The sequence below is a fragment of the Syzygium oleosum genome, unplaced genomic scaffold (genome assembly GCF_021117445.2).
Source record: "Syzygium oleosum isolate NSW1041296 unplaced genomic scaffold, Sole_v2.1 Sole_v2.07, whole genome shotgun sequence".
NCBI classification, from domain to species: Eukaryota; Viridiplantae; Streptophyta; class Magnoliopsida; order Myrtales; family Myrtaceae; genus Syzygium; species Syzygium oleosum.
Window position 1 is genome coordinate 4,517,936 of NW_026607491.1, and position 72,089 is coordinate 4,590,024.

The 72,089-nt window shown below is 40.5% G+C and overlaps 2 protein-coding genes and 3 pseudogenes across 4 annotated transcripts; 3 read left to right on the forward strand and 2 right to left on the reverse strand.

Moving 5' to 3' along the window:
* Positions 1 to 323: 323 nt before the first annotated feature.
* LOC115677452 (cucumisin-like) lies at positions 324 to 5,313 on the forward strand. 2 transcript variants are annotated; one of them, XM_056313001.1, is made up of 9 exons: positions 324 to 522; positions 861 to 955; positions 1,081 to 1,324; positions 1,863 to 2,376; positions 3,491 to 3,594; positions 3,693 to 3,908; positions 4,037 to 4,148; positions 4,269 to 4,482; positions 4,837 to 4,994. In XM_056313001.1, exons 1-9 carry the CDS (start codon positions 446 to 448, stop codon positions 4,872 to 4,874), a joined length of 1,614 nt encoding a protein of 537 aa, XP_056168976.1. In that variant the 5' UTR covers positions 324 to 445; the 3' UTR covers positions 4,875 to 4,994. The 2 variants fall into 2 exon arrangements, with proteins under 2 accessions (XP_056168976.1, XP_056168975.1); XM_056313000.1 differs by having other exon boundaries at positions 348 to 522; positions 4,697 to 5,313.
* A 739-nt stretch (positions 5,314 to 6,052) lies between these two features.
* On the reverse strand, positions 6,053 to 16,611 carry LOC115677457 (UDP-glycosyltransferase 76B1-like; annotated as a pseudogene).
* A 7,628-nt stretch (positions 16,612 to 24,239) lies between these two features.
* On the forward strand, positions 24,240 to 42,708 carry LOC115673288 (cucumisin-like; annotated as a pseudogene).
* Positions 42,709 to 63,286: 20,578 nt separating this feature from the next.
* On the forward strand, positions 63,287 to 67,855 carry LOC115673279 (cucumisin-like). Of its 2 annotated transcripts, XM_056312998.1 has the most exons (11): positions 63,287 to 63,553; positions 63,963 to 64,051; positions 64,133 to 64,151; positions 64,218 to 64,335; positions 64,424 to 64,667; positions 65,180 to 65,693; positions 65,817 to 65,920; positions 66,016 to 66,231; positions 66,356 to 66,467; positions 66,584 to 66,797; positions 67,221 to 67,855. In XM_056312998.1, exons 1-11 carry the CDS (start codon positions 63,455 to 63,457, stop codon positions 67,742 to 67,744), a joined length of 2,253 nt encoding a protein of 750 aa, XP_056168973.1. In that variant the 5' UTR covers positions 63,287 to 63,454; the 3' UTR covers positions 67,745 to 67,855. The 2 variants fall into 2 exon arrangements, with proteins under 2 accessions (XP_056168973.1, XP_030451259.2); XM_030595399.2 differs by lacking the exon at positions 64,133 to 64,151 and having other exon boundaries at positions 64,241 to 64,335.
* A 1,486-nt stretch (positions 67,856 to 69,341) lies between these two features.
* On the reverse strand, positions 69,342 to 71,709 carry LOC115676844 (UDP-glycosyltransferase 76B1-like; annotated as a pseudogene).
* Positions 71,710 to 72,089: the final 380 nt, after the last annotated feature.

The window sequence follows — 72,089 nt, forward strand, 5'->3', positions numbered from 1 at the left end:
TTTTTTTCTTATTTCCCTCTGCTGGCCCATGGCCTCGGCAGTGACCGGCAGAGGTCATCGGTCATAGCCCACAGTGCAAAAGAAAAGAAAGAAGAAAGAAAAAAATCAGAAATTTTTTTAAAAAATGCAAATATTGTCCACGTTAACATCAGCCATGCCACAAAGGATGGCCAACATCCACATCAGCAATTTTCTGCCAAAATTGGCTAGAAGGTCTATATTGGCATATCGTCAAAAGTTTTAAGACTAAATTAGTCATATTGAAAAGTTTAAGACTAAATTGGCCGTGTATTTGTGACTTTTTTGGTAATTTTTCCAATATGAATCTATCTTACACCTGAGCAACTATTTTCATCTCGCTAAGAGCACCTTCTCAGTCATCTACACATTTCTCTTACATGTTTCAAATGTCTACCTAATATGCAACCAGGCCTTCATTGTGTACATGGGCGCCCAGCTCAAAAATGATATTTTCGCATCATCGCCTCACCATGTTAACATGCTCCAGAAAATCATTGGCAGGTCAGACAATCAATAACCAATTCGTATTTTAGATCTTTGGGTATTTTAGGTATACTAATATAGCTTATCAATAACCAAAATTTTGGTGGAAAACCCGTTTTTGCTACCTTTCATTATATAGCTCAATACCATCCAAAAAGAAATCATATCCACATTTGTCTCATCCTCCACGCGGAATTTTTTCATCCAGATTGCATCCATGTTTTATCCGGCCTTATCCTATCTTGGACAGCAATCAAACATCAGATAAAATAAAATTTACCTTGTCAAGGCTTTCATCCTGGTCACCAACCATGGCCTTAGTATTCATGTCATAAGAAGTTTCAAAATATGTACAGCGAAGATCCCTCGAAGCATCTGCTCTGTAGATACGAAAGGAGCTTCGATGGATTTGCTGCAATGTTAACCGAAGAGGAAGCGAAGAAGATGGCTGGTAATTAACATCATAGTTTAGTCTATCATAAATTTACATATATATATATATATATATATATATATATATATATATATATATTGCTTGTAACAAAAACAAAATCATTTCTGGGGCACAATACTTAGGATTGGAGGGCGTGGTGTCCGTGTTCCCCAGTCAGAAGCAGCAGCTCCACACCACAAAATCATGGGACTTCATGGGCTTCTCTCGACAAGTGAATAGATCGGAAACAGAAGGCGATGTCATCGTCGGAGTGCTCGACACTGGCGTATGGCCGGAATCGGAGAGTTTCAGTGATGAAGGGCTGGGCCCGCCGCCGAGCAAATGGAACGGCACTTGTCAAACTTCAAACAATTTCACTTGCAACAAGTACGTCATCATTTAACATTCTCCTTAAGAAAATTACATGAATACATCTTATGCGTATATATATTATATGATTTAATGTGCTAAGGCAACGATATTTATGTTCGCGAGCAGGTTGAGAGATTGTTATCACATCAAACACTTTCTTAAAAAAAGTAGATAAAGAAATCAAATTGAACAAACTTTTATTTGACTACAAATTTTGATGAACTTGACTCGTTTTATCCATTGATTGATAGTTTTATCTTGCAATGAGATGGTCGTTTCTCATCCATAGTTTGATGTCCAATTAGAACCATTTTCTCAATGGGCTTAATCTTTTTACTTCGTTTCTGTACAATCTCTAAAAATAGAAAAGCAAAAGAATTGCATTGGAAAAATCACGAAACATGTGATTGGAATTATCTAAATTTTGTATTGTCTATATTAAAACTGTATGTTATGAAGCTAGAGAGATGATACCATAGAATCAAGAAGAAATATGAAGGCTCACGACGACAATATGACAATGAATATGCTCATATGTCCAATTCTTTTATAGCAAGGTTATCGGGGCAAAATACTTCCGAGCAGGCGAAAATTTCAGTCAGACCGATCACCAATCCCCGAGAGACTCCAATGGACACGGGTCACACACAGCATCGACGGTAGCCGGTGATGAAGTAAGCATGACCAATCTATATGGCCTGGCTCAAGGCACGGCTCGTGGCGGAGTTCCATCAGCCCGCATCGCGGTTTACAAAGTGTGTTGGTCCGATGGTTGCAGTGATGCCGACATCCTCGCTGCATTTGACAATGCAATCGCTGACGGAGTCGACATAATCTCCATCTCGATCGGGTTATCCTCCCCTAGAGGCTATTTCAGGGATCCGATTGCGATAGGAGCTTTTCATGCCATGCGAAAGGGTATACTCACATCAACTGCTGCAGGCAATGATGGACCCGGTATTGCCTCCATCATTAACTACTCGCCATGGTCTCTCTCGGTCGCTGCTAGTACCATCGACAGGAAGTTCTTCGCTAGAGTGCTATTGGGTAATGGTAAGACTTATGAGGTAATAAAAGTTCTCTCTAAAAAGAGTAGGCACCTGTTCGCTCGTTTTGCGACGAGGAATATCCTTCACCGAAACTGTGATTTTCGGTTTTTATTAAAGTAGGTTCTGTGGCTTGATTACTAGGAATATCGTGGCGAAAAAACAGAGTGTAGTGCTGGGTTATGTGGAAGCGGGTAGAAATTGAGTGGATTGAAAATGGATCTGGGATCAACAGAGTTCCAAGCTACGTTACAATACTCCTACGAAAGCGGTAAAGGGCTTGAAGGTTAACTAAAGCTACAGGAAGCTGTAAACGCAGGAAGTAAAAGTGCAAATGAAACTAAAGTGCATATAAACTTGAGTGTTTTTGCATTCTTGTGTGTGTTTTTTCTTCTTCTTTCCTCTGAGTACGTATATCTCCTCCTACCCTGTAACTGCTTGTCGGTTACTTCTTTGTTTTCGAACTTTGAATTTTGGCGCTTTCAATAACTGCCTTATCTACCCACGTTTTCCAATTTCATTGTCCACCAAAACTTGATCTCAACTGCTGGGATAACTTCCAATTTGGATAAATGATCTCCCACGATCTGCTCGTGTTTACTATCTCCACTTCTTGCTCATAACTTCCTGTTGTCACGATTCACGTGGCTGGGTTGTGATCTTGCCGATTTTCGGTAGCTTCAACATTTCCCGAAATGTAAACTTTTCATGTTTCGGTAAAATTACCGATTCTCTCCAGTCACAGAGTTCGGGACATGGTGCCACTCACGCTTACTACATTCCCGAATTTTATCCAAACGTACTACGACTGAGCTCCATTGTCCATCGGATTTTGACATTAAACCGACGTGACATCCATGCCGATTTTGTTGTAAACAGCACCTTTCGGGTTCGATCTTGCACGGAGAGAACAAGTATTCTGTAGACTAAATCATCTAATTCAAGCCAATAATTTGTGGGACTCACAGTGGTCCCCTTTGAAAAGCTCAAGTTCCCATGCAGTTATTCCATCGTGATTAGCTCTGTTTACCATATCGTACATAAATTAGGATGTATAAAATTTCTCCTAAGTAGCACACGGAAAACATTCATTTTTTATGTACCTAACATGTGGTATGGTAAATCGAATTGGTAGGGAATCTCCATAAACACCTTTGATCTCAAAAGGGAGATGTATCCATTGATTTATGGAGGCAATGCTCCCAATGTCTCTGCTGGATACAATGGGTCCATATCCAGGTAATTTACTGACCATCAAAGACTATAGTAAATTTCACTAGCGGTCACTAAGTTTGGTGCATTTTGCAATCAAGTCACTAAAGAATCTCTAATTGAAGGTATTGCATTCCAAGTTCTTTGGACTCCAACTTGGTGAAGGGCAAAATTGTGTTCTGCGATGCTTTTGCAAATGAAGGACCATTCTTTGCTGGTGCTATTGGTGCTTTGATGCAAGACAATAGACCCAAAGACAGTGCCGACTCTTTCCCCATACCCACATCTTACCTAGACCCAGAGGCTGGCAACGATATCTACTCGTACATGGACACCACCAGGTCTTCTTTCTTTTTCTTCTTTTATTCCTTTTTTTTGTCTCTTTTTTGCCTTTCGTAGCTTCAGTTAATCCAAGATGGCAATGGCATGAGCACTAAATAAATTTGAAATCCTAATAAAATTCTCTCAGCGACCCAACGGCGACCATATTCAAGAGCGATGAGGGTCCTGATGAGAGGGCACCGTACGTGGTGTCCTTTTCATCGAGGGGTCCAAACCCAGCTACACTTGATATTCTTAAGGTAACTTTACACATTATATTAGTCTGTAAAATTGTGCACGGATAGTTGTATGAACCAACGTTGGTTTTTTGTTTCTGGTATAGCCAGAACAATAAAATGCGATATCTCGTTGATTTACAGCCAGATTTGGTGGCCCCAGGCAATCATATTTTGGCTGCATGGTCTTTGGACAGTCCGGTTTCAATGGTTCAGGGAGACGACAGATTTGTACCCTACAACATACAATCGGGGACATCAATGGCATGTCCACACGCAAGTGCAATAGCGGCTTACATTAAGTCATTTCACCCCACATGGTCTCCTGCTGCTATCAAGTCTGCTCTTATGACCACTGGTAATTCACATTATCTTGTTGAATGAATTCGATTATCTTATGGCCAGATTGACAATTTTGAAGGAGAACAGAGGACAATGTGATAGGAAAAAGATGCATGAAAAACTATTAATGTCTCTGGTCAAATGCCGCCCCATTTGAAAAGTAGCATCATATAATGTATTGAGTACTCAATAAATGATGATCTGATGTGAGAACATTGACTAATTTCTAGCTCTTCCCATGAGTGCGGAGATCAACACTGAAGCCGAATTCGCATACGGGGCAGGCCAACTTAATCCCGTCCAATCGCTAAATCCTGGCTTGTTGTACGATGCCGATGAAACTGACTATGTCAACTTCTTATGCGGACAGAATTACACCACGAAAACATTGCAACTGGTCACGGGTGATAATAGCACTTGCTCGGGATCAAACAATGGAACAGCAGCGTGGGACCTGAATTATCCATCATTTGCACTTTCTACTTCGTCGAAGGCCTTTAATCGCACCTTTACAAGGATTGTGACAAATGTCGGATCGCCCACATCAACATACACCTCTGTCGTTAAAGCTCCAACTGGGATCGAGGTCACAGTTATACCCAGTGTCTTGACTTTCTCGAGTGTTGGACAGAAACTGCCTTTCAGCGTAACGGTTGAAGGGAAGTTAAACAGCTTCATGCTTTCTGCCTCTGTAACATGGACTGATGGCGTACATCAAGTAAGAAGCCCCATTGTCGCATTTCTAGCAAAAAAAATTGTCTTGTCATTTTGAACCTTGTAATCTCATTGTGATCGAACATTCGATGTTCCAAAAAAATAAGAGGCAATAATACGATCCGTGTTAGTACGGCTACGCATTCTATGGATTTTGATGACTTTTTGACAGGGTAACCTTGTATTCCAGTAAAAGTTTGATGGGCAAACTTTTCAAAATCTCACTCTGCATATTGTGTTAGAAGTGGGGATCGACCCCGACCTGTGGTCAATTAGCATTAGTTGTTTGATATACTTGTCTTACTATTAGGTCCACGTAGACCTAAAAAACAAAATATAACGAAATACGCGCTACAAACTCGGATGTAAGCAATGGATACTTCCTCTCCTTCGGAGACCAATTGCTTTTCTTGCCGCTGTCCCGTCCTTGCAATGCTGTTTCTCACTAGTACTCCATATAAATTTGTGCTACAGGATACTAAATTGAGATTGAGTTCCTCCAATTGTTATAGGTGCTTTCACCTAAAGATCATTTTACAGTGGCCTTGATTGCTTGCGTTGAGCTTGCTTGAAGGACACGCTCAAGGAAACAATATTTTCTCTTAAACAAAGATAGCACGATATATGCAATTAGAAGTGTAAAGCACAAACTATAACAAGTGTTTTCAAGAAATGAAAAGTTTGATTCTTAAAGCTACCAGAGAATTATGATAAAACGTATAGATTCGCTTAATTAAATGTTAGTCATAATCACCAGGTAATGGATTGATTTTAGCTGCTGAATGTTTTGGCCATGCACTTGCATAGACAGAAAATTCAGCAACGACAAAGTAGGAAAGGAAGCGATGAACTCTTGTAAATGTTAGAGATCCATCAAAGGAAAAGCTAACAATTTCAACTCAGTACATAAACTAATGGCAAACTAAAGGTTACAATAATCTTCAAGATTCAAACTTTTACTATTATGAGAGTACTAATAATCATGAAACAAAAGGAATGGGAACAAGAATTGGAAGACAATTCCTAGTAGGAGTTTAACCTCTAAAAGCAGAGTCTGACAATGACGATAGGTAACCAGTTAAGCTTTCATGAGACCTATATGAGGAATCCCCTTCCTTAAAACACTGATCCACCTTGTCCTTCAAACTCACTGCTCTGTCCCTAATAGCTTCGCCTGCTGAATCCGCCATTAATCTTCTAATGGCATGCTCTATCTCGCCTCTCTCAAGCTTACCCTCCAAATGCAACCCGACCCTCCAAAAGTCACTCACATATCTTGCATTCACCTTTTGATCCCCAAAAGAGGGTATACAAATCATCGGCACACCTTCACAAATGCTTTCCATCGTCGAGTTCCAACCACAATGAGTCCAAAATCCGCCGATGGCCTGATGAGCTAGCACTTCTTGCGTGGTGCCCATTTCACAATATGACCCCTTCCATTTAACATCTATAGGTGTTGAGTAAATTTCCTAAACAGATTTTGAAGTTGACAAAACTATCGATGTTAATCTTGTAAATCTAATATGTACTCTGAAGTATTTTGATCCAGGTAAAAATACTCTGGAAGTAGCAACTTTAATACTTCAAAAGAACTTAACTTTTTGAATGCTCAGACTTTACGAGGTTCAGAAGGAAATCTTCAGACTCTACAAGGTTCAAAATGAGAAGTTCAGACTCTACTGAAACAGACACTCAGTCTTTTTCTTAAGATGTCAAAGATCTTCAGACTCTATTTTTGAAGAGCTTAGACTTTACTGAAGACCTACACTGACTCAGGTTCTAAATGTAAAGCAAGAACCAGAAATTCTTCAGACTCAAAATTTATTCAGAACGAAACATAACAGCTAGTGATCTGGCGTAGATTTCACAAAAGGAAAGTTTTGATTGATTCAATCTAAGCCTAAATGTTTGACAATCAAACATTATGACAAGTATATATCACAACAGATAAAACTCTAATTATGGAAACCAAGATTCTTGCTGTATGGGAAAATGATTCAGTGGGATTCGAATTTTATCAACCAACGGCTACTCAATCCATTTTATACAAATCTGTCCAAGGTGAAGATTGGAAGATGATCCTTTGAAGACTATCCAACGGCTAGTTTGGAAGTGGAGGAGTATAAAAGGAGACCAATGAGAAGCAAAAGGTACATAACGAAATCAAGAATCAACAAATCCAAAGTCTGAGCTTATTCCGATTCTATTACTTGTCTTTCCTGAGCTAAATACTGAGATTTTGAGGGATACTTTGTAAAAGTGATTGTGTGAGATAGAGAATTCTATGATTCATCGAGTCATATCACTCAGATCTTGTAATTCTTTTGATCACATAATGGAATTCAGCTGGTAGGCTGTCAGCGTGGGAGAGTGGACGTAGGCTTGATCTAAGTCGAACCACTATAACTTTTTATGTGCAGTTTTCTCTATCCTTAATCTCTCATTATATTGTTTACACTGCACACTAGCACATTCAGAATCTGAACATTGTTCAAACTTTACTGTTTATAAATCGTTTTCGCTTTAAATTCATAAAAATCACTCGAATCACCTATTTCCCCCCCCCCCCCCCCCCCCTTTAAGTGATACCTGCTAGCTATAACAATTGATATCAAAGCAAAATTGCTCATTTATTGAAGTGCTTTTTACTTCTAAGCTAACGATCTTATGGCTAGCATGAGTGTTCCAGGTCTCATTGAAGGACAAAGCAATTCCAGACCACCATACTTCGATGGCAAGGAATACAAAATCTGGAAAAACAAGATGAAGGCATTCATCAAATCAGTTGATCACATGCAGTGGGATGTTGTCATCAGAGGAGTTAATCCTAAGTCCTCTACACCTGCATCTACTTCAAAGGAAAAGCTAGATGGAAGCAAACCAGAAGAAGCTCCATTATCTCAAACTGAGATATCAAAAGGAGAAGCTTTATATTCAAAAGCAATTTATTTATTTTATTGTGTCTTGGCATGTGACATTCCGAATTTACAAGTTTAGTAAGTGCAAGTTCCGGCTCAATCGAGTGGCGTTCCTTGGACATGTGATTTCTGGGAATGAAATCTCAGTAGATCCGGCAAAGATTGAAGCCTTGGTAAAGTGGCCGAGACCAACAACGGTAACAGAGGTCCATAGTTTCTTGGGGTTGGTAGGGTATTATCGATGTTTTGTGAAAGGATTAGGATGTGTGCTTATGCAACATGGTCGAGTAGTAGCGTAAGCATCAAGGCAATTGAGGCCGCATGAGTTAAATTACCCGACGCATGATTTGGAATTGGCCGCAATCATTTTCGCCCTTAAGATTTGGCGACATTACTTATGCGGAGAGAAGTTCTAGATATATACGGACCATCAGAGTTTGAAATATCTGTTTTCTCAAAAGGAGCTTAACATGAGACAGCGTCGTTGGATGGAGTTACTTAAGGACTATGATTGTGATATTTTGTATCACCCCGAAAAGGCCAACTAGGTAGCTGATGCGTTAAGTCGGAAGTCGAGCATCGCATACTTGTTAGTTAAGGAATGGACCTTGTTGGAAGAGGTGCGAGACTCAAAATTTAGACTTGAAGTAAGTCAAGTCTCGAGTTTGCTGGCCACACTAAGGATCGAACCAGAAATCCAGACTAAGATTAAGGCTTTACAATCTACGGACCAAGAAATTCAGAAAATTTTGGAAATGGATATTACTAAGAGGAAAGCGGACTTCCAAGTATCCGAAGATGGGATCTTGAAGTTCCGAGGAAGGTTGTGTGTGCCCGATGACGCAAAACTTAAGGAAGAAATCTTGTCGGAAGCGCATCGTAGTAGTTATAGTATCTATCTGGGGAGTACGAAAATGTATTAGAATTTGAGACAGTACTATTGGTGGAATGGTATGAAGGTGGACATAGCTAAGCACGTGGCTAAGTGTCTGACGTGCTAGTAAGTGAAAGCGCAACATTGTAAGCCCGGAGGATTGTTGCGACCTTTAGAAATCCCAGAATGGAAATGGGAATATATTACTATGAATTTTGTAATGGGATTACCAAGGAGCCAAAAAGGGCCATGATTCCATTTGGATGATAGTGGATAGAGTAACCAAGTCGGCATATTTTTAGCGGTACGAAAGGATTTTGACTTGGAAGGGTATGCCGAATTGTATGTAAGACAAATAGTTCGTCTACATGGAATGCCGGTGACGATTACTTCGGATCGTGATCCCAGGTTTACCGCCAACTTTTGGAAAAGTCTGCAGACGGCATTAGGATCAAAGCTGCAATTTAGTACAGCTTACCATCCATAAACGGATGGCTAGTCTGAAAGGACAATTCAGACTCTAGAGGATATACTTCGGGCAGGTATATTGGATTTTCAGGGCAAGTGGAAAGAGCAATTGCCCTTAGCAGAATTTGCGTATAATAATAATTTTCAGCAGAGTATCGGAATGGCGCCATTTGAAGCGCTATATGGCAGAGCATGTAGAACGCCCGTGTGTTGGGATGAAGTTGGAGAAAGGAGTATAACCTGGCCAGAATTAGTTCAACAATTAGTTGAGGCTGTTAAAATAATTCGTGAAAGGCTGAAAATAGAGCAAAGCCGTCAAAAGAGTTATGCAGACAGAAGGCGAAGACCTTTGGAATTTCAAGTAGGGGATGACGTATTCCTCAAGGTATCGCCAATGAAAGGATTGTCTCGATTTGGTAAGAAAGGGAAATTAAGTCCACGGTTTGTGGGATCTTTTTAGGTGTTGGAAAGGATTGGAGAATTAGCGTATCGACTCGCCTTATCGCCAAACTTATCTTAGGTGCACAATGTATACCACGTGTCGATGTTGAGGAAGTATGAACCGGATCCGACCCACATGCTGAACTATGAAGAAATAGATGTGGACGGCAGGGTGTCGTACGTGGAAAGACCGGTGTGGATCGAGGATAGGAACGAACAAGTCTTAAGGATCAAGACGATCCCGCTGGTCAAGGTGATTTGGAAACATCACGGGACCGAAGGCGCTACTTGGGAAAGCGAGGAACTGATGAGACGTCATTACCCCCAGTTGTTTGATTAGTTTGGATTTTGATTGTAAATTTCGAGGACGAAATTTTTATAAGAGGGGAAGAGTTGTGACATTCCAAATTTCGACCCACTTGGTATTTATGAAATGCATGATTTCAATAACGCACTTATAGCAAATCTCGCCCAGAATTGATCACTCTTGGGATACTAACCAGTAGGGAAAGGCTAATTAGGGAATTTAATTCGCGCGGCCATAGAACTTGATCATGGACTGACTTTCGACCATAAGGATTGTCGAGGTGATATTTTAGGCTAATACAGACCGATCTAAGGTTGTTCATGGATCGATTTGCGAATGCCATATAACTGGATCGCGGGTGATTCCGCCTCGCCAGGATATGAAATTGCGAACGATCCCAAACCTATACCAAACGATCATGATCTTTAGAACTAGTGATTGATTCTTGCTATTATATGACAATCGAGGTCGCCATGACTCAAGTGAGCTTAAACGTGGTTCGATTTAGTATGACCACGGGTCAAATACACGAATTTTTCTCAGAAGCCGCCCGTTAGTTTGAGATAAGCGTAAGTTGTGTTTATTTGAGTTTGGCTATTAAATAGAGATCGAGTTTGGGCATCGAAAATTTCGATAGTCATGATATAGTATTTGGACGACGTCAGAAGTACCGTGGTCAGTTTTGAATTTGCTCGAATTCAAAACTAAATTGGAATTTTGGAAGAAAATGGAAATGACCGTTTTGGCCTTGAGATTTTATGAAGGCCAAGTATAAATGAGAGGGGCATTTTGGTCATTTCACACCAACTTTAGAAATATAAATTTTTGGACGTTTTTGCCCTGCACTTTTTGTGAAATTCCCGTTTTACCCTTGGATATTTTTGGGTAAGAATTGATCTTGGTTGTTGATCCTTGGATAAGAACAAATCTTGGCTGTCAGATGGAAAGTAGAGAGAGGGGTAAGATGGTAATTTTCCTTGGGGGAAGGACATCAATTATTGGTGCCTTAGTATATATATTTTCTTCTCTCTCTCTCCCCCTCATTCCCACGTTTTCCCTCTCCCTCACCCCTCTCTCGGCCGGCTTCCCTTTTTCCCCTCCTCCCGTGACCATGGCCAACCAGCCAAGCCCACCGTCGTCGCCGTTCAGCCGCCGTGCGTTGCTGCCGCCGCTCGCCGGAGTTGCTGCCTTGCCGAGGCCGTTGCTGCTGCTTGTTGGGCTTTTCTTGCTTAGGTTTAAGGCAAGTTTCTCTCTAAACCTTGGGTAGAATGATGTGTTGTTAATGGATTGATTTAGGGGTTGATGGAAGTGATTATAGATGGATTAGAGGAGAGCTTGATCCCTTGTTGTGTTCATAGATGTTCATGTGGCTGTTGGATGATAGTTTGGATATGATGGAATGAGTTTGGCAGTTGAAATTCGGTAGAAATCAATTAGGGTTTGAATCCGTGAGGTTTGGTGTGATTCTCGGATTCGCGGTTACTGTATCCATCCGGTTTGCTATTTTTGTGCAGAATTGTGTAGGCCAAATTTGAAGAAGTTTTCTTCATGAAAGTTGCTTCCAACATCTTGAAGTACAACATATTTTAAATTTGGAATTTTTGGAGGCCATTTGGCACGAAAACCCATTTTCAGACCGTCTTAAAACTGCCCGGAACACTATTGATCCCGACCTTCTTGTCTTACCGAATTTTTATAAAATTTTCCAGACCTATTTTCAATAAAATTCCTTCATAAAAGTTGTTGGTGACTTTCCTTTCTATGACATATAAAAATTTCAAAGCTTTTCACGGTGATTTGTGTGTAGAAAGAAATGTATTTTGAGGATAAAACAGTCTGTTAGAGCAAACTGATTTTGGTCTAATTTCGAGGGACAAAAAGGCATGGTTGCAGATTGAATCGGATTTTGTGTTCTTCATAAGAAATGTTTATCAAGATGTTTTTTTATGATATATCCAAAATTTAGAATTTTTGGAGTTCGTTTACTATTTATTTTGATGGGATTTCGGTCATTGTGTAAACTGCCCAGATTTACCCTGATTCTATGGATGTTCATATTTATGAGTGAAATGGTGGGGGTGTCAAAGTTGAATAGTTGCTGCCCTTGTGACTGGAATTGATCCTTGAATGTGTGTTGTATGAGTTGATTTGAGGGTGGTTGGTGATTACCTAATTGTGACCGTGTGCGTGGAAGGGCTTGTGGATTTAATTGAGGGGAAGTGGCTTATTCGGCATGTGCGTGTGGATTGATCAGTTTCGTGGCTGAATGGTACTTGATTGACGGCCTAAATGCTGCTTATGCACGTGTGACTTGATATTGAATACTCGGTGTCCATGTTGATTGATTGGTTGAGTTGTAATGATTGATGTTGTCGAAACCGAGGATGATTTGGTGGTGATCATGGGTTGCGATTGAGTTGACATGCATTATGTGAGCATGTGGTGTGATTAACACGCGAAGTGAATGCATTGCATGACATGAGTGATCACTAAAAGCCCTGAGGGGCAAAGATAAAAAGTGGTGTGATGGTGTGCTCGTGTGATCACCTATTCCCTGATGCGTTTTACGCGAGGAATTGAGCCATCCTGAGGTGCGTACTTTAACGTGGGACGATACCCGGTATTACCGGAAGACCGCCAACCTGAGGCGTGTACTGTAACGCGGGTTGTGCCGTAAGTGGAGGATGTTGAGCCTGAGGCGTGTACTGTAACACGGGCAAGAGACATAGCCTTAGGCGTATACTGTAACGCGGGCTAAGGAGTGCTGTGAAAATGAGACGGTTGTTTATGCCGTAGGTGGAGGATGTTGAGCCTGAGGCGTGTACTGTAACGCGGGCAAGAGACATAGCCTGAGGCGTGTACTGTAACGCGGGCTAAGGAGTGTTGTGAATATGAGATGGTTGTATGTGGACCGTGGATTGAAAATGGGCCTAAGGCGTGTACTGTTACACGGGTCATGAATAATCTGGGTACGTGTGATGCATAGTGCTTGATTATGGGGTAAAAACTGCTATGCATAGTATGGGACGTGCCCAAGTGGGTTTTGCTTTATAATCGAGGCACGCACAATTGTGATACAATGATGCGTGTGAATTCTTATTACATGCTTTGGTTATGTGATATGGTTGATGCATCATTGTGGCATATATGTGTGTTTAAGCCAGGTAAGAATGCCTATGATTATATTATGGCACGTTTATTTCAGTAGCCTTGTATGTTTAAGACGATCCAGAGGCAACGTATTCTCCTAAACGAGGTTTAAGGAGCTTACTTGCTAAGTTATCTCATCCCCCCCCCCCCCCCCCGCGGTTAAACATTTTCAGGTTTGGGTGACAAATAGACGTCAAGTAAGGATCGGAGACCAGGGTCGATGGGGGGGATGGGATGAACTTTCCGCTTTTGGATGCCTTGCTATAGAGGAGTTTAGGTTAACCCAATCCTTCTGTATGTGCGGTTGGTGGCAAGTCGCCCTCAGGTTGGGCTTGGAAATTGTACCGAACTTGGGTTAACAGTGTGTTTATGAAAGTTGTTTTGTTGATGTGTATTCATGCTGTCTCCTTGGCTGCCCCGAGTTTTATATGATGTTGATAGGGTGTTATAGTTCGCTTCCGCATGCGTATGATCGTTAGTGAATCGATCGGGTCGACGATGCGTCCTGGGACATCGCACTTGTAACGACCGTAGTGGGATGTTCGCGTGCTCGCCGGGTTCGGGGCGTGACAAATAGCCTCCAGCGTCGAGTTCCACCCGTTGTGCTTCCAAAACCCGCCAACGGCAGGGTGGGCTAGGACCTCATGTTGTGGGGCCCACCTCATGATCTGGCCCTTCCCGTCCAGGCCCTCTAGGAATCCGCTTGGCAGGGCCTCGAGCCACTTTGACCCGCGGACCGACCCGGGCCAGACCACCCAAAGGAAGTGCCGGCTGCTATTCACGAGCCCCTAGGCTATTTCTAGGAATTGGGCCTCGTTGAGTATTGAGAGGCTCCTGAAGCTCATGTAGAGGACCGATTTGGGCTTTTCTTGCTTGTCAAGCCACGAAATGCAGCTCTTATCTTGAGGCAACAAGTTGCTTAATGAGGCTGCACAGAGCTTGTGGAATGGGCCAATCGTGAAGATCGGGACGGGGAAGTGCCGGCGACATTCAGCCAATTTGGTCGATTCGAGCTCTTTGAAGGAGTTGAAGATGAGCCCGGAAGAGGCCTGGATGGCCTCGGCCATGGCGATGATAAGCCTGAGGACATCCTCGGGGTCTTTTGTGTTGAAGACGTGAAGGTCTTTCACTTTGAGCGGAGGAAGTTCGGGCACTGCCTCCTCTAACCGGGAATCTGTGAGGAATGAAACGCAGAAAACGGTCAAACTCGAAGACACATTAAAGCTGTTTTAAGTATACATTTGTCTGCTTCCTAAAACACAAAAGCTATTGCTCTACACTTTTTCACAAATCAGCTACGGGTGAAAAAGCATTTTTGACGTTGCACTCTCCATCTCCCACGATCACAAGGTCTAAGAAGCCAAAAAGCATCTTTTTTCTTCGCAAAATTGCAAGGAGTAACGCCGGAGATAACAACATAAATAAGAAAGACCATAATAGTTTATGATGACAATTAAACAGATCATCATATTCCACCCAAATATGTGAGATCTTGATTCACGTGGAAATGAATTTTAACGATACGACAATACTGTCAAAGTGTCTCATCATGATTCCTGTATCTCATAAAATATTCACGCCCAATCGAGCAAAAGGGTATGTGAAAATTGCTTTGTCCATCTTTTCAACAATTTCTTGATTAGCAGTAGAAATGTCAGGTGTGATGCGATACCTGGCAACTCAAAGAGTTAAACAACACGGATAAAATTATCAAAAAAGACCTTAATATATTACACATCTGCAAATTCAGTTATAAATATTTTAACAGTAATAATTAAGTCATAAATAATTTCACGTTTCACCAATTAAGTCCATCAGGCTAATTTTGACAGGAAATCGCTGACATGGATAATATTTTTCTTAGATTTGGGCATCGCTTGCAGGGGCTGCAATACCCAGATCAGGGCACGGCCAACCTCGCTGACCACAAGCAAGGCCACCTTCGCCCGCGGTCAACGAGACTAACCTCGCCCAGACCATCGTGGCCGTGGGTGAGGCCGCCTTCATAGTCACAATGGTCTCGCCTAGGGACGAGCCGGGTAAAGAAGAAAAAGAGAAGAAAAAAAGGAAAAATTAAAAAAAAATCTTAAAATATTATTGAAAATCGTTCACGTCAGCTATTTCCAGTCAAAATTGGCCAAATAGACTCAATTGTCAAAATGTGAAAATGTATAGAACCCAATTAGCACGATTGAAAGATTTATGGCTAATTGGCACAAGTGCAACAAGTTTATGACTTTTTGGGTAATTTTACCAACAACAGAAGGGCTTGCACCAAAATCGACAAGCAGGGGGGACAATCTGATTGCACGGATTCAAGTTGATTCGAAAGCTGTGGAGCGTCAAGATAATGTTCATAATGTTTCTACTAGGTCCCATGGAAAATGACCATCCAATTTTTTTATGAAACAAATAATTTGTGTTTTTTTCTATCTTCAACAGGGGAAATAGTTATTCCTCGCACATTAAAGTGTATGCGAAGATAACCATCCTATGCTTGCTCAAACGCTTACATAATGATGATTGGAGGCTTAATAAGCGGATATTCTGCAAACTGAAAGATCCTGAGAGACCACTCGTACATCAGAAAGAATCATGCTCTGGCTTGAAATTTCATATTCTGCAGAAGAATAATAGATCTATGGCCTTCCAATTTGCTATATAGTCATTTAAACTCAAGTCACATATGACACAGTAAAATCAAGTACACATCATAAGCGAACGAAGTTCATTTGTCTAGGGATTTATGTGTGGAGATGTGGAAGGAGCTTACCTTGGAGCGGGAGGTAACCCTTCTCTTGCATGAGCGGCAACGCGTAGAAAGCGAGAAAAGAGGCGATGCTGCTAGTTGCAGCACCATCCTCGGGACGTTAAGCTCGTCGGCAACCGCCTGAGTGAAGTGCCACACCGGGTCGGTTATCAAGCAGCACAGAATCCGATCCTTCGAAGCATCAGACAACAGCTTGGCCAAGCAGTCTCGGAACGGCCCCACGCAAGTAACGTTCATCAGCGTCACGAGAGCTATGAAGTCTACGGTAGAGGCCTGGCCCTCTAGCAAGCCGTCCGGGATCGATTGGAAGTTGAAGTGAGGGTAGTTGGAGGATTTAGGAGAGTTGAAGTGGGAGTGGACTATGGTGATGGAGAAGCCTCGAGAGTAGAGGAGATTTGCAAGCTGAACCATCGGAGTTATGTGACCTTGCAAGGGAAGTGGGAAGAGGACGATTTCGCGGCCGATCTCGGCTTCACCGGACTGTTTCTCAGATTCTCCATGAACAAATTGGTTTGCGGCTTTTTGCTGGTGTATGTTGCGTGTCTTGTGTGTGTGCATATGTCGATATGACACTTTTTTTTTATATTGGTACAAGGAGGTGTTGCGGGACACGAGACAGTGCCATTTTTTCAGAGATGAGAGCGTGGTAAGATGATTTGATAACTCTTTCCTTTGGACACTTCACAGTCTCATTTCATTATGTCTCTTCGGCTTTCTTGATCGGTTAAACTGAACGGGTCGAAGGAGTTTCCACGACCATGAGGACATAATGGTCGCGGAGAATTAACATGTTTACGTGCTAAATCAGGAAAATTAACACGTTCTCCCATTTTTGAATGCCAAGGACATAGTGAGATTGCCGATAAATCTTTAACCATATAAGATTCTTTACAAGAGAGTGGAAAAGTATCGCCAATATGCCAGTCATCACCGTTTCGATTGTCACGAGTTAGCATCTTCTGTCGTTTTAGCTGAGATCTAGCCGTTTTCAGCCCGTTCGACTTCAGACGACGTGCCCGGTCTCAAACCTTCTTTTTATCCAATTTTGACGGGTCGCTCTACCATGTCCATAATCGCTACCAATTTTGAGGACGACATCAGCTGGTCCTAACCACACAATTCGGAGTTAATGCAAAGACGCAACTCCACACCTCATACATCAAGAAGAAGCTGACAGCTATTTAAGGAGTGAGTAGTGCAGTTGCCAGTTGCGGCCATTGTTTGGTCCAAGGCCCTCCACAGAGAACGATTGCTTGCACTGCCAGAGTTCCATTATTTCACAATATCTTCTTGCTCATTAATGGGACCCAACGAATTGGCTTCCCTGCTGCATGTCGAGGTTGTGGATCTTGTTGGATCATTGAAGGCTTTGCAAAATTGGCGTGAAAACCGAAGGGATATTGTTATTAAATCAATCCGAAATCACCGGAAAAATAAACGATGAATGATAAAAACACTAAAGATTTGCGCGGTTCGATCTGAGTGTCGATACCTGCTCTATGGGGAGAGCCAACAACAAATAATTCATTAATAATCGGAGAATCGGGATTATATTCACCCACGTACTGGAGTGTTTTATAATTAAACAACTCAATTGAATGTAAAAAACCAGAGCACAAATCGCCGGTTGTTCAAACCCAAGGCAAGAGCACTACCTACGGGTGAACAAGAACCGTCCTGTTCGTCCAAGAGAGAACTTCTATGTGCATCTCTTTTATACTTTAAGTCGCGGCCAGAAGATCTCAACAAAACCCACGAAGTCCACGTTCTTTTGGGTGCGGCTTAAAAGGAAATTTTAATAAACAAATGAGTGTTCTGGTCCTTTTCTTGAATAAACAAATCCCCACAAATATTATATTTGTGTGCCCCTTCATTTTTGCAATTGAGGAAACTTCTTGAACAAAGAAATTCTAATCCGTCTTGGTATTTCTTTCTCAACAAATTCGATCTAATAGACTTATATCCTCCAACGGAGTGCTCAAACCAACAATATAGTTTAGGGCCTGCTTCCAGGGATTCTCTCCATTGGCGGCCAAAAAGTATGCGCCAGCTTGCAAAGTCCATATTGGACTTGGATTGCTTCTTGAAGAAAAGAAACCAACAAAAGCCCAGCTTGAAGATATGTTCACATGTTGAAGTTGGCAGAGAAAGAGAAGCCCAAGTTGGTCTTCACATGTGAACGCAAGAGAAGCAATTATGAGCCACCGTTTTAATGGTACATCTTCGCCTATGAAGAAGGAAATTGACAAAGCAAAAGAGTCAGGCCAAAGAGGGCCTCAAGCCACCATAGCGAGGGTGACCTTCAGCGAAAGCCACACGCTGCTGGAAAGGCTGAGAGCAAAAGGTATGAGCTTCGGGAAAACCTCTAGCAAGGAGAGCTTCAGAATAGAGGAAGTCACCAGATGCAAAGATGAGCTTCAAAGAGAGAGGCAAAGCAGCCTAAGTAGACATAGAGAGAGACTTACTCCTCTAAGAGTGAGAGACAAACAGATTAGTTGAGAGTGTCTGTGTATAAGTAAATATTACTTTGAGATTACTTTGTAATAGCTGTGTAAAATAATGTTTAGTGTAATGCCGCAATTTGGCATTACAAGTGTCCCTTGACTTGTCTATTACAATTCTCTCGTGTTACCACCACAATGCTTCCTCATATCCTACAAGTGGTATCATAATTGTGTCTCTGAATACCCTACAATTGGTATTAGAGCAAGGTTGCACACTCTACATTCTCAAAGTCGGCTTGAGAGGCATGTTCGAGGAAACAATGTTTTCAAGGATGTATGCTCTATGGGGTTAAAGCATCAAGTTTGGTATAACTGGTTGGTTGGAGTTCCTGTAGAAGTTTGATTTAAAAGCCACCAGAAAGTTCATCTGCCGTATAAAAAGAAAGACGACTCCAATGACAAATCATTTGCAATCTTATAGTTACCAGCGATAGAATATATATTTTGGACCTAAAAAATTACTAAGTGAATGTTAAAAATGACATCACAAGTGACATAATTTTCATATGGTGCTCCCTCGATTGCCATAATTTTTTCATCAAATCACTCGAGTTTCGTAAATTCCGTAGGCCGTTCGCTTGAATATCATAACTTTTCAATCGATTACCTGAATACCTTAACTTTCAAAAAACATTCACCACAAGTGCCAAAAATCTCAATAGCATGATGTCACAGATTGTGATTCTCCTGTACTCTTGTACCCATGTGAGTGGAGCTTGGTGCCGTCAAGTGAAAAGTGAGTGATGCAGAAGGGATGATACAATTGGTTCGTGGAAGTGGCGTCAAGGTGGTTTGTGTTAGGAATTCTAGGCCAGAATGAATATACCCTTAGGAGCTTTGAAGGCGGGGTTAGCCTTCCATGCACAAACTGGTCAAGAGCTGAAGTCACTTTCCTAATAAGGCTATGGCAGACCAAAATCAATTGTTGCGCCTAAAGTATTTTGTGTGTCTCGCTCGAGAGACTAGATGCCCATGCTAAGCTGGGCATAATACTATCTGATACGAGGATGTTATTTGCCGTATTGTTCTTTGGAACAACTATAGAAGAAAGGCTGGCCTGGGTCTACTTGACTCACTCGGCGCCGCGCAGGCTATTCCGCGGCCAAGAAACTGTCGGCCGTGACAAATGGTATCAAAGTAGGGATCTCTCCAGTAGGTGGGTGATTTAGGATAGACCTGTGGTCTATCCGGTCCTATGAGGGTAGAGAGTGAATCGCCAAGGCTAAGAGGGCTTGGACAACGTGCAGCTCTCGTCCAGCTTCTACGATGGCAATGGGGGCATAAGGTGGAATCGAATTGCTCACTGAATAGGGATTCCTAGATCAATTGGTGAAACTCAAGAGGAGGTTTGTTATCATATTTCCAACAAGGAGAGAACCCTCCATTGGCCTGCTGAGATCAGGAGAAGCCTTGTAGGCGAAAGAAAGGGAGTACAGTTGGCTTGGGATGCCACACTTGTTAGGATGCACAAATGACCGGAGATTCACGAACAGCTTTGATCGGGGGAAACTACCAATGGAGTGGAGTGGAGTGGCATGTTCTGTTGGGCAAGTGTTGCCATTCATGTAAATCTTGGGGTAGTGGCATTGATGGTTGAGGAACGCAAGGAAGCGACTAAACAGCACACAATGAAGGCGTTGCGGAATTGATTGGGGGAGAACGTCACGGACTGTGATTCTCCTGTACTCTCGTACTCTTGTGAGTGGAGTTTGGTGCCATCGAGGTGAAGAGTAAGTGATGTAGAGGGGATGATATAACTAGTTCATAGGAATGGCGTCGGGGTGGTTTGTGCTATGAGTTCTAGGTTAAAATGAATATACCATATGATATAAGGATGTTAGTCATATTGTTCTTTGACACAACTATAGAAGGAAGATTGGCCTAGAATTTTCTCGACTCGCCAGGCACCGCACGGACTATTCCGCGGCCAAGGAACTGTTAGCCCATGACAATGACATTTGTGATGAATTTTTTCAAAAGTTATTGTACTCAAGTTATCAATTAGAAAGTCATGGCACTCGAGTTATCAATTGAAAAATCATGACACTTGAGTAAACGTTTATAAGTCAACAAAAAAAGTAAACATTTATAAAAGTCACAGCACACAAATGGTTTATTGAAAAAATTATGGCGCCTACTGGCACCAATGATGTCCCCGTATATGGTACGCCTTTGAATTTGGCGGGTCTTCTATATAAAATAGGTGAACCCCGCTAGTTGGAAACTGTTATATTTGTTTCCTATATTTGAGATGGACACAAAATATTAGTTTCTAAGATATTAGACATATGCCGCAAAAGATCCTTAATACATACGGTTGCTTTTGTCAAATAAAATAACGTGCAGATGGTTACAAGTGACTTAAATCAATCAAATAGAGACAAAAGATTTGTATCTAAAAGTTATTATCAGGGACGCTGCATAAAATGGGGTTTTAGTCAAAGTGAATAATTTTTCACCAAAAGTTGATTTTTTATTTTTTAATAAAAGTGATTTTTGTGGTGATTTGAATAGGAATCTACTCGACGTGATAACGAAGATGAATAGCGAACTTAAAGATAAAAGACTGGAAATGATGATGAAAAATGAAAAGAAAATTAATTAACTGAGAAGAGTATATTGGGAATGTGTGTTTGTGATCCCCTTTCATAATTATACGCCGCCATTTATATAAGGGTTAATACCACGAAAAATCACAAACTAGTACATTTGTGACAAATTTACCCCAAACTAATTTTTTGACCATCAAAAATCCCAAACTGGTACACCTATGACAATTTTATCATCCGTTAGTTTCCGTTAAATTTTACTATCAAGTTTTTGAGTTGAATGACACATGGCAGTTGATGGGTGTACCGATTTGGGGTTTTACCCTCCATTTGTCACAGATGTACCAATTTATGATTTTTCGCGATATTAATTCAATTTAATGGATGATAAATTTGTCACAAATGTACCAGTTTGTGTTTTTTAATGGTCAAAAAATTAGTTTGGGGTAAATTTGTCATATGTGTATTAGTTTGGGGTTTTTGGTGGTCAAAAAATTAGTTTTGGGTAAATCTATTACAGGTATACTAATTTGAGGTTTTTCGTAGTATTAACCCTTTATATAACCCAATAATTATAACCATTCACTAGCAGTTATTACTCTAAGTATGGTTACAATTGTTCTCCCGAGATTCCAAGTTTCCTATGCACACGCTGATCTCATCCACGAGTAATTACAACTTCCAAAACCACTAGGTTAATCAATTATCGTTCAGTCTCCTTGCCTTCAATCAATATTTCTACCCTTGTGTTCTCGTTTTGGTCCCAACACTTAAGCCAAATTTTAAGATGGCTAACCCTTTGCTTGCTCCGTTAATGAGTTTCACTTGACACCTCTCAACTACTGGTTAATGTTGAATGTATGTAGCTGTAGATAAGTCTTCCGTTAATGAGTTTCACTTGACACCTCTCAGCTACTAGTCAATGTTGAATGTATGTAGCTATAGATAAGTCTTCTCCATAGATGTCGATATCCATGCCATCAAGTTGTCAATTGTTCAATAGCTCATGTCACTTTCACCGATAGTCTTCCTTGATCAATTGTACTCCATCGTTTAGCAATAATTATACAGTATAATTGTCGATACCCAGGCATGATAGTCACCCATAAAATACCTTTGTAATTTCCTATAACTACATTCCATATAAGTCGTTATATATAAAAGTCTTCTCCATAGAGGTTGATATCAAAACCATGTAGTTGTCATTTGTTCAATGGCTTATATCACTTTCATCGACCAGTCTTCCTTGATGAATTGCACTCCATCATTCAGTGATACTACCTTTGCAATTTTCTATAACTACATTCCATAGTTGTCATTATATAGATGAGTCTTCTCCATAGATGTCGATATCCATGCCATCAAGTTGTCAATTGTTCAATTGCTCATATCACTTTCACCGACAGTCTTCCTTGATCAATTATACTCCATCGTTCAGCAATAATTGTACGGTATAATTGTCGATACTCAGGCATCATGGTAATCCATATACTACCTTTGCAATTGTCTATAACTTCATTCAGTAGTTGTTGTTAACCATGATGATCACATCAACCAAACTCAATTAACCAACTGAACCTAGTGCTTGTTGATTAAAAAGAGTTGGTTATTTTTTTGTGTAAACAATAATAGATAAAAAAATAAAGTGGGACATATATGTATGTCTTTAAAAGCTTAAGTTGTTGTAATGGCAACATAGCCATCCCTAAAATCTAATGACAAGCTCCATAAAACCATCATTCTTTTCCTTTAGCAATAAGCGCCATGTAACAACCTACGACAGCGGAGAGCTATCTCTACTGGTCATTAGGGACAGGCTTTTTGACTTTTAGGGACGGCTTCTCCTGTAATCCATTATTATTCAGCTAGGTGTCGGTATTATTCAAAATGTGGAGTTTTGAAAATTGTTCAATGTGCCATGGTGATAATGAAAGGAATCAAGCATAATGGCCTGTATGAACTTCAAAGTGATACAGTGACGGAATTTTCTGCAAAAACCTCGGATGCATCAATTCGAGAGTCTGAATTGTGGCATATGCATTTGGGGCACATAAGTGAAAGAAGCCTGAGAGTTCTAAGTAAAAGAAATTTGCTATGTGTTCATATGGCTAATAAACTGAATGTATGCAGGTGTTGTGATTTAGATTAACAACGGAAAGTGCAGTCCAGTGAGATTGTCAGAGAAACCATGGAAATTACGAAATTAATTCACTTAGATGTTCGTAGGTTGTCGCGATTTCCTTCGAGGAAGAGTGCTAGATTTATGCTAACAGTTGTTGATAACTACTCGAGAAAGACGTGGGTGTTTGTGCTTAGGAACAAGTTTGATGCTATTGTCAGGATCAGGTAGTTGAGAGCTTTGATCGAAAAGGAGACAGGTAAAACAATTAGGTAGGTGCGGACTAACAATAGTATGGAGTTTTGCTCGAAGCTGTTAAACGAATTCTGCATGAAGGAAGGCACAGTGAAATACCGCACTAGTGCCAGTGAACCACAACATGTTGTGGAGTTGATGAGCAAAACATTACTAGAGACAGCCCATAAAATGATCTCTAGTGCTGATATGGCTAGAAGGTTTCTAGCTGATGCGTTTAGTATGATGAGCTACCTGAAGAATAGATCCTCATCGACTGCGATTGGATGTCGGACTCCCGAAAAAGTGTGGTCAGGTAACATTGCTGATTATTCTATTATTAGAACATTTGGTTGTCCATGTTATGTTCGAGTTAGTGATGGTAAGCTCGATGGAATGGCAAAAAAGTGCATGTTCCTAGGTTATGCACAAGGTGAGCGAGGTTATCAGTTATGGTGCCCAGAATTAAATTCACATGTTATCAGGAGAGAAGTTACATTTAACGAGTCTCCAATACTTCTGAGTAGGAGTGCTAGTAGCAGTGTTTATACGGATATAAACAGTGTTCAACTTGAGGTGAAGTTGCAACCAGAAACTCCTAAGGTAGCGGGTACTAGCGGAGTAATCGACACAGATAGTACTTCTAACAAGGTGGAGCTTATTGAGCTAACAGTTGTTATAACTGCGAATATTGATATGAACTTATGATAGTTTATAGGAAACTACTAGCAATCGCTGGTGCACGTAGAGAAGCAGACATTTTGGAGGCGATATAACCCTTTTTTTCCTCATCATCTACACTACCACAGAAACTGCAATCCTTCTTCACTCACTCTTCAATGGCGACTGCCAATTTTGTCCTCCTCCAATTGCTTCTACTTGCCCTTATTGGTAGCTCTCTACTAATTAAAGGGATAGTCTCCCAAGATGATCGAAAGGCAAGACCCCCCCGTTCGCGCTATCTTTCTCTCCAGAAAATTTTCTCCCGTTCAATTATTTGTCGTAATTCTAACATGAAGTATACTTTTCCTTTCAACAAAATTCTCACCTAAAGATCATTTCGATAGACCGAACAAAACCAACTTGAATTTTCAAACAGAAAGGCAAAATGACACAAGAAGTACCATAAGTTGTGTACGGAGGACACTTTGATGCCATAACTTTTTTTCGGAATACTTTGGTGCCAAGTCGGAGGAAAAAAGATCACTTAAGTGTCAATTTGGCCGGAAATCCGACGTGGCATTTCTTATTAATTTCTGACGCCGACGTGGCTCGCCGGAGGATGAGTCGGCGTGTACAATCAGCATTTTTTATTTTAAATAATTTTTTTCCTTTTTTTTCTTTTTTTTTCGGCCATGGGCAAGGCCGCCCTCGCCCAGCCCTTCCCGAGCTTCGCCGATGGCCAGGCCGGCCACGGGCAACCGGTCGGCGAGGGGAGAAAAGAAAAAAAAGAAAAGAAAGGAAAAAGGAAAGAAGAGGAAAAAAAAAAAGAAAAAAAAGAAAAAAAAATTATTTAAAATAAAAAATGCTGACCGTACACGCTGACTCATCCTCCAGCGAGCCACGTCGGCGTCAGAAATTAATAAAAAAAATGCCACGTCGGATTTTCGGCCAAATTGACACTTAAGTGATCTCTTTTCCTCCGACTTGGAACCAAAGTGTTCCGAAAAAAAGTTATGGCATCAAAGTGTCCTCCATACACAATTTATAGCACTTCTGGTGTCCTTTTGCCCAAAAAGAAGTATTCATTGTGAGTGATTAATGCCTGCCGCCTTTAACATATAAAATGCTAGCATTATGTTTTATGAGATATGAACCTATCAATGTTACACCTGAGTAACTGTACTCAGATAGCTAAGAGCAGCATCTCAGTCAATTGCAGATTTCTCTTACATGCTTCAACTTCCTTGCATTACTTCCAAATTGACTGGCTTTTTTTTTCTATATTGATTGGATTTTTCTTGTCTGCCTAATATGCAACTAGGCCTTCATTGTGTACATGGGCAACCGGCTCAAAAATGACGTTTCCGCATCGTCACCTCAACACATTAACATGCTCCAGGAAATCACTGGCAGGTCATATAACCCATAGAATTTTAGACCTAGCTCATTTAGAAGTGCTAATAATTTATTCTTGTTGTACAAACCTATCAATAGCAACTCCACAGGCATGCAGAAGAGAAATGCTATTCCGCCATTATTTGATATTTGAACAAACTATCTCATAAGAATTTTCAAAATATGTGCAGCGATGTTCCCTCAAAGCATCTGCTCCACAGCTACAAAAGGAGCTTCAATGGATTTGCAGCGATGTTAACCGAAGAGGAAGCGAAGAAGATGGCTGGTAATTGGCATCACGATTTACTCTATACGTTTCTCTCTTCGTGCTTGCATAATCTGAAAAAAAAAATCATTTCTGGGACACAATACTTAGGACTGGAGGGTGTGGTGTCCGTGTTCCCCAATCGGAAGAATAAGCTCCACACCACAAAATCATGGGACTTCATGGGCTTCTCACGACAAGTGAATAGATCGATAACTGAAGGTGACCTCATCGTTGGAGTGATCGACACTGGCATATGGCCGGAATCGGAGAGTTTCAGTGATCGAGGGCTGGGCCCACCGCGGAGCAATTGGAACGGCACTTGTCAAAGTTCATCCGATTTCACCTGCAACAAGTACATAAATAATATAATATTCCTCATAAGAAAACTACATAAATATATCTTATGCGCATATCGTACACTTTAATGTGCTATGGCAACGATGTTTATGTTTCCGAGTAGGTAGAGAAAGTGATGTTACATCGACATTTTCTTAAAACTAAGTACCTAAAGAAATGAAAGTGAACAAATTTGCGTGGACATGACTCGTTCTATCCATTGATTGATAGCTTTGTCTTGTAATGAGTTGTCGTATTTTTCTTGGCATGCATAGTTTCAAGGTCAATTAGAACCCTATTTTCGATAGGCTCTATTGAGCAAAATCCCTAATGAGTTTTGACGAATGACAAAACTATCTAATACTGACCAGAATTACACTTAAGTTATTTGATGCAGGTAAATGCTGAGTCATCAGACTTAGTCGATGAAAGGACATTGTCATCAGACTCAAAATTACTCGAGTGTTATTTTTGGCATGTTTATGCAGGATAAACAAATTGATATTTTAAGATTGGTAATCACAAGATTGTTCCTCAAATACGAAGAACTACACTTACGGAAACCTTGATTTGATTGTACGGGCGATCAAATCACTCGGAGATAATGGTTTTTCTTCTAACGGCTATGCATCCTATTTTGGGAAGAATCTCCAACGGGTTGATTTGGAGATCAATACTCTAAAGACTGTCCAATGGATAGATTGGAAGTAGAGGAGTATAAAAGGAGTGCAAACGTCGTACAAGAAATAAGAACTAGAATCGAGAATTCCAAAGTTTGAATAGAGCTTCGATCTTACACACTTGTGATTACTGTTTTTCACGTTGTGTTTTTAGAAAGAAAATTACTTGAGTGAAGAGTGTACTTGATAGTGTTATCTATCATCTGATAAGCACAACTCTTGTAATCTTCTGGTGATTTAATAGTGAAATACAGCCAACGGGCTGCTAGCGTGGAGAGTGGATGTAGGCTCAATAAAGCCGAATCACTATAAAGATCTGTGTGCAGTATTCTCTATCCCTAAACTCTTATTTATTATTGCTGATAGTATACCGCATACATATCTGTTAAACAAGTTCATCAGAACATCGTCTTAGTCATCAGACGCAATCATCTGACAACAATTTATATACAAGTTTGTTATACAAATCCATCTGATATTAATTTTACAAGTTGTTGACCTCGACTATATTCATTCCGCATGTTTAAATCATTCAATTTGTAAAATCACCTATTCACCCCCTCTAGGTGATAGCACTAGCCATAACAATTGGTATCAAAGCCTAGTGCTCATTCTTTCTTGAAGTGTTATTTTACTTCTGAGCTAACGATTCTTGATGGCTAGTAATGCTGAGTCAGGTCACAACAACAGGCCGCCTTACTTCAATGGAACTGAATACAGTGTCTGGGAAAACAAGATGAAAACATTCATCTTGGGAATAGACTAAGACATATGGGATATCGTTGAACATAGAATCATTCCAAATGAAACAAAATCCCCAGAAACTTCAAAAGGGCAAATTGAGACACCTTCTTCTGAAGGAGTTAGAGAGCAAATTAGACCTTAAGCTTTACCTCTCTCAGCCAAGGAAATTTCCAGAAGAATCCATCTGGATGCAAAGATCAAAACGGCCATATACAATGGTCTAGCAAGTGTTGAATACAAACGAATTGCAAATCTCAAAACTGCCAAAGAAATTTGGGATCGTCTCAAGCTTGTTCATGAAGGAACAGAAAGAGTCAAGGAGACAAATCTCAATATTTTCCTTGGGCAGTACGAGTCCTTTACTCATAAATCAAATGAAACAATCTCTGAGATGCATAGCAGATTCACTGAGATAGTAAATAGGCTTGAATTCCAAAACAATCCTGTCCCAGAACCTATGAAGGTGAACAAGCTACTGAGAGCTCTTTCAAAAGAATGGAACAACATTAAAGTCTCTATTCGAGAAACTCAGGGGATCATACCACTCACGGTGGACGAACTTATCGGAACTCTTCAATCCTATGAAACCGAAAAGTTCTTAGAAATTGAAGAACCCAAAGGTAAAAAGCCCATTGCTTTAAAAACTAACATTGATTATGATGACACAGATATAGATACGGATGAAGATAAAGATGAAAAGTTGGCTTTAATGGTCAAGAAACTGAGAAAGATGGCAAAAAGGGTGAAGTTGAATAAGTCAAAGAAGCAATTCAAGAATTCTGAACCATCAAAAGTTAAGAAGCTAAATTTTCAGAAGAGATCCAATGCCGAAAATGAAGAAAACAAAGATGTGATATGTTTCCACTGCAAAAAGAACGGACACATAAAGCCCAAATGTCCCCTTCTCAAGAAGAACAAAGGAAACTATGAAAAATATAAGAAGGCTTTCAAAGCTGAAACATAGAGTGATTCAGAGGATGAAGAAAGCGAACAAGAGTTTGCTGATATTTGTCTGATGGAAAAATCAGATTCAGAATCAAGTTCTGATAAAGAAGATGAGGTAAGTAATTCAAATATTCCTGAAACAGTTGAAAATTATATTAATGAATTAGTCTCTATTAACAAAACTGCTTTCAAAAAGATTTCTACATTGAAGAAAGAAATTTTGTCTTTAAAAAATACGACTCAAAACAATGAAATTGATGAATCAATCGAATGTTTAAAAAAGGAAAACAATCTTTTAAAACAACAAGATATTTCGCAAAAGGATAAGATTGATTTCTTGCAAAAAGAATTTAATCTTATTAAAAAAAATGAAGACTTTCTTGAAAAAGAAAATGATACACTGAAAAAGGAAATTTCTGATCTGAGAAAAATTTCTAAGGAAAGTTTTGATCGTATTTCTAATGAAAAAGAACTTTTGAAAAATGACATGTCTAATTTAACTAAGAAATTCTCAATGGGTTCTATAAATCTTCATCATATTTTGTCAATTCAAATTCCTTATTATAATAAATCAGGTCTGGGTTTTGACAAAAATACTGAATTAAAAAATACCTTTCCGAATGTCAAAGAAAGACTAAAGAAAAGACCCTCTAAATTTGATTACAAAAATCATTTTCAAAAATAGTTTGTGAAATTCAATGGTCAAACTTCACAAAGATGTATAAATTGCGTTGATTCAGATCACTTTAAGAGTGACTGTCCAAAGGTTTGGAGACCTATTCAGAGAGATATCCTGAGAATGACTGATCCTAATCAAAATGGACCCAAGAAAATATGGGTACCAAAGAAAAAGTGAGTTACTTATTTTTTGCAGGTAGCAAAGAAAAGAAAGAACAAGTGGTACCTTGATAGTGGCTATTCAAGACACATGACCGGAGATCCTCTAAAATTCATTAAGTTAGAAAGAATTAAAGGAGGAAGTGTATCCTTTGGAGGCAGCAACAAAGGAAAAATAATTGGCAAAGGAACTGTCAAAATCGACAATCTCATCATCAATGAAGTCTCACTTGTTGAAAGTTTGAATTTCAATTTAATAAGCATTAGTCAATTATGTGATATTGGTTACAGAATTACTTTCCAAGAGAACAAATGCTCTGGGATAAGTAAGGATAACAAGCAAGCATTTACGGGTCGAAGACATGAAAACATCTACCTACTAGACACAAAGTCTGATGACCTGCAATGTCTCGTTTCCATAAAAGAAGAATCTGATCAGTGGCACAGGAAGCTCGGACACGTAAGTGTCAAATTAATTTTCAAAATAGCTTCCAAGAAACTTGTCAAAGGATTGCCAGAACGAAATTTTAAAAGCACAGAATTATGTTCAGCTTGCTCCAAAGGTAAGCAGGTAAGAAGTTCACTCAAATCAATAAATTATGTAAGCACTAACCGAGCCTTGCAGTTGCTTCATATGGACATTTTCGGACCTACTCAAAATCTAAGTCTTGGAGGTAAGTAATACTGTTTAGTTATTGTAGACGATTATTCAAGATATACTTGGGTATTCTTTTTGGCTCATAAAAGTGAAACATTTGAATATTTCTCAAAATTTGCCAAAAAAGTACATAATGAAAAGGGTTATACTATATCGAGCATTAAATCAGATCATGGAAGAGAATTTGAAAATCAAAATTTCACTTACTTCTGTGATGAAAATGGTATTCGACATACTTTTTCTTCACCTTATACTCCTGAACAAAATAGAATAGTTGAAAGAAAGAATAGAACTTTGCAAGAAATAGCTAGAACTCTTCTATTTGAAAACAAAACTCCAGCTTATTTTTGGGCTGAAGCTGTTTCAATAGCTTGTTATATCTCAAATAGAATTTTTCCAAGACAAATTCTTGAAAAGACTCCTTATGAATTGTTCAAAGGTAAAATTCCCAATGTTTCATACTTTCAAATTTTTGGATGTAAATGTTTTATTCTTAAAAATCCTAATGATCGTGTTGGTAAGTTTGATGAAAAGTCAGATGAAGGAATATTTCTTGGATACTCAACAACAAGCAAGGCCTACAGAGTATATAATAAAAATACTCAAACAGTGGAAGAATCTTTAAATGTCAAGTTTGAAGACACAATTCAGACTCCACAAGATGATTCTGACAGTGAAAATCCAGCATCTGATGAACAGGACATAGCATCTGATGAATTGATGCCAAGTGAAAATCATCAGAATCAAAGATCTAATGAAGTTCAGGAATCATCAAACCTACAAGTCAATGAAGAATCAACAAATCTCCATGATGAAAACGAGGAAAAACTCAACAGAAAATGGAAACAAAAATCCAGTCATCCCAAGGATCTTATCATTGGAAATTTGGATGATGGAATCAAAACCAGAGCAAAAGCAAGAGAAGTCATAAATACAATGGCTCTTGTTTCAGAAGTTGAACCAAAGAATATTTAAGATGCATTGAAAGATGAAAGCTGGATTGAAGCTATGCAAAAGGAACTTTTACAATTCCAAATCAATCAAGTATGGGAACTTGTTCCTAGACCCAAAAATCATTCAGTTATTGGAACAAAATGGGTATTTCAAAATAAACTGGATGATCAAGGAAAAGTCGTCAGAAACAAAGCAAGACTTGTGGCCAAAGGATATTCACAAGAGGAAGGAATCGATTACGATGAAACCTATGCTCCTGTGGCCAGGTTAGAAGCAATAAGAATATTATTAGCTTATGCTTGTTTCTGTGATTTTAAACTGTTTCAGATGGACGTAAAAAGTGCATTCTTGAATGGCTACATCAAAGAGGAGGTATATGTAGAACAACCTCCAGGTTTTGAAGATCCTCAAAAGTCTGATCAGGTATATACTCTCAAGAAAGCATTATATGGTCTCAAACAAGCACCACGTGCTTGGTATGAAAGACTAAGTAGCTTTCTGGAATAAAATGGTTTCACAAAAGGTAATGTAGACACTACACTATTCATCAAAAGAAAAAGTAAAGATATTCTAATTATTCAAATATATGTAGATGATATCATTTTTGGTTCTACAAATGAAAAATTGCGTAAGAATTTCTCTAAAATGATGCAAAGTGAATTTGAAATGAGTATGATGGGAGAATTAACTTTCTTTCTTGGATTACAAATTAAGCAAACCAATAATGGCACCTTTCTTTGTCAAGAAAAGTATGCCAAAGAAATTTCTAAAAAGTTTGGTTTATTAAATTGTAAAAAGACGGATACTCCAATGCCATATTCCATTAAATTAGATAAAGATGAAAAAGGAAAACCAGTAGATAAAAAATTATATAGAAGCATGATTGGTTCTCTTTTATATTTAACTGTCTCGCGACCAGATATTCTGTTCAGTGTTTGTTTGTGTGCAAGATTTCAATCAGAACCAAAAGAATCTCATCTTACAGCAGTCAAAAGAATTATCAAATATGTTAGCACAAATCCTACACTTGGATGGTGGTATTCTAAAGAATCAAACTTTACTCTTATTGGATACTCCGATGCTGATTATGCTGGATGCAAAATAGACAGGAAAAGCACCTCAGGAATGTGTCAATTATTAGGAGACATGCTTATTTCATGGTATTCAAAGAAACAACAAATTGTAGCTCTATCAACAGCAGAAGCAGAATATGTCTCACTTGGTAGTTGCTGTGCTCAAATTCTTTGGATGAAACAACAATTGAAGGACTTCAATGTCAAAGACTCAACTGTGGAGATCAAGTGTGACAATACCAGTGCCATCAATCTGACCAAGAATCCTATTCTGCATTCCAAAGCTAAGCATATTGATATTAAGCACCATTTTATCCGTGACCATGTTTTTAAAGGAGATATAATTGTTCAATTTATAGACACTAAACAGCAATTAGCTGATATCTTTACAAAACCTTTAGAGAAGAAAATTTTTGAGCTTATTAGAGATAAATTAAATATCATTAACCCACTTTATTGAGATATGTAGAACAAACTCTTATTGCATCTGATGACTATTTGTTCAAGCACATATTTGAAGTGTTTGATTCTGGCACGCAACTTATCTTATAAAAGGTATGTATATATCATATATTTTAAATATAGTAATTGTTTGAATATCGCACATATTAGTTGTCTTGATTGATATCGTTTGAGGATTATAATTCCAAAATTTTCGAAATATAATTTCCGAAATCTCCATAACTGTCAATTGACAGTTTTCAAAAAGGGTTTTATAAAAAACCGATATATAGTACTACTCGGTTTAAAACCTCTTTATCTTCTCTCTCACTCTCGCACTCTTTCTCCGAATACTCACTCCATTCTCTGAAACCCTAACGATCTTCAAAAACCACGATTTACCCTACAAGATTTCATCTTTCACTTCAGAAACTCAAAAATATTCTCCATGGCACCTAAATCGACCACCGAATCAAAGAAAAAAGTCAGAGGTTCCAAACGATCAGACAGAATCGCAGGAATGTTTACCAGAGCAGACAAAGGTGGAGAAGCAGAGAAAATCGATATATCTGACTCGGGCTCAGAGCAAGAGTCTTCTGCAGGTAACAAATCTCCACGTATACCTGTTCAAGAACGTGATTGTTTTGTTATGGCAAGACAACTGGTAAAAACCCTTAAACTTCTTCGAGAAAATCGAAGTGACCAGAGTACAGTAAATGCCGTATGTAAAACCTTAGGTTTTCTGTATGAGCGTGAAGTTACGGATGAATATGAGAAGAGTATAAGGCTTGGAAGAACGCCTGTTGCTGAGAAAAGGATAGTTCTGAAGAAATCCTCTAATGTATAGGAAACCCCTGTGACTGTCAAGAAAGGAGTTTCCCGAAAAGGAAAAGAGAAAGTAGGAGAACTTTCGAATGTTGAAAGAGAAGAATTTGTTAGTGAAAAGGAACGGCAGAATTTGGAGAAAAGCAGAAACATTGATAGTAGGAAGGAGGATAATGATGAAAAACTGTTTGCTGAGTTTTTGCCTACTTCTGGTATTCCTGCTGATGATAAGAAAGGTGATAGCTTGTTTAGAAACAAAACTCATCAAATAGCTTACAACTCTTTTTTAACAAGAGGAATAATGAATAACAGAGTTGTAGACTTCAGCTTCTTTGAAAATTTCAATATCAAAATTCAGCGACTGATTAAACATCTTGATTTTCAAAGAATGTGCTCTCTCCCTCACAAAGCCTACCCAGAACTCACAGCTTACTTTTACTCAAATCTATCATTCATTTCTCCATCTGAAATTGAGTTCTCTGTCTTTCAAAAAGATTACAAGTTGTCAGCCTTTGATCTTGCTGCCATTCTGGGAGTAAAACATACAGATTTCTCTACTATTCCTATTACTTCAGATTTGGCATATCAATCTCTGTCTGGAGACTCTTCTTTCATCAGAGGCTCTACATCTCATATATCTCACTCTCTGTTTCCTCTAAATTCAATTGTGCTGCACAAAATCATCATCAATTGTCTTAGACCCAAAGGCTCCTCCAAAACTGATGTCTCTCGCTATGAGGCCAAGTTGATTTGGACAATTCAAACTTCCTTTCCTATTTCTTTGTCACATATGGTTCTCCTTCAAATGTATAGAACAGTTAAGAAGAGTAAAGGTCAACTCCCTTATGGAGCTTTGATCACCGCTATCTTTGAGTATTTGAAAATTTCCATTCCAACAAAACTCAAAGGTAAACCTCTTCCAACTATGACCGTTGGAGAACTTATGATGACCAAAATGAGATACAAATTTGATGGTGAAAACCGGAAGGATAAGAGGGGCAAGGTTATTCCAACAGAATTGATATGTGCACAACACAAGGGTTCTGTCAATATTTTTCATGATTCTGATGAGGAAGAATCAATTGAACCCTTAGTAAGAAAGAGGAAAGTGCAATCGACAGTTTCCAGAACCGACAGACCAGTCAAAAGAACTCAAGTCGTGGCCAGTGATTCTATTGAAATACAAATTTCTGATGACCAATCTGCTGAACAGTATCAAGCTGATGAAAGAAGCCTTGAGGAGTCAAGGTTTATGCAATGGCTAACTGTGACATTCCGAATTTCGACCTATTTTTGGAATTTATAAAACGTGTAATTCGTCAGTGTGCTTATAGTAAAATCTCGCCCGGGAATTGATCACTCTCGGTTACCGTTTTTAAATTGAGATTTCGCTAGAATCGCATTCGATCGAATTTGGCCGTTATTTAGAGCTCGAACTTTGGTGTCGAATTTTTGGAGTTTCGTGACGAATTAAATTGGACGGTGTCGATATTATTGTGGCTAGCCTCGAGTTTGCCTAGATTAGTCGGAAAGTGAAAATTTGGACCGGGTGCGGATTTTGACCGGTAAACCTCCCTCTAGGTTTATTTTATTTAGTATCCGTTGGTTTTTCCTTAGTTTATAATTAGAATTTTTAGTGAGCCGTTAGATCGTTTTCGGGTTCGAACGTGGATCGTTGGATCGCGATAATTACCGTTGACTCTCTCTCTCTCCTCTCCTCCCTTCCCGCCGAACACCCCACTCTGCTGACACCCACGCCCGCTGCTCCCACCATGCCGTTTCTGCCTCTGTTTCTGCTGACTTGCTGCTGACTTCTTGCTGCACCTTCACGTGTGCTTTGCTGACCATTGACCCATGCTGCCCCATGCTGCTTCACGTGCTGCTTCTGTCCATCATTGCTGCTGCCGCTGCTTCTTCTTCTCTTTCGCTGCTTCTTCTTCACTTCTGTTGCTGCTGTTTTCTTCTTCATTTTGCTTCTTTGCTTCTTGCTTTTTCTTGCTGCCGCTCACCAGACCGACCAGCTCCCTTGCTCAGCCAGCCTCAGCCACCGTGAGTGCCAGCGCTCGCCCGTCCAGCTACTGTGAGCTCAGCTCACCGCCGGAGTTGCTGCTGCCTCTTCTTCTTGGTTTGCTTGCTTAGGATTCCTAGTAAGTGGCTTCCTAACCCTTGACTAGGCTAAGGGGTGACTAATGGACATGTTAGAGATGGTTTAAGGACTGTGAATAGTTGGTTTAGTGGCTGGTTGTGCTTGGTTTGCTTGGTGGTGCTTGTTGGTTAGTTTTCGGTAAGGTTGCTGCTGTGTCGCTGGATTTTGCTATTTTTACTGTGACTTGTGTGCGCCGAATTTGAGGAAGTGTTCTTCATGAAAATTGTTCATAACATCTTGAAGTTTGACATATATTAAATCTGGAATTTTTAGAGATCATTTAGTTCCATTCGTAAGTCCATCTTTTGACCGAAATAAGTCTGCCGGAAACACTGTTCCTCCGACCTTCGGGTCTGTTCGAATTTTTATAAATTTTTCTAGACCTATTTTCAAAATACTTCCTTCACAAAACTTTTTGGAGACATTTTTGGCTATGACATATAAAAATTTCAAATCGTTCTAAGGAGATTTGGTTACTACTTGAAATGCATTTTGGAAGCCGGATGGCCAGTCCGAATGAAATGTTTTATGTCCGACTTTGGATGACAAAAAGAGGTGGCTTTAGACAGAAATGGATTTTATGTTCTTCATGAAAAATGTTCATCAAGATGTTTTGTATAACATATGCAAATTTCAGAATTTTTTGATTTGAATTACTATTTATTTCAAAGAGATTTCGGTTGTTGCGCAAACTGCCCAGAATAGCCCGAATGTGTGCAATTCCGGTTTTCTCTCTCTCGGGGACTATTCGATGTTATCGTGGCGTTTGACGGATTTATTTGACATTGGGCTAATTTACAAAGATAAGAATTGATAATGATTGCTGAGGTGTGTGCATGGTCACGACACGTTCCGTCTAGGCGGGAGTTCTAGACGATGCCGTTGGGTACCCGGCTTGCCGGGGGGTGTTCGATCCCCAACGTTGCCGTCTGGTACCCGGCTTGCCGGGGGGTGTTCGATCCCAGACGATGCCGATCGCGGTGGAGGCCGGATCGATGCTCCTAAGTGGAATGCCGTTGGGTACCCGGCTTGCCGGGGGGTGTTCGATCCCCAACGTTGCCGTCGCCAACGTAGCGGGACGATGCCTGGTTACGCCAGAAGACCGGCGGGAGTTCGGTGGCCCGAGGGGTCGTTAATAATCTGGACATTTATAAACGTGTGCTATGCATTGGAGAATGCCATGATTGAATTTAATGTTGAGCACGTCTGGGTTATTAACCGTGTTATGCATGATTATGCCTTGAATTGCATTGTACAAGCTTGATGAGCAATTGGCCGTGTTATGGCGATATTCTAACGTGCAGGGCTTGTGTATGTGCCGAGGCGAGGTAAGGACGCCTGTGATTGTTTATGGCATGTCGATTGTTTGAATCGCATGTTTAGAATTGTTCGGAAGTACGCTTTGGCCTAAGCGAGGCTTAGGTAGTTGCTTATTGAGAAGTGTTCTCATGGTTGTATAACCAAACCATTTCAGACCCGCGACCGTGATTAATCCGGAGACGCTGCCAGAATACTACGGGGATTGAGGATAGGTCGAGTTAGCTCATCTTTTGAGTGCCCCTTTTGGTAGAGGAGTTAAACTTACCAACCACCCGATCCTTGTTGTTGTGCGTGGTTCGTAGATAGTGGCCTCGTAGATGGCTTGCAAATGTATGTGTTGTAATCGATGTTATGTTTATAAAAGTGTCTTGTTAATGTGTATTCATTGTCTCTCTACTATCCCGTTGTTTATATGTTGTTTGGAGAGTTCGAGGTTGCTTCCGCATGCGTTGCTCGTTAGTGTTTTGATTGGGTCGGCGACAAGTCCTGGGATGTCGCGTACATTACGACCACAAAGGGATGATCGCGCGCTCGTTCGGTTCGGGGCGTGACACTAACTATTCAAGATGCCAAGTAAAAAGCCCGTGTAGACAAACATGCTACCACTCAGCTTGAAATTCAGAAACTGCAAGAAGAGGAAGACCATTTGATGAATTCACTTAGTGACATCATCAATAAGGTAGTCATGGAAAATCAGCAAGAGAAAATGGCCACTGCTGAGAAAGATGCTGCGAAAGAACCCTCTAGAAGACAAGGGGAGTTTGAACATGAAGCAGAAATGGATGAGGAGTTTCAACAAGCAAATGCTCAATATGACAACATGCAGGAGGAGTTTGAAGAAGAAAATGCAAAAGATGTAGCTCCTTCAACAGCAACTTCTGCAGACTTTCCTCTTGAAGGCAATGACTGTGAAAACAGTCCATCTGAAGCTTTACCAAGAGGCAAAGGAAAGGAAGCAGTTTCTGTTGATGCTCAGGACACTCATACTCCTTCTGGATACAACATCTCTTCTTCCATGTCAGACCATGCAGTAATTACTGATCTAAGATGGCGACAAACCGCAGTTCAGAATGAAGTTCGGGAACTTCGAAATGAACTCAAAGAGGGAATTCAAGAAATCAAGGATTTGATGGCAGCCAGATTCAACAATTTAAAGGGTCAAGGTAGAACTGATATACAAATTGCAGGTATTAACACTGCAAACCAGATTCATCGGCTCTCCTCACACATTGAGCAACGCTTAAATCATATCTCTACTTTCTATCTTGTCCAAGTACCTTTCCTTTCTGCACCATTTGGAACTTCATCATCTGAACCTGCCGGACCCTCAGCTCCTCCAGAAAATCAGCAAAATTGATCTCATTCATTTCCAACTTATCACTTCTAAACTTTCTGTTGATCTTACTTAAGAGTTTAACTTTATGAGAACTTTGCAATGTTTGACTTTTGGTGATGTTTCAATACTTTATGTGAACTTCAAATATTTCAATACTGATCTCTTATTACATTAATTATGATGTTTATCCTTCTGCTAATGACAAAAAGGGGGAGATTGTATGTGAATGCAAGATAAGAATATGAACTGCTGGGAGTGGCAGTGCAGTGGCAGAATATAAACTGCCCAATGATAGAATATGAACTGCTTAACAATATTTGATTATGCTTCGAAAGTTATATCTAAATAGACTATATTCTAATTATTTACATCACATATAGATAGTTTTTGTCATCATAAAAAAGGGGGAGATTGTTGAGCAAAATCCCTAATGAGTTTTGACGAATGACAAAACTATCTAATACTGACCAGAATTACACTTAAGTTATTTGATGCAGGTAAATGCTGAGTCATCAAACTTAGTCGATGAAAGGACATTGTCATCAGACTCAAAATTACTCGAGTGTTATTTTTGGCATGTTTATGCAGGATAATCAAATTGATATTTTAAGATTGATAATCACAAGATCGTTCCTCAAATACGAAGAACTATACTTATAGAAACCTTGATTTGATTGTATGGGCGATCAAATCACTCGGAGATAATGGTTTTTCTTCTAACGGCTATGCATCCTATTTTGGGAAGAATCTCCAACGGGTTGATTTGGAGATCAATACTCTAAAGACTGTCCAACGGATAGATTGGAAGTAGATGAGTATAAAAGGAGTGCAAACGTCGTACAAGAAATAAGAACTAGAATCGAGAATTTCAAAGTTTGAATAGAGCTTCGATCTTACACACTTGTGATTACTGTTTTCCACGTTGTGTTTTTAGAAAGAAAATTACTTGAGTGAAGAGTGTACTTGATAGTGTTATCTATCATCTGAGAAGCATAACTCTTGTAATCTTCTGGTGATTTAATAATGAAATACATCCAACGGGCTGCCAGCGTGGAGAGTGGACGTAGGCTCAATAAAGCCGAACCACTATAAAGATCTGTGTGCAGTATTCTCTATCCCTAAACTCTTATTTATTATTGCTGATATTATATTGCATACATATCTGTTAAACAAGTTCATCAGAACATCGTCTTAGTCATCAAACGCAATCATCTGACAATAATTTATATACAAGTTTGTTATACGAATCCATCTAATATTAATTTTACAAGTTGTTGACCTCGACTATATTCATTCCGCATGTTTAAATTATTCAATTTGTAAAATCACCTATTCACCCCATCTAGGTGATAGCACTAGCCGTAACAGGCTCAATCTTTTCCCTTCATTTCTGCACAATGTCAGGAAAATAGAAAAGCAATAGAACTATATCCGGAAAATCATGTCAAGAGGCTTTATGATTAGAATTATCTAAAATTTGTATTGACTATATTAGAACTTTATATATTTTGAAGCCAGAGAGATGAGACCACAGAGTCAAGAAGAAATATGAAGAATATAGGTCAATCAGTTCAACAAAATTACCATGCATTCATTCCATATGATAATGAGTACACTCATACGCCAATTCTTGTATAGCAAGGTTATTGGGGCGAAATACTACCGAATAGATGGCAAATTTGGTCCGATCGATCGCCAATCCCCGAGAGACTCCAGTGGCCATGGGTCGCACACTGCGTCGACGGTATATAGCCGGAGATGAAGTAAGCATGGCCAACCTATATGGCCTGGCTCAAGGCACCGCTCGTGGCGGAGTTCCATCGGCCCGCATCGCAGTGTACAAAGTGTGTTGGTCCAATGGTTGCAATGACGCCGACACCCTGGCCGCGTTCGACGACGCAATAGCCGACGGAGTCGACATCATTTCAGCCTCGCTCGGGACCTCCTTCGCTAGAGACTATTTGAGGGATTCGATTGCGATAGGAACTTTTCATGCCATGCAAAAAGGAATACTCACATCAACTTCTGCAGGCAATGAAGGACCCGGTCTTGCCTCCACCACTAACTACTCGCCATGGTCTCTCTCGGTCGCTGCAAGTACCATCGACAGGAAGTTCTTCACTCAAGTGCTATTGGGTAATAATAAGACTTACGAGGTAATAAAAGTTCTCTCTAAAAGGAGTAGTTACCTTCCGGGTTCGATCTTGCACGTAGAGAACAAGTATCCTGCACACTAAATCATCTAATTCAAGCCAATAATTTGTGGGACTCACAATGGTTCCCTTTGGAAAGCACCAGTTCCCATTCAATTATTCCACTGTGATTAGTTCTGATTATCATATCGTCCATAAACTAGGATGTACAAGATATTCTCCGAAGTAGCACGTGTAAAAGATTTGTTTTCTATGTACCTAACATGTGGTACGGTAAATCGAATTGGCAGGGAATCTCCATAAACACCTTTGATCTCGAAAGTAAGATGTAGCCATTGACTTATGGAGGCCATGCTCCCGATGTCTCTACTGGATTCGATGCGTCCTTATCCAGGTAATTTACTGACCACCGAAGACTATAGTAAATTCCGCCAGCGGTCACTAATTTCCATGCATCTTGCAATCAAGTCACTAAATTTTCTAGGGATGCTAAAAAAACTAAAGAATTGAGTTTTTATCTGACGAAAATGCTCTCCGGGAACATTGGACCCCAACTTGGTGAAGGGCAAAATTGTGTTCTGTGATGCTCTTCAGAATAGAGGACCATTCTTTGCTGGTGCTATTGGTGCTTTGCTGCAAGACTATGGACCCAAAGACAATGCCTTCTCTTTCCCCATACCCACATCTTACCTAGACCCAAAGGCCGGCAACGATATCTACTTGTACATGAGCAACACCAGGTCTTCTTTTTTTCTAATTCCCTTCCTTTTTTTTTCTCTTTTTTGCCTTTTGCACAAAAAAGCTTCAGTTAATCCAATTATGGCAATGGCGTGAGCACTAAATTGTTTGAAAACTCTCTTAGCGGCCCAACGGCGACCATACGCAAGAGCTATGAGGGACACGATGACCTTGCGCCCTACGTGGTGTCCTCTTCATCGAGGGGTCCAAACCCAATTACACCTGATATTCTTACGGTAATTTTATATGTTCTATCAGTCTACAAGATTGTGTATGGAGAGTTGTATGAATCAACATTGAACTTATACGGTATACCTATAACTATAATATGTGATATCTTCTTAATTACAGCCAGATTTGGCTGCCCCAGGTGTTCATATTTTGGCTGCATGGTCTTTGGTCGATCCGGTTTCGCAGGTCGACGGAGATGTCAGATATGTACCCTACAACATTATATCAGGGACATCAATGGCATGTCCACATGTAACTGCAATCGCGGCTTACATTAAGTCATTCCGCCCCTCATGGTCGCCTGCTGCTATTAAGTCTGCTCTTATGACCACTGGTAATGTTCATTATCTTGTTGAATGAATTCGATTTTTTTATGGCCAGATTGACAATTTTGAAGTAGAACGGAGGAAAATGTGTTATAAAAAGATGCATGAAATGCTTTTTATCTCTCTCGTCGAATGCCGCAGCATTTGAATAGTAGCATCATATAATGTGTTGAGTACTCAATGAATGATCACATTGACTAATCTGGTTTGAGGACGATACTATCATTTTGTCATTGGTGAAAATTAGGGTTAATAACAGACATTTGTTAGCATGCAGGTCTAGTAAGTAATGTTTCTAATGGCATTGTGCAAAGAACACCAAGAACTCCTGGAAGCTCACGATTTTTCATATTTCACAATATGGACATATATCGGGCCTGATTCACTTTCATTTCTTGATAATTTCTAGCTCTTCCCATGAATGCGGAGATCAACTCTGAAGCCGAATTCGCTTACGGGGCAGGCCAACTTAATCCCGTTCAATCGCTACATCCCGGCTTGTTGTACGATGCCAATGAAATTGATTATGTCAACTTCTTATGCGGACAGAATTACAGCACGGAAAAATTGCGACGAATGACAGGTGATAATAGCACTTGCTCGGGATCAAACAATGGAACAGCAGCTTGGGACCTGAATTATCCATCATTTGCAATTTGTACTGCAACGAAGGCCTTTAACCGCACCTTTGCGAGGATCGTGACAAATGTCGGGTCACCTACATCAACGTACACCTCTGTTATTGAAGCTCCACATGGGATCGATATCAAAGTTATACTAAGTAACTTGTCTTTCTCAAGTTGTGGACAGAAACTGGCTTTCAGGGTAATTGTTGAAGGGCAGTTGGACAGAGACATCCTTTCTGCTTCTCTAACATGGACTGATGGGAAATATCAAGTAAGAAGCCCCATTGTCGCATTCTCTCGTCAAATAATTATATAGTCATTTTGAACCTCGTCATGTAATTGCAATCGAACAATCGATGCTCCACAAAAATAAGAGGTAAGAATATGATCAGTGCTTTGATAGTACGACTATGCTTTCTGGGGATATTTTGATGACGCTTAAACAGGGTGACCCTATATTTCAGTAAAATTTTAATGGGCAAACTTCTTTTCAAAATCTCATTCCGCATACTCTGTTAGAAGTTGGGATCGACCCTGACCCTTGCTCGATAATAGCATTAGTTGTTTTGATGTTCTTGTCTTACAATTGGGTCCATGTTATCCTAAGGCAGGTCTCATCCAACGAAAAACGGGCTACAAACTCGGATGTGAGCAGCGGATACTTCCTCTTATTCCGAGACCAATTGCTTTTATTGCCGCTATCCCGTCCTTTGCAATGCTCTTTCTCACAAGTACAACATGAAAACTTGTTCTACTGGATACTTCATTGAAGTTGAGTGAATATTCGTAGGTGATTTCACCTAGAGATCATTTTCCAGTGACTTTATTTGATTGCATTGAGCTTGCTTGAACGACACGCTCAAGAAAACAATATTTTCTATTTAACAAAGATAGTATGATATATGCGATTGTTATGACCAATGCGGAAACTATAACGAAATTAAAACTAAAAAGAGTAAAAGAACCCACAAATCTATGTGGAAAACCCTTACGGAAAAACTACATGGAGAGGAGAAACAAAATCCATTATGCAAATTCAAGGATTACAAAATGTGGCTCAAAAACCTTAAGACTCTTCTAGTCTCTACTTTTTTTTTTGGTAAGGTTTCTAGTCTCTACTTCAAACCTAATAAGTTGAGAAAAACAATATATACGGCCCAAGCCCTATGCTACCAACACTAAGGTTCCATTTATTTTGTAGAAAATGTGATATTTCTGAAAAATATATTCCGAAAAGTCATTTTTCAGGAAAATGACAATATTGTTCGTCATTTGATAAGGAAAATCTCATTTGGTCAGAAGTTGCCGACGTGGACGCCAGGTGTCCTACATGGCACGGCCGCTAAAGTGAACTTTTTTTGTAATTTTTTAAACTAATTTTTAATATTTTTCTTCTTTCTTTATTTTTCTTTTCTATCTTTTTTCTTTTTCCTTCTTCCCCCACCAATTGCCGAGCCTAGGCAATAGCTAGCAACTAGCCACGGGCAAGTGGCCAACCTCGCCGGCCCCGAGGCGGGCGAGGTTGAGCCTCGCTTGAGGCAGACCATCGTCAACGCCTGGCGATCGATAAAGGAAGAAGGAAAAGAAAAAGAAAAAGAAAAATTTTTGGTCTCGATCGACTCGAGCATGAACGTTTAGGACCCAGGCACGGGCGTCGAGGGCCGGCCTGGAGCGAGGCCTGGCGATTAACAAGGGAAGAAGGAAAAAGAAAAATTCAAAAAAAAATGGTCTCGATGGACTCTAGCACGAATGTCGAGGACCCAAGCACGAGCGTCGAGGACCCAAGCAAGGGCGTCAAGGACCTAGGCTCGGCCTTGATATCACTGGGCCTAGTGTCCCAAGCATAGGCACTGGTGTCCTAGGCCTAGCCTCAATACACCCGAGCGCGGCCTAGATAGACCTGGGCTCGGCCTCAATGGATCCGGGCCCGGGCGCCGGGGACCTGGCCCCATTGCTAAGGGCGTTGGTGTTCATGTGCCCAACCACATAGTTTTTGGTCTAAGCGCTGATACCCAGTCATATTTTGGAAAATGATTTTCGATTTTTAAAGAGGAAATCATTTTCCTGAATTTAAGATTTGGTAGGAAAACATTTTCCGTTGACTTATTATCGTAAGCGAACCAAACACCGGAAAATGAGGAAAATGTTTTCTCGAAAAATGTTTTCCTCAAAACAAATTAAGCCTAAATCTACATTTATTTTTCTCAAGTTAGGTCGACACAAATTTCAATACGGGTATCAAAACTCAATTCGGGTCGTAACGTACTCAACATATCCCCACTTGGCTTGAATTCCTCAAATAAATATAAGCATCAAACAATCTTCTCCTTGTACTAAAGTAAAACTCAATTGCACCAAACATTAACCAAATCCAAGTAACGCTTGAATTTGACAATAGGCAAGGGTTTGGTCAACATATCAGATAGATTGTTTCTGTACCAATTTATAGCCATCAATAAGAATGTCTCCAATAAAATGATACCGCACATCATTGTGCTTTGTCCTCTCATGATACATTTGATCTTTAGGAAGATTTATGGCACTCTCACTATCACATGGACAACAGTCACACCATGATCCACACTGAGCTCTCCAAATAAACCTCTTAAACATATAGCCTCTTAAACTATCTCTGTAATAGTCATATGCTTTGTCTCTGTAGTAGACAAAGCAACCATATGTTGTTAGTAGCTTTCCAATTAACTGCACAACCTCCAATAACAAAAATATACCTAGTCAAAGACCTCTTCTTATCAAAGTCACCAGCATAATCAGAATCAATATATCATGTAAAGGTGTTACCAGTTTCCCCAAACTCTAAATCAAATTGAAGTACCCTTTCAAATATTTCAAAATCCACTTCATAGCTTGCTGGGGAACTTTGCATGGGCATAATAAATATCTACTTACCATGCTAACAGCATGTGATTGTCAAGTTGAGTGCAAACCATAGCATACATTAGGCTACCAACTACACTAGAGTATGAAATTTGTGACATATATTTATCTCTTCATTTGAATGTGGACGTAAATTCCGTATATCATATGTGTCACGCCCCGTACCTCGCGAAGCGCGAACATCCCACGAAGAGGTCTAATTTGATGCGACGTCCCAGGACGCGTCGCCGACCCAACGCCCAACAATCAGAGATCAATACACAAGCGGAAGAAACGTATATAAATATATATACACCTGAACAATAATTCAGACAACCAAGGATAGCACAACTGTTAAAACCAATAAGACTAGAAACATACTCATTCCATTTCTAGTAAAATATTTACAATATCTATTTTACACCAAATACACTTATAAAAGCCAAAAAGGGTCAATAACCACCAACATCAAAAGAGGGTACATGGCTCGGCCGTCAAACACCATATCTATCCGGGGCTCCTCCCAAAAAGTGTCGGCTCACCTGCCATCCTCAACGCTGGGAGGGGTCTGAAAAGAGTGGGTTTATACAACAATGAGACAAGCTCAGCGAGTAAAAACCCCTAAACCTAAACTAGGCTAACATGCACCTCCTGACAGGAAAACCAAGCACACACTGCATAACAATTTCAATCAATTGACCTAGGCCCTCAGGCCCAGATCGAGTATACAACCGACCCTGCAGGTTAGGCATTTTATATAAATCACGGCACATGCACGACACACTGGTCACATGTACGCCATACGTATGCTCATGCCTCAAGTGTCTGTCTCACACACGAATCACCGGCACGCACATTAGTCACATACTCTTGCACACATTTATCATGCTTATGAGTCTCTTCAAATCATGCACTCTGGCACACGTCTCATTTTAGTAATTTATAAACCGATCCGAAGGCCACGGCCCGAAGGCTCACAACACTCCGCGGCCCACGCCAAAGCGCATCTGGCCCAGTGTCTCTAGCCTGCTCCAAAGTGCATGAGGCGCAACACCGATCTCCTTACAGACCAACGCCGTCTTCCGGACAAACCGAACATCGTCCTGCTTCAAAGTGCATGAGGACGGCACGACCCGAAGGCCAATAAGTGATCACACGGCACACTGCCAATTTTATCTGAGCCCCACGTAAACGCATCTGGGCATTTAAGGTGATCACACATGCTCATGCCAGGCACGCAAACTCGCACACTTTTCTACTCATGCCCATTCTCGGCATACAGAATGCGTGACCATGCAAAATGAGCAATCAATTTCAATCACGAGCACATAACTCAACAAAAATCAACACGTGCTCAGTTCATGCCACACGTGCCCAAATAACATGCTAACAAGTTCAACACATAATTCACATTCTCGGGCACCATAATTCACGCCAATCAATGGCCAATCGCACACCGCATCCATCGGTCACACAACCACGCGGCATGGTATCACGAAATTAACACCTTATTTAACATGAATCAGCCAACAATCAGCTCATCTAGGCATAATTCACAATTACCCAATTGAATTCCTAAATTGACCAAATTAGTCAAATTCGGTTCTATAAAGGAGCAGCTACAAGACAGCTCAATTTAGGGCATTATCCACCTCCTAATTAACTCCTTTAACTCCCATAAACACCACAAAATCATCCGATAATAATCAGCCCATAAATTATTTAGACAAGGCATAGTCGGGAAATTACAATTAAACTCCCCAAATTGTCCAATTAATCCTCAACATGGCAATGATCCATACAAATCTCAACTTAGTCAAAATGATCAAATTCGGATCTAGAATGGGCAGCCCCCAAACAGCCACATTAGGGCATCAATCCACCTCTTAATTGACGTGTTTAACTCCCAAATATTCCACATAATCACCCACTAATCATTGGACCTTAATCAAGTCTAAATCTCACCTAATTAACCTCTAAAATCACATAATCCTATCTAGAAATGCACATTAGTCCTAATTAAGGTTTAGGAATTAATACTCACTAAACTAAGTTCCACACTAGGCTAGATGACGGGGAACGAGCGGCCAATCACCGGCGAGTGATGAAATCGACGGCGGCGTCCCGGCGGTCCGGCAAGTCCTTCACGCCGGCGGTCTCGGTTTGGCTGGTCCGGCGGTCCTTGGCCGGACGGGAGAGAAAGAGAAAGAGACGGTGAGGGAGAGAGAGACGGTGGCGATGGACCAGGGGTGAGTGGCGCAGCACGCCGGCAGTGCGGTGCTCCTCCGGCGGCGGCTCACGGCGAGAGGAAGAGAAAGAGAGGGAGATTTCGGGAGAGAGGGGGAGAGGAGAGGGAGATGGCCGGGAGAAATGGGGGAGGAATGAGAGAAAAACAAATTTATTAATGGGTCAAAGAGATTTGACCAACATTTCCAAAATTCCACTTTTGCCCTTGAAAACTTGGCCCACATTCATCTCTATCCAATAATTGAAGGGCACTTTGGTCATTTGCCAGGATGAATTATTGGGCTGATAAACCTTAATTTAATCCATAAATAAATTCCAAATTATCCCCAAAATTCGGAACCTAAAATAGCCTAGGGGCAAAACGGTCATTTTTTCGATCCCGGGTCGAAATTCCATTTTTCGACCGTACCATCCCCAAATGTATGTGGCCACTCAAAAATGGTGTCGGCCATGCGAAATAGTCACTTACGCCCCCAGAAATCGACGTCGGGGTCCAGATGGGCAAAATCGTAATTTTTCACTTCCGGGCCGAAATTCCATCTTTCAACCGTAACTACTCCAAATATGCGTGGCCAACATAATATGACGTCAGATTCGCAAAAATAGTTGTACAAGCCCTAGAAAATCGACACCGAAGTCCGGGTCCAATTTCGTGACCAAAACTCGCTCAATTTCCAATTTCAGGGTCTCTCACTAACGGGCGGCTGTTTAGGGGTTACGCATATCGACCTAGGGTTATCCGAGTCATGATGGTTCCGATCATAGAGAGAGAGAGAGAGAGAGAGAGAGAGAGAGGAATTATCACTAGTTCCAGAGGTCACGATCGTTCGGGTTAATTTCGGGACCGGTTGGCCACATGTACTCTCGGTCGTGCGGAATCACCCGCGATCCGATCGTACGTCATTGGCCAAACTAAATCCTTCACCCTCCTAGGATCGGCCCACATTGGCCCAAAATATTTCCTCGTTGTTTCTCGGAATCGATGTCCGAATCGTGATCGGGTCCATGGTCCACGTACCGTTTCCTAATTAGCCATTCCCTATCGGTTAGTATCCCAAGAGAGCTCAATTTCGGGCGAGACTTACTAAAATTAAATGAGGAATAATATCAATACTATTGATCCCGGAAACAAGTCGAAATTCGGGATGTTACAATATGTCACGCCCCGAACCCCATCGAGCTCGCGACATCCCTCTCTAAGGTCGCATTAGTGCGACGTCCGAGGAAACATCGCCGACCTCACGATTCCATCAGAGATCGATCACAGCGGAAACCAATGAAATAAACCCGGACAATAAAATTGGAGAACACCAGGAAGAAATAAATCACCAAACCACTAAACATAAATCTATACCTCGATATATAAATATACAACATCCAATTCTTTATAACCAAACACTTCCGACACCCATCAGATTCACCTCAACTGATAGTACACACCCGAACGAATTTCCTGATTACACCATCAACTATTCACATCAAGCGCTCCCTAATTTAATATCAAACTTATAATACACACACCAACTGGGTTTTACGAATCGCGTCCTCGACCTCAAAAGGGATTAGCAGCCAAGGTATATTCTACTTCTGAATGATCGGTGTGCGTCGGGATCCCAAAACGCTGCGGCGGTAGCGGCGGAAGGTTCAAGGCTCGGGCGGGTGCTCTGAAATGGTTTGGTTGAAACAACCATGAGACACTTCTCAATAAGTCACAACTTAAACCTTACCTAGGCTACCACGTATTCCAGACAAGTTCAGATACATAATCAATCAATACACACAACCACAGCCACACAGTCACACTTACCTGGACTCTTGGCATACTCAGCCTGCACGTTAGTTCGTAATCACAACATTCAAACTCGCACGCATTTCACACTTCACGCACCACAAACCCCACACCTTTCCATGCCAAAAACACGCATCGATCACGCACTATCGCATCAATTTCATTTACTTTCCTCGTCTTGCCCCACTAGCTCAATCACTTTCTCGGCCTGCGTAAACACGCCTCAGGCCCCACACGATCGCGCCCCGAGCATCACACGACTCGGTCCGATCCCATTCACACGTTCTTTCCTCAGCCCGCGCCAAATGCGACAAGCCTACGTGATCGAAACCCGAGCTTATTATGCCTCGGTCCGATCCCGGTCTCACCCGAGCTGATTGTGCCTCAGACCGATTTCATTCTCACTTTCTTTCCTCGGCCCGTGCCAAATGCGACAGGCCTACGTGATCGAAACCCAAGCTTATAATGCCTCCGCCCGATCCCAGTCTCATGCTCACACACATTCGCATTAAATTTCGTGCACACAATTGCACCCAATACATCACGACACACAGTCATATCACAAACACGCGATCAACACACAAACTGGCATTTTTCTACACCCAAACGTTATCAAATCAATTCAGGCCCTTCACGGCATTTTCACGAAATCTCGAGCCGGACCTAACGGTACCAACCACGCAACACACAGCACCCCACAGCACATAAAACGTCACATCACAGCCATCAATTAGTCTTTTTCACCCTCAAAATTACCATATCTCACTCCCGGCTCTTCACAACACCTTCATAAAATTCCGAGCCGGATCTAACGGTACAAACCATACGCCAAACAGCTCATCACAGCACATAGAACAGCACAACACAGCCATCAATCTACCATTTTCACACTCAAAGTCACAATATTTCACTCCCGACTCTTCACGGCACTTTCGTAAAATTCCGAGCCGGATCTAACGGTACCATCCACGTACCCAACAGCACCCTACAGCCCTTCAAACAGACCATCACAGCCGTCTCCCCGGCCTCTAAAATTTCTCCAAAAAATCCCGAAATCAATCCTACGGCCCGCTATTCCGTTCAGCCCCTAATTTCTATCAAACCGCGTCTAAACGGGTCCAAATTTACCCGATAAACTAGGCGAGGTTTAGATCGCGACTTACCGGACTCTAGACTAACTTGGCTAGAGCGGAACGGGGCGGTGATCGGCATTGCGGCTTGGCGGCGAGCGGAGGCGCGGCTCGGCGGTGACGACAGCAAGCGACGGTGGCGAGCGGCGGCGATGGCCTCCTTGCCGCGGCTCACTCACGGGAGAGAGAGAGAGAGAGAGAGAGAGAGAGAGAGAGAGAGAGAGAGAGAGAGAGAGAGAGAGAGAGGGATGGCAGTGGCACGGCGTGAGGGTGGGGGCACGGCGCGGTGGCGGGACGGCGGCAATCCGGTCGAGCGGTGGCCGGCAGTGATGGTGTGGAGGCGATCGGCGGCGGCCAAGAGGGAGGAGGGCGATCGGGAGGAGAGGAGAGAGAGTGGGCCGAGAGATTGAGAGGGAGAATGAAGAGAGAGAGAGTCTTGGACTTAAATATTCAAATTTTGATCAAAAGTGGCAAATTACCATCTTGCCCCTCTCTAATCTTTTTAATCAACGGCCAAGATTCGATCTTATCTTGAAATCAACGGCCCAGATCGAATCTTTTCCAAAATATCCAAAGGCAATTTGGGAATTTCTCAAAAAGTCCAAGGGTAAAATTGTCATTTTCCAAAGTCAGGGCAAAATGACCAAAATGCCCTTCCCTCTTAAAACTTGCCCTTAAGAAATCCCTAGGGGTAAAACGGTCACTTTCCTCATTTCTTGCCAAAATCGAATTTTTCTGAAGGATTCAGGAAAATCCAAAATTGTACGTTCATAAAACCAAGCATTTCATAAATCCCAAATGGACAATTTTCGGGATGTCACATCATATTTATCTTTTGTTGCAATTAACATGTCATCATCATATAATGACAAATAAATGAAAGAGCTATTTGAAAGTTTGCACTAATATACACAACTATAATAGTTGCTCTTACAATAGCCAAGTTGCACCATAAACGAATCTAACATTTTATACCACTCTCTAGGTGATTGTTTCAAGCCATATATAGACTTCTTCAATTGACCAACATGATCTTCCTTACCTTCAAACTGAAAAGCCTCTGGTTGACTCATGTAGATTTTCTCTTCAAATTTACCATACAAGAAAGTTGTTTACACATCGAGTTATTCCAACTCTAAATCATGCATAACAACTTATGCAAGAAAAATCCGAATTGAGTTATGATTAACGACAGGTGAAAACACATCGTAAAAATCAATTCCCTCAATCTGACTATAGCCTTTAGCAACTAGACGAGCTTTGAACTTAATATCTTCAACTCCAGGACACCTTCTTTTGAAAATCTATTTGCAACCCGCAATTTTCTTTCCTTTTGGTGGCTTGACAAGCTCCCAAGTCTAATTCTTTTCAAGAGACTCCATCTCTTCATTCATAGCAACTGACCACTTTGCTAAATCTTTTGAAGAGACAGTTTTCTTTTAGATTTTAGACTCACTCTACTGACTCAGCAATTGAAAGAGTATAAGCAACAAAATCTGAGTACCCATATTTCTGTGGAGGCTTCACTATCCTTCAATAGAATACTATTCCTCTTCAAGTTCTTCATCAGTAGACTACTGAACTGGTTACGAAGAAATTGCTTCAACCTCCATCTTTTCCGCAACACTTTCTAGATTTTCATGACAGTGAAGAGATGATTCCTTACTAGGATAAAGTATAGCAGACTCAACAAAAGTAATATCTCTGCTAATGATAATTTTAGATGAATCAATAGACCAAAGTCTATAACCCTTTACACCATAAGCATAATCAAGAAAAATGTATTTCTTTGCTCTAGGTTCTAGTTTCCCCCATATGCCAAACATCTAAATACTTGAAAAGAAGAATAATCAATAGTTTTACCTTATCATACATCCTCAGATGTCTTGCACTCAATAAATGCGCAAGGAGAATGATTGACCAACGAGCAAACTGTATTGACTGCCTTAGCTTCGAACTTTTTGCCCAAACCAGCGTTAGATAACATGCACCTTGTCATTTTTAATAAGGTTTTGTTTATGCATTATGCAATACCATTCTGCTGTAGTGTATTTATTGTAATATGATGCCTCGCAATGTCTTCATTTTTACATTACTCATTAAACTCGCCTCAACCAAATTTCAACCCATTATCCGTTCTTATCCTCTTGATCTTCTTACCCGTCTATTTCTCAATCAATATTTTCCATTACTTAAATGTACCAAAAACATCACTCTTTTGTTTTAGAAAATAGACCTAAACTTTTCTTAAAAAATCATTAATGAAAGTGAGTAGATGCCGTGAACCAAGGACTTTTGAAGGAACTTTTGCAGGACCCCAAAGATCACAATGAATATAATCCAAAGTGTCCTTTGTTGCGTGAATTCCTGTTTTGAAATTGACCCTTTTCTGTTTTCTGAAAACATAATGGTCATAGAAATCCAGTTTTCCAATTTTCTGACGACATAGAATACCTCTCTTACTCAGCACATCCATCCCTCTAATACTCATATGACATAATCTCATATGTCATAATTTAGTGTTTTCTAATTCTGTCATAGCGGATGAGACTGTAGCTGAATTAATAACAATAGTACTGTGCAACTGATGCAAAGTTCCAGTTTTCAACCATTTCATCAACAAAAGCGAACCTCTCATAATCTTCGTAACTCCACCTTCAACCATAATCCTACAACCGTTAGCATTAAGTGTATCCCAAGAGACAAGGTTCTTCATCAAATTAGGAACGTGTATAACATTTTCCAAGGTTCTGATCATGCATTCATGCATCATAATGTTGATAATCTCAATCCTAACTATTTTGCTTTTAGCGTTATTTCCCATTAGAATAACTCCTTCATTATATCCTTTATACGTGAAGAACCAATCACGATTAGGACACATATGATACGAACAGCCTGAATCAAGAATCCAACAATCACTAAATTTGTCTTTACCATTTACAACTTTCTTTAGGGTTTACCTATCTGAATATATACCGTGGCGGAAAAGAGGAACCATTTGAGGTTATTCATAAACAATCTGTTGCCTGAAGAGTTTGATGCTAGGGCTAAGCTCTGGAAGCTGAAGAAGCTGAGACATCTTTCCTTAAGCAAAAATCTCGAGTGAATTAGTTGAAATTAGGTGGCCAAAACACCAGTTACGTTTTCTGTTATGACTTATCTATACTATGGATTCGTGAGAATTTTGCTGAAGTGGTAGTGAATATTTTGAAGTTATTTCTTGGTCCTCCAGACAATCTGGATGTTGATTTTGTCCGAATTGTAGAATCTATTAGATTTCAGGCTCTTTGATGCTCGAAGGGATCTTTTTACAAAAACAGTTACTCCACGGGAGATTAAGCAAGCGTTGTGGTCCATGAATGGAGACAAATCTGCTGGACCCAATGGTTTTATAGCCCAACTTATAAGTCGGCTTGGAGTGTTGTTGGGGAGGATATCTGTGCTGCCATCATGGAGTTCTTTCTAAAGAACTTGGAGACTTCTCAGGAAGGTGAATACAACTGCTATCACTTTGGTTCCTAAAGTGTAAAGAGTCTCAAAGATGCCCCAAATCCGTCCTATTTCTTGCTGCAATATCACTTATAAGTGCATCACAAGGATTTCCAATAGGCTTAAGCAAATTTTGCCATACTTTATCAGTTACAATCAGGCAGTTTTCGTTGAGGGGAGCATTATCTCTGACAGTGTTCTTTTGGCCCATGAATTGGTTAACAATTACCATGAGGCAGGCATTTCACCTCGAGGGATGATCAAAGCTGATGTCGTGAAGGCATTTGACTCTGTAAGATGGGATTTTTCTTTCATTGGAAAGTTAAGAACTAAGAGAGTTCCTGAGCAGCTTATTGCTTGGATAGAAGCCTGTATCTACACCATATTTCTTCATCTCCCTTGATGGTGGATTAGAAGCCTCTTTCAAAGGAGGGAAAGGGTTGAGGCAAGGTGTCCCTTTGGCTTTTGAAATGTTGGAGGTTGGCGATCTTGGTCTTGCTGTTCATGCTGCGACAGTGGTTGAAAAAGCAAACTCCATAAATTTTACTTAACAAGCGTACCCTGAGCTAGAAGGCCATGTAAACACTGAACGGATAGGGCCCAAATTGAGGATACAGAAAGTCATCTTTGTGCCCATTTGAAATTGGGCTTCGTTGAAGAGCTAACGAGCTTATTCGAAAAGCAAGGTAATGTCTTTGTCTTGGGCGTGGGAACAAAGCTCAAGGAAATGGCTCATGCATGTAGGTCGGACTCGATTCCGAATTTGTGATAGCATAGGTAAGTAGTGTTTGATTAGATTCTCAAATTCGAAAATGGACACTACGCGTCTTAAATAAGAGGTAGTAAATAACAGTTGGTTAGTTAATCATTTGATAGTTTAGTAACTCGCTCAAATAAAAGTTGGTAATTTCCACAGAGTGTCAGACAGCTAATTAGAAGTGCTTGTGAGTAAGATAAAAGTTAATAACTTATTCGAAGAAATTGGTAATTTTCAAATATGGGAGTTGGTAAATCTTTCGAATAAGAGTTGATAAATGAAAGTTAGTTGATAAGTGAATCAAAGAAAAGTTGGTAACTTCCTAAGAGAGTCGATGACGATATTAGAAGAGTCGGTAAGTACGGCAAGTAAAAGTTGATCACTTAAGAGTTGGGAAGTGCCTAAAATAAAAGTTGATAAATTATAATAAATTGGTAAGTTAATCATAAAAAAAAAGTCGATAACTAACTCAAACAAAAGTTGGTAATTTTGGAGGAGAGTTAGCAACTTATTAGAGGCATTGATGAGAAAGACAAGTATTAGCTGCTAACTTGTTATAAAGAAATGATAATTTCCGAAACTAACAAATAAAAATTTGGTATGTGACCCAAATGGGAATTGGTAAAACTAATATTGGCAGCTAGCTAATAAAAGAAAACTTGCTAGTTCACTGAAATAATGAGTGATAACTTCGTATAAATAGTAGGTAAATTCAACAAGTTGTTAAGCAAGACAAATGAAGGTTGGTAATTTATAAGAAAAGTTGATTGTTTCCATTCATTTTATATTACCAACATTGTTCTTGAATTTTGCTAACCTGAAATTACATTTTTTTTCTTTACAATCAATTTAATTAGTCATTCCTTTTTACCTTGTTGCTTGGCAGCGTTTTCAGTGGTTAATCGTCATAGAGGCAAAGGAAATTGTTACTTGTTCCAGTCCTACCTACTGTGCAGTCCTCCACTTCTTCCAAACAGATATGGTGAAAGAGACAGAGAAAAATACAACAGAGAGAAAAGAAAGAAAATGCTTTTCGAACTTTAGTAATAATAAATCACATACATCTTGACTATTTAAAGGATAATACTTAATCATTTATCGAAGTCCTGATTTTATTTTAAAAAATTACAACATTACTTTCCATATTAAATACTCTTCTCATGTTTCAAAACTTACTGCTATAATTCCTACATTGCCATTCTATTTTTTAAACTGCCCCTACCCCAAAAGACCCAACAACCACCCACACTCTCTCTCCCCACTCGATAGGCTTGCTCAATCCGACACGCTCGCCACCACGTCTCCCCTTCTCCACCGCAAGCCGCTGTTGCTCCTTTGGAGGCCATCACTAATCTCATATCTGAGGTCAAAGATGGTCGTTGCACCAGCTTAAGGCCAAATTGGGGAAAAGGATACTAAAAGTGTCATAACTTTCGTACCGTGCTCACTTCAAAATCAAAACTTTTCGCCAAATTACTTAAGTGCTACATCAAAGGAAAAACGATTGCTTGAATGTCTTTGGCAACAAATTTTGGCATATAAAGTCCTACGTGGCATTTTTAATAGAATTTTATTCATACGTGAATTTTTTTTATGTAAAAAGAAAGTCTAATAGAATTTTATGTGAAACAAATTCCGTTCATGGGAAAACGACGTCGTATCCTTCAAATTTAATCTCTCGTCTTTGTTTGTGTTAACTTGGACTCTCTCTCTCTCTCTCTCTCTCTCTCTCTCTCTCTCTCTCTCTCTCTCTCAGTTACTCAATTGCCGTCATCCTCTCTCACTCAATTGGCAAGGGCAAAAATTAGGGCTTGGTGCTTGGAGGGACTTGTTGGGGAGGAAATTGTGGATGGGTATGCTTTTGACTTGTTTTTTGGCTGGCGTTGCTGCATTTAGTAGGGGAGGTTATTGTTGGGGAGGTTTCTGACTTGTTGGGGACTTTATGTTGATGTAAGAACATCCTTGTTGGGGAGTTTTCTCAGGCAGACAACAGATGAGGGCATCATTAGCGACATCCACAGTCTCAAACCACATGGTGGGCACAATCACGAGGGGAACAATGATGAAGGCCCTTGCCTGAAACGCTATAAAATAGAGGATCTAACTCCAGTGATTAGAACAAAGATTTAAGGAGGGAAACATTAAATAATCAGCTTCCATGGTTCTTGCATCTGCCTCTGCCCCGTATGAAGCCCACAAGGCTACAACACTTCGTATTGTAAATGCATTAGCAAACAAAAGAACACGCAAGGGAGAGCGGTTTCTGATGCCCATGTTCCGAATCCAAATCCCCCCAGTTCCTCACAAAAAACCATTGCTTTGCTTTGGATCTGTAAACCCAATCACTGGGTGCTGTCAGATCACATAACCCATGTTACCTGAAACTGCTATATATTGCTGTGGTTTATGAAATTTTTATCAAATTTGAGTAATTTCTAGAAGGAGGTGTTAATGGATATCTTTAAAAATTGAAACTTTTTAATTCTAGTAATATTGATTTTATTTATCGCGACCAAACCCAATGTATGGAAATTGGTTTCTTTTTTTTTTTTGCGTTGTGACTATTTAACAAGTACTTTTTCACACTTTCTTTATGAAAAAGGAGTACTAGCAAATTGAAATATGCTCAACAACCATCGTACTATGTATAGAGAATTTTGCTACTAAAGATTCCTGTATACAACGGTCTCCAAAATCGCCGATTTTCTCCTAATTCGGCTGTCCCTCTGCACGGATCTAGATTGAGCTCTCGTCCTCGCAATCCCCTTTTTAAGCATAGAGGAGAGATCTATCGCCATTCTCATATCGAGATTGTACGGATCAAAGAGAGTATCGAGTAAAGATTTAAGACCAAAATAGTCATCGAAATTGAAATGCATTATTAGCGATGTGAAACATACGTGAATCCCCCCTCGCCAATAAGCCAACAGGGGAATTAGGTTAGACAAATCACGAGCGATGGATAGTGGAATGATAACGAGAGAACATGCAGGTTTCAATATTATATTGGAAGGATACCGAGCTCTCCAAAGTTTTGAGAAAAAAAATAAAAAGGAGTAACGTGTTTTACAAAACTACAAAAGTCTACTTACATTGCTATGTTGGTGAGCAATTTCAGACAATTATCATTACTAACCAAAACAAAAGTCAATGTAGAATTTTTTTTCCGTCTTCTTTGGAATTGGTATTCTCGACTAAATCACATAAGTATACTAAGTACTTGATAGACATTAAATTTTATAATCAACATTAACATTGAGCACCTCAAATCGATAACAACATATCATCTTAAGTTCCCTCGTAATTTTAGAATATTAAGATAACTTTTACTTTTGTCGATTTTGACAAGAAATCGCAAAGGGCTGCTCGGATTAGCTTTGAGCCGAAGTAAACACACTTCATTTTGATAAGAACGCTCATATTGGATGGATCCACTTCGGATATATGAAACAACTCAAACAGATAGGATGAAATAAGAGAATGTTTGCGGTTGATACGGCAAGTTGAACATGTGACGTGCGTCCAATTCATACAATTTGTTAAATTATTTAGGGTTAATACCACGAAAAATCCTAAACTTGTACACTTGTGAAACATTTACCCCAAACTATTTTTTTGACCACAAAAAATCCCAAACTGGTACACCTATGACAATTTTACCCCGAACTATTTTTTTGACCACCAAAAACCCCAAACTGGTACACCTGTGATAATTTTACCCTGAACTTACCACAGAAAACCCCAAACTGGTACACCTGTGACAATTTTACCCTGAACTTACCACAAAAAACCCCAAACTGGTACATATATGACAATTTTACCCTGAATTAAATTTTTAATATTATTTTTTATTTTTTCGAATTTTTATTAATTTTTTCTTTTTTTCTTTTTTTTCTTCATCTTCAACCTCTGGCCGGTAGCCGGACCGGCAACCGGCCAGAGGCGGAAGCCGGCGATGTCGACCCCGCCGGCCGCTGGCAAGGGCCGCCCTCGCCGGCGTCGGGCGAGGCAGCCCTCGCCTGGGCGGGCGAGAACAGCCCTCGCCTGAGTCGAGCGAGGGCTGTCCTCGCTCGACGCAAGCGAGGGTCGCCCTCGCCGGCATCTGGCGAGGGCGACCCTCGCCTGCGTCGGGCGAGGGCTGCCCTCGCCGGCGTCGGATGAGAACAGCCCTCACCGGGGGGGGGCGAGGGCAACCCTCGCCTGAGTCGGGCGAGGGCTGCCCTCGCCGGATTTGGCGAGGGCGACCCTCGCCTGCGTTGGGCAAGGGCAGCCCTCGCCCACGCCGGCAAGGTCGAGCCTCGCCAGCGGCCGGCGGGGCCAACCTTGCAGGCATCCGCCTCTGGCCGGTCGCCTGTCCGGCGACCGGGGTGACCGGCTAGAGGTTGAAGATGAAGAAAAAAATTCAAAAAAATAAAAAATAAAAAATAATATTAAAAAATTAGTTCGGGGTAAAATTGTCACGTGTATACCAGTTTAGGGTTTTTTGTGGTAAGTTCGGGGTAAAATTGTCACAGGTGTACCAGTTTGGGGTTTTTTGTGGTCAAAAAAATAGTTTGGGGTAAATGTGTCACAAGTGTACCAGCTTAGGGTTTTTCGTGGTATTAACCCAATTATTTATTGCTAAGTTAATCTCACGGACCCGATACTTGATATTTTTTTAACCGTTCAGGAAAAATCTCGAAATAGACAAACTAAACACAAACGTTTGCCTAATTATTTATGGTATGGTTAGACAAATTTTTCAAATTGAACCGTAATCAACAACCGAGGAAAGAGGATTCTTGAAGTCCGTTGGGTCCGTCCGAGGAACCACCCTCCACCAAAACAATTGTCCGACCGCTGCACGTCACGGAGCAACAAGAGGAGAGAATCACTAGGGGCCAAAAGAGTCCGGCGAAGGCTTACTCGCCGGTTGATACACCTCTATTGCCTCGAGGATTCCCCAGTCTCGGGTCATCATCCATAGCATTCGCAATGGTCATTTGTAGATAATCCAAAGTGTCATTTGTTGTGTGAATTCCTGTTTTGAAATTGACCCTTTTCTGTTTTCCAAAAAACACAATGGTCATAGAAATCCAGTTCTTCAATTTTCTGACCACATAGAATACCTCTCTTACTCATGACATTCATCCCTCTAATACTCATATGTCATAATTTAGTGTTTTCTGATTATGTCATAGCGGATGAGACATAGCTGAATTAATAACTATAGTACCATGCAACTGATACAAAGTTCCAGTTTTCAACCACTTCATCAACAAAAGTGAACCTCTCATAATCTTCATAACTCCACCCTCAACCTACAACCGTTAGCATTAAGTGTACCAAAAGGTTCCCCCACACCGGTCAAGATCGCCACGAAAGAGCCTTCAAGGAAAGTCGTTCGGGGAACTTAGAATGGACAGACTTCCATGTCCCTCACTATATTGCTAAGATAAATATCCATGTAATGGTACGAAAACGACGTTCGCAATTCGAATTCGAACCAAGCCACTAACAAACCGGGAGTCTCAAATTCGAATCGCGATTTCGTTAAGGGGAGATCATTTTTTAAGTCTACAAAGTTTTGGCATTCCATTTCTAGCCAAAAAAAAAAAAGTTTGGCATTCCATTTTGAAATCTTTTTTCCCAGATCGAACCGATAGGTTCGCGGAACATCATTTCGAAATTTGAAATCTGCTGTGTGTACACAAACCAGACGCAAACGTTCAAAGCCCGAAGACGGGCTGTGTTGACCGAGTCAACCACCAACTAGCAGCTGCCAAAAGCTGCGACTCCGCCACTCGGGAAAAAAAAAAAAGGGGGGGAAGGAAGGAAGAAAAATCGCAATTTTTCGTTTTTGCAAAACCGACGTGGCAGAAAAGGACAAAATAAATAAATAAAAAATGCGACGGGCCAGTCGTCACATGGGGTGTCGTGTCGGGTGGGGCGGGGCAGCCTGGTGGGGGGGCCCGTCCACGTCAACCACCCACCAATTCGTCTCCGTAATGATAATGGCGTCCAATAAGCTTAAGCCCACGTAACAGAGATACGTCTCGATCCATTTATTTCGCAAAATATTAATAATTTTAATAATACTTTTTTAAAAATTATCGCTTACATCTATAAAAAAAAAAAAATTTCATATCATTCATTATTTAGCGAAACAAAACGCATCTTTGACATACTCAATATTTTCTTTTTTTCTTTCTATTTTTCCCAATTTTGTCGTTTTTCCTGAGCCATAATCCGGAGAAACAGAGACCCCCCCAAGAAGGTATTACATAGTTCATTTGTCATCGAGTTGATTATATGCATCAAACATGCCAAGAGCATATTAAATTTTGTTTAATAATTTCAAATTTACGCGTTATTCAAGCTTCCCAATTCACTTTGCTTTATGGATGCAAGGAGCATATTATATGGATGCAAATTATGTTTTGCTTTATCTGCGGTAGAGGAGGTTGTGTCGGAAAATCCTTATAGAGCAGTTAAAGGTACAGGTGAAGTTGGTCTTCTGATGAGGTCCACAATTATAGCGAAATTCAAGCGCGGCTTGAACTTGAAAGACGTCTGTAGCGGTTGAGCCCATTGGGGCCGTAGAAGAGTAGTAGAGAAACGATTGTGATTTGGCTCAAATGTCGAGCCAAAATAGAGATTGTTAAAATATGTCACGAGTTTGAGCTCATGAACGAAACGAAAATTCAAGATTAATTGTTATTCGTGGAGATATGAATATTTCGAAATTTGGATTTCCTTCGCAAGTTCGGAATCCTGCAAGCAGAATACGGCAATTTTCGTTTACTAGCTGTAGGCAATTTTATTTTCACTTTGGAGTGCAAAGAATATTGGACTTTGACCGTGAAAGAAAGCAAATCGTGGGACTTGTGGCTAAATGTGTGGAAACAAACTCCTATTTCCCGTAGAAGTCACGGCCAAACAATATCTCAAAAAAAACGACAAGTCCACCTTTGGACGTTGTTGCCCGAACTTCACGGTTTTCTATTCCGTGTTGACATGGTCATGGTGCTTCTGTCCTGGTCATGGTCCACCTTTAGACCGTGGGATTTGCTTCAGAGCGCCGTCGTTGACGTACAGAGGCTATTTTGATCGTGGGTTACTCCGTGGGTCATGCAGAGTGAAGTCTTGAAGTGCCGCGGTTGACGTGAAGAAAATCTCGAAGCGTCGTTTTTCACGCGAGCGCTTGGCATTGGTTTCGTTCGTGTAATTACATCAATAATTTTGTGTTCAGGCTAAGTAAATCTTGTGGTAAGATTGGTGTGTAATTCATTCACGAGATTGAAATATTATTTCGTGGAGAATTGTAGGGCTAAACACTGCATGAGTTATTAGGCATAATTAAGGCTTGGGAAACACTTAAAAGTGTTTGAATGACTCAAGTGTGGTTGTGATTTCCGTTGTATCGCTTGGTCTATAGTAGAATTCCGTGCTGCTGTCCCCGTAGACGTAGGTCACTACGACCGAACCATGTAAATCTGATGTCCAATTTATTTTTTTATTCTGTCATATTATTGTTCGATCGCTTGGCTTCCGCAACACAAACATCAATAATATAAAATAAATACATAATAATTATATCATTTGTCCTAACAAGGTTTGGCTCGATTTTTGTCGGTGCCCGTACGCCCTACCCCCAAAGTTAGGGGATAGTTTTTCTTCCCTCACCCTAGAGAATACCTTCGATTTTTATGTCCCAGAATTCAGATAAAATAGTTTTAGGTCTTGCTTAGCACCAACCTTCAACCCTTTTCGCACAGCAAAATTAATTGTCTTTGGTCCTTACTTTTCTTTTCTTTTCTATTTGAGTATTATCACACCCCTCGTTGCTCAATTTGTCACGAAGATAGATATAACTATATATGTTTTTTTATGCATACGACATATAATATATTGTATATTGTATATATGTATATGTTAGTGCTATAGTGCTTCACGTTTTCTTTTCTTTTATGCATGCTTCTTTCATACACAAACGTACCTTTTATTTTTATATGTTACTATATTACAAAAATTTATATATTTATTTTTAATATAGGCGCTAGAGTGCTTCACAATTTCTCCATTTTAAAACTAGTGCTTCGTTTGTTTTGTAAAAAATGTGACAATTTTGTAAAATGTTTTCTAAGAAGTCATTTTTCTAAGAAAATGACGATATTTTCCAGTGTTTGGATGAAACCTAATAACAAACCGAAAAATATTTCCCGTCGTTTGTTAAGGAAAATCTCATTTAATTTTCCTAAATAGACATTCACTATTCGGGAGTTAGTAACTTACATACGGTAGCCAAGGAACCCGGCACAAGCTTTCAGGCACTGGTCTTGGGTCCACCGAAACCGAGCTTGAGAACTCAATGCCCATGCCCACCTCCCTAGCACCTCGGCCCAGGTCTTCAGCGCCCGGACCTGGGTACATTAAGGTCGGGCCCTGTACCCCAAAACATGCTTGACTTTTCATTCTTTTTAATTAAGTGGTATGGTATGGATTAGTCTATAATATAAAGAGCAATATACTAATTTTCAGTAGTCATAGTGTAAGACATAGATCCATGGTGAACGGTCAAAAATTCTAACATTGAAGTTAATAAAGAAAGAAGAACATTCGAAAGGTCCAATCAAAGAAGTTTCCCATTTTAAGACTGGTCCCCCCAAAAAATTGAAGAGACGAAAGAGATGTTCATCTAGAAGACTAATTTCGTCAATGAAGCCGGCTCTTAATTGGCTTCTTCTGTGGAATTATAGCATTATTTTGCGCATAAGTAGCACATCGATTTCAAGTGAAACAAAACATCCCATGAAACACGTATCGATATGAACTTATGACAGTTCATAGGAAACTACCAGCAATCGCCGGTGCGCATAGAGAAGCAGACATTTTGGAGGCTATATAACCCTTGTTTTCCTCATCATCTACACTACCACAGAAACTGCAATCCTTCTTCACTCACTCTTCAATGGCGACTGCCAATTTTTTCCTCCTCCAATTGCTTCTACTCGCCCTTGTTGGTAGCTCTCTACTAATTAAAGGGATAGTCTCCCAAGATGATCGAAAGGCAAGGTCCCCCCGCTCGCTCGCGCTATCTTTCTCTCTCGAAAATTTTCTCCCATTTAACTATTTGTCGTAATTTTGACATGAAGTATACTTTTCCTTTCAACAAAATTCTCGCCTAAAGATCGTTTCGATAGACCGAACAAAACCAGCTTGAACCTTCAAACAGAAGTATTCATTGTGATTGATTAATGCCTGCCGCCTTTGATATATAAAATGCTAGCATTGTGTTTTATGAGGTATGAACCTATCAATGTTACACCTGAGCAACTCTACTCAGCCAGCTAAGAGCAATATCTCAGTCAATTGCACATTTCTCTTACATGCTTCAACTGCCTTGCATTACTTCCAAATTGACCGATTTTTTTCTCCGTATTGATTGGATTTTTCTTCTCTGCCTAATATGCAACCAGGCCTTCATTGTGTACATGGGCAACCGGCTCAAAAATGATGTTTCTGCATCACCTCAACACATCAACATGCTCCAGAAAATCACCGGCAGGTCAGATAACTCATCCAATTTTAGACCTAGCTCATTTAGAAGTGCTAATAATTTATTTTGGTTGTACAAACCAATCTGTAGCAACTCCACAGGCATGCAGAAGAATTTTCAGAATATGTGCAGCAATTACCATTTGATTTTAATCTAGAGCGTATCGAACTTTCATAAGAATTTTCAGAATATGTGCAGCGATGTTCCCTCAAAGCATCTGCTCCACAGCTACAAAAGGAGCTTCAATGGATTTGCAGCAATGTTAACTGAAGAGGAAGTGAAGAAGATGGCTGGTAATTAGCATCAAAATTTACTCTGTATGTTTCTCTCTTCGTGCTTGCACAATCTGAAAAAAAATAATTTCTGGGACACGATGCTTAGGACTGGAGGGTGTCGTGTCCGTGTTTCCCAATCGGAAGAAGCAGCTCCACACCACAAAATCATGGGACTTCATGGGCTTCTCACGACATGTGGAGAGATCGAAAACGGAAGGCGACCTCATCGTCGGAGTGCTCGACTCTGGCATATGGCCGGAATCGGAGAGTTTCAGTGATCAAGGGCTGGGCCCGCCGCCGAGCAAATGGACCGGCACTTGTCAAAGTTCATCCAATTTTACCTGCAACAAGTACATAAATTAAATAATATTCCTCATAAGAATACTACATAAATACATCTTATGCGCAAAGTATATGCTTTAATGTGCTACGACAACGATATTTATGATTGCAAGCAGGTAGAGAGATTGATGTCACATCGACATTTTCTCAAAAAGAAGTACCTAAAGAAATCAAAGTGAACAAATTTGGATGGATATGACTCGTTCTATCCATTGATTGATAGTTTTATCTTTTAACGAGATGGTCGTGTTTTTCTTGGCATGCATAGTTTCAAGGCCAATTAGAACCCTATTTTCGATAGGCTCAATCTTTTCCCTTCATTTATGCACAATCTCTGGAAAATAGAAAAGCAATAGAGCTACATCCGGAAAATCACGAGGCTCATGATTAGGAAGCCAGAGAGATGAGACCATAGAGTCGAGAAGAAATAAGAAGATTATAGGTCAATCAGTACAACAAAATTACCATGCATTCATTTCATATGATAATGAGTACGCTCATACGGCCAATTCTTTTATAGCAAGGTTATCGGGGCGAAATACTACCGAGCAATCGGCAAATTTGGTCCGAGCGATCTGCGATCCCCAAGAGACTCTGATGGCCATGGGTCCCACACGGCGTCGACGGTAGCCGGAGATGAAGTTAGCATGGCCAACCTATACGGCCTGGCTCAAGGCACGGCTCGCGGCGGAGTTCCTTCGGCCCGCGTTGCGGCGTACAAAGTGTGTTGGTCCGATGGTTGCCATGACGCCGACATCCTGGCCGCGTTCGACGATGCAATCGCCGATGGAGTCGACATCATTTCCGTCTCGCTCGGGTCCCCCTCCCCTAGAGACTATTTCAGGGATTCGATTGCGATAGGAGCTTTTCATGCCATGCGAAAGGGTATACTCACATCAACTTCTGCAGGCAATGGTGGACCCCTTCTTGCCTCCATCACTAACTACTCGCCATGGTCTCTCTCGGTCGCTGCTAGTACCATCGACAGGAAGTTCTTTACTAAAGTGCTATTGGGTAGTGGCAAGAGTTACGAGGTAAGAAAGTTATCTCGTTGTGATTGGTTCGACTAATCTGTACAAAATTTTCTCCTGACTAGCACTAGTAAAAGATTCGTTTTCTATGTACCTAACACGCGGTGTGTCAAATCGAATTGCCAGGGAATCTCCATAAACACCTTTGATCTCAAAAGTGACATGTATCCAATAATTTATGGAGCAAATGCTCCCAATGTCTCTGCTGGGTACAATGGGTCCATATCCAGGTAATCAATCACGAAAGTCTAGTAAATTTCACTAGCGGTCACTAAGTTCGGTGCGTTTTGCAATCAAGTCACCCAAGACGAATTCCTATTTGAAGGTATTGCTTTCGTGGTACATTGGATTCCAACTTGGTGAAGGGCAAAATCGTGTTTTGTGATACTCTTCAAATAAGAGGACCATTCTTTGCTGGTGCTGTTGGTGCTGTGATGCAAGACGATGGACCCAAAGACGCTGCCAGCTCTTTCCCCATACCCTCATCTTACCTAGACCCAGAGGCTGGCAAGGAAATTTACTCGTACATGAACACCACCAGGTCTTCTTCTTCTTCTCTATTCCCTTTCGTTCTGTATTTTTTCACCTTTCGTAGCATCAGTTAATCCAAAATGCCAATGTCATGAACACTAAATTGATTTGAAATTCGTATAAAACTCTCTTAGCGACCCAACGGCGACCATATTCAAGAGCTATGAGGGACCCGATAAGCTCGCACCCTACGTGGTGTCCTTTTCATCGAGGGGTCCAAACCCAGCTACACTTGATATTCTTAAGGTAATTTTACACGTTAGGTTAGTCTACAAGATTGTGTATGGAGACTTGTATGAACTGACACGGAACTTTGTTTGGTACACCTGTAACAATAATATGAGATATCTTGTTAATTACAGCCGGATTTGGCGGCCCCAGGCGTTCATATTTTGGCTGCATGGTCTTTGGTCAGTCCGGTTTCGGGGGTTCAGGGAGATAACAGATTTGTACCCTATAACATTATATCAGGGACATCGATGGCATGTCCACACGCTTCTGCAATCGCAGCTTACATTAAGTCATTCCACCCCACATGGTCTCCTGCTGCTATTAAGTCTGCTCTTATGACCACTGGTAATGTACATTATCTTGCTGTAAAAATTCAATTTCTTAAGGCTAGATTAACAGTTTTGAAGTAGAACAAAGGATAATGTGGCAAAAAAAAGATACATGAAAAGCTATGTGTCTTTGGTCGAATGGCGCACCATTTGAAAGCATACACCCAATGCTGCTATGCGATGTCTAATGTATTGATTACTCAATGCATGTCTAAGTGAATACCTTGACTAATCCGGTTTGATGACGGTACTATCAATTTGTCATCAGTAAAAATTAGGATCACTAACAGACACTCGTTAGAATGCAGGTCTAGTTAGTAAGTTTTCAAATGGGGTTGTGCAAAGAGCACAATGACCTCCAGGAAGCTTTTAATTTTCATGTTTCATAATATGGACATCTATCGGGTCTGATTCACTTTCATTTCTCAATAATTTCTAGCTCTTCCCATGAGTGCGGACATCAACTCTGAAGCCGAATTCGCATATGGGGCTGGCCACATTGATCCCGTCCAATCGCTAAATCCTGGCTTGTTGTATGATGCCGATGAAACTGATTATGTCGACTTCTTATGCGGACAGAATTACACCACAAAAACATTGCAATTGGTCACAGGTGATAGTAGCTCTTGCTCGGGATTGAACAATGGAACAGCAGCTTGGGACCTGAATTATCCATCATTTGCACTTTCTACTTTATCGAAGGCCTTTAATCGCACCTTTACAAGGATTGTGACAAATGTCGGATCGCCTACATCAACATACACCTCTGTCGTTAAAGCTCCAACTGGGATCAAGGTCACAGTTATACCCAGTGTCTTAACTTTCTCAAGTGTTGAACAGAAACTGCCGTTCAGCGTAATGGTTGAAGGGAAGTTAAACAACTTCATGCTTTCTGCCTCTGTAACATGGACTGATGGGGTACATCAAGTAAGAAGCCCCATTGTCGCATTCCTAGTGCCATAAATGCCTTGTCATTTCGAACCCTGTAATCTCATTGTGATCGAACATTCGATGTTCCAAAAAAATAAGAGGCAATAATACGATCCGTGTTAGTATGGCTGCGCATTCTATGGATTTTGATGACTTTTTGACAGGGTAACCTTGTATTTCAGTAAAAGTTTGATGGGCAAACTTTTCAAAATCTCACTCTTCATATTGTGTTAGAAGTGGGGATCGACCCCGACCTGTGGTCAATTAGCATTAATTGTTTGATATACTTGTCTTACGGCAAAAGGACACTATAAGTGCTATAAGTTGTGTACAGAGATCACTTTGGTGCCATAACTTTTTTTCGGATCACTTTGATGCCAACTTTTTTGAAAAACGATCACTTTAGTGCCAATGCTGATATGGCCGCCGGAAATCTGACGTGGCTCTTTTTTTATTAATTTCCGATGCTAACATGACTTTCCGGAAATCTGACGTGGCGCTTTTTTTGGCCGAAGTCACTAAAGTGATCTCTTTTCCTCCGACTTGGCACCAAAATGATCCGAAAAAAAGTTATGGTACCAAAGTGATCTCCGTACATAACTTATGGCACTTATAGTGTCTTTTTGCCCTTGTCTTACTATCAGGTCCACGTAGACCTAAAAAACAAAAAATCACGAAAAACGCTCTGCAAACTCAGATGTAAGCAATGGATACTTCCTGTCCTTCGGAGACCAATTGCTTTTCTTGCCGCTGTCCCGTCCTTGCAACGCTGTTTCTCACTAGTACACCATATAAATTTGTGCTACAGGATACTAAATTGAGATTGAGTTCCTCGAATTGTTATAGGTGCTTTCACCTAAAGATCATTTTACAGTGGCCTTGATTGCTTGCATTGAGCTTGCTTGAAGGACACGCTCAAGGAAACAATATTTTCTCTTAAACAAAGATAGCACGATATATGCAATTAGAAGTGTAAAGCACAAACTATAACAAGTGTTTTCAAGAAATGAAGAAGTTTGATTCTTAAAGCTACCAGAGAGTTACGATAAAACGCATAGATTCACTTAATTAAATGTTAGTCATAATCACCAGGTAATGGATTGATTTTAGTCGCTGAATGTTTTGGCCATGCACTTGCATAGACAGAAAATTCAGCAACGACAAAGTAGGAAAGGAAGCGATGAACTCTTGTAAATGCTAGAGTCACCCCAGGTTTACCCCTCCGGCTGTCGGCCGTGCGGGGGGTTCCTGGGTCATCAAAAAAAAAACAAAAACAAAAAAAACTCTTGTAAATGCTAGAGATCTATCAAAGGAAAAGCTAACAATTTCAACTCAGTACATAAACTGATGGCAAACTATAGGTTACAATAATCTTCAAGATTCAAACTTTTACTATTATGAGAGTACTAATAATCATGAAATAACCCACCCATGGGTAGCTTAGCTGGTTAGGGCGTACTTGGGATTGTGTGGTTAGGCGCACTGATCTCAAGTTCGATTCCCCAGCTGAGCACTTGTGATTTAAGTGGGGGGCCATGACGGTGGGTTGCTGTGCTAGTCTCTCCCAAGGAATAGTCGAGGTGCACGCAAGCTGGCCCGGACACCTCGGTTACAAAAAAAATAATAATAATAATCATGAAATAAAAGGAATGGGAACAAGAATTGGAAGACAATTCCTAGTAGGAGTTTAACCTCCAAAAGCAGAGTCTGACAATGACTATAGGTAACAAGTTAAGCTGTCAAGAGACCTATATGAGGAACCCCCTTCCTTAAAAACACGGATCCACCTTGTCCTTCAAACTCACTGCTCTATCCCTAATAGCTTCGCCTGCTGAATCCGCCATTAATCTTCTAATGGCATGCTCTATCTCGCCTCTCTCAAGCTTACCCTCCAAATGCAACCGGACCCTCCAAAAGTCACTCACATAACTTGCATTCACCTTTTGATCCCCAAAAGAGGGTATACAAATCATCGGTACACCTTCACAAATGCTTTCCATCATCGAGTTCCAACCACAATGAGTCCAAAATCCGCCGATGGCCTGATGAGCCAGCACTTCTTGCTGCGGTGCCCATTTCACAATATGAACCCTTCCATTTAACATCTCTAGTAACGAGCTCGGCAAACGTCTGAGCCAGTCCAATCCGCAAATTGATCCAGGCCTGATGACCCACAAAAAGGGCTGCTCGCTATTTGCTAGCCCCCATGCTATTTCTAGGAACTTGGCCTCATCGCAATGCTTCCCAGGCTCACATAGATGACTGACTTGGGCTTTTGCTTCTTCAGCCAGGAGATTGAGCTCATGTCTTGCACCAGCAAGCTGCTCGAAGAGGCTGGAAAGTACTTGTGAAATGGACCAATCACGAAGATAGGAATGGGAATGGCTTGCCGAGCTTCGGCAAGTTTTGTCCCCTCGAGTTCTTCAGAGGAATTGCGGATAAGTCCAGAGGAGGCCCTGGTCTCTCTGCCCATGTTTGCTAATTTCTGTTGGAGATCCTCGGGGTTCTTTGTGTTGACAACTGGAAGGTCTTTCATTTTGAGAGGTGGAACTTCGGGAACAGCCTTGTCCAGTTCGGAATCTAACAGAGAAACAAAAGGAAGCAGTCAATGCTCTTTCTTGAGTTGAAAAACATGGCCTATAGTCCTACTTTTCCCTTTTACTATATACAACTTGGATAATTAACGCAGAACAACATGGGATCAAACATTTTCCAGTTCTAGATAAGAGATGAGCGCAGATATTAGTCCCAGAGTGACACTATGCATGGCACAAAGAGCAGTGTAATCAGTTAGACTTCCACACAAATAAGCTGACGACAAATCAAACTAACATGCACACATCGATCATCAATGCTTTTGATAAAATTTGTAAAATCAGAAAAGAATGAGTCATTATGCATTCGACATAACATGAAATACAGCAGCAAATTTGTAAAGACAATTATTTTTCTTTTTTGTTGAAAACTCAACTCTTGAGGATACCTCAGTGTTGGCTGTTGGGTATGAAACCATTTTGGCACCGTGTTATTTCTGTTTACTAAACCCACGGTCATCAGTCAGCTGAGTCCAAATTAAACTTAATCTTTATGTCTAATCTAAAGTGTAAAGTACGAATTTGTTGCTTAGTGCTGGACAAAGAAAGCAGCCCACCATACAGTATATATGGAAGTTTCAAAGGCATGCTGTTCCATTGAGTATCCGAGAAAGATGTTTGCAAAGCAGTAAAATTTAAGTGGAGAAAGATGGAAGTAAAACAAGCACATGAAATCTACTGAAAGCATACAAGGTTGGTCATATTGTACAAAATACAAATACCACTTGCCTCTAGAATCCAGATTGCTGAGACATGCAAAGATTTTTAATAATTTAGCTAGAAGGCACACCTTTTATTGGGAGGCAACCCTTTTCTCTCAGAGCGGACAAGGCAGAGAAAGCAGAAATTGAAGAGATACTAGTACACCTCAACACAATCCTCGGGATCTTAAGCTCGTCCGCGACTGCTTGAGAAAATTACCAAACGGCATCAGTTATCAAGCAAGCGACGCGATCCTCCAAGCCATCACACAAGACCTTTTGCAAGCAATCCCGAAATGGGACGGTGCAACCAACATTAAGGCGTACTATGAAAGCTAGGAGATCGGATTCCGAGACGTACTCGGTTTCTTGTAGACCATCAGGGAATGAGTTGAAGGTGAAGTGAGGGAAGTTGTGAGGATTGGCGGAGTTGTATTGGGTGTGCACGATGGAGATGTTGAATCCTTGGGAATGAAGAATGCTTGCAAGTTGACGCATCGAGCTGATGTGGCCCTGAAGGGGGAAAGGAAACAGCACAATTTTGTGATGACCATTCTCTTTCTTGAGCTGAGAATGAGGCTGACTTCCTAAGTACCCCATGGACAGATCAATTCTTATGCTGATGCTTCTTTCTTATGGCTCTCTGTTCTTCTTGCGCTTATAGGATTGGATTGGCATGTTGGAATTTGAAGGTTGGACATGCAAATATGAAATTGAGCTTAATGGTTTGACGTGTTATCGTGGGTCCATGCTATTGAATTGGGTGGGGCTAAAGATTTGATTGCCTGTAACATGTAAAATTGATTTAGTATTGGAGTATGAGAATGACCAGTGTGTTCAACAGATCATTTCAATAGCCTCCAATGTATATATAGAGAAAAGAATAAAAAAACAAAAAAGGATGTCCCCACTCTGCAGCATTAATATACATCCATCCATATATGTATAGTATAAATTTAGTTGTTTAGACACTTAAAGAAATTGCCACGAGATTCGGGTGTTGAGATATAAAATTGTTTATAGCACCATTCCAAAATTGGATAACTTAGGATATTAAGCATAATTGCACAGACTTGAGAAGCG

What these genes read in the sequence shown, in the direction of transcription:
- LOC115677452 (XM_056313000.1), top strand. Translation starts at nt 446, where the DNA reads ATGGGCGCCCAGCTCAAAAATGATATTTTCGCATCATCGCCTCACCAT. An exon ending in GTAATGGTAAGACTTATGAG is followed by an intron (nt 2,377 to 3,490) that starts GTAATAAAAGTT and finishes TCGAATTGGTAG; the next exon opens with GGAATCTCCATAAACACCTT. An exon ending in TCGTACATGGACACCACCAG is followed by an intron (nt 3,909 to 4,036) that starts GTCTTCTTTCTT and finishes AAATTCTCTCAG; the next exon opens with CGACCCAACGGCGACCATAT.
- LOC115673279 (XM_056312998.1), top strand. Translation starts at nt 63,455, where the DNA reads ATGGCGACTGCCAATTTTTTCCTCCTCCAATTGCTTCTACTCGCCCTT. An exon ending in GTAGTGGCAAGAGTTACGAG is followed by an intron (nt 65,694 to 65,816) that starts GTAAGAAAGTTA and finishes TCGAATTGCCAG; the next exon opens with GGAATCTCCATAAACACCTT. An exon ending in CTACACTTGATATTCTTAAG is followed by an intron (nt 66,468 to 66,583) that starts GTAATTTTACAC and finishes TGTTAATTACAG; the next exon opens with CCGGATTTGGCGGCCCCAGG.